Raw genomic sequence first — 72,089 nt, 5'->3', positions numbered from 1 at the left:
TTGGGGGTGTTACAATTATCCAGTTGGATATTTCTGCAACACTACCCAGAGCACTTCGATAGAAAGGCTATGGTTGGGCGATTATTGAGTGTTGGCAGGGTCGAGTTTTCAAAATGATGTTTCCATCAAATAAAGTATCTCGTAACTTCATTTCTTTTGAATGATATTTCAAAGATTGATTCTATACAAGTTATGCCTTGTAGCTCCATATATGTGATGAACTATTTATACCTTGGACGGTGGTAGTTCAAGTAGTATTCGGAAAGGATATAAGTATATTGGAGTATCTTGTAACTTCATCCTTTCAACTTATATCTAGTAAATGATTATCTTATGCATGACAAAGATTTTCAGAAAAATGTTGAGACAAGGTTAGATATATGAGATCACCTTGCAACGATATTTTTATACAGTTGTAAACTGGAACTTTGTGTATATTATACATGGCAGAAGATTTCAAAGATTTTGAAAAGTATATAAGTATATATACTGAATATTTTGCGACTTCGTCACATTAAGAGGTCAAACTTGGTTCATTTCTTCTTGACCAAGACTTTTATGAGTACTATGAGAATGCTCATATATTGTTAATTATTATGCATATTATTTCGGTGGCCTTGTTGCTCACCCTTGCTTTCTTCTCTCATCACACAACATCAGATAGAAAAGATGAACATGGCCAAGCTTCCAATTCGCAAGCGGTTAGGAAACGTTCCGCAGTTTTCTGGAAGCATTGATGCCGCCGTAGCTGAGGTAGGAACTACCAATAGGCTAGGCTTCAACTATTGATGAACCAGACTTATGTATATTATGAATTGTAATAATGGCAAAGAATATGTAAATTATTCAGAAACCCTTTTGAGGTGAAATGGTTTATAATTGTGGAATAAGTAACTTGTGTTATTTGTGGCTTTCATCTATGAGACTATAACTTGTGGTGTGTGTGTGTATATTGTGGGGTCACAGTACGCAGTAGTTGGTTGATTGTTAAGGTTAAGTATTATTAAGGGAAATGGAACTCGTGACGACCCGGATCTCCGACCCCGGATCTGGGGGTGTTACATCAACCATCTGAAGTCAACTCTCCAATCTTAAATGTTGAGATACCATCTACACCAACAACACCAATTCTGGAGATAAATTCTGATGCTCAGAAGTTAGATGAGATTGTTCCAGAATCTCCAGTTGCTTCACACACTCTAGTACTGTCAGAAAATAATGAGTCTTCCTCAACTTCAGAAGACAGTGTTTCAGTTGATACTCCTGCTCCCATTCTAGGAAAGGAGGCACTAATTAAGAAGTTTGTTGAGCAAGCTACTCCTATTCCTTGGGAAGATACTCACAGAGGTGTGGAGTGGACCAAGAAGTGGAATGATACTGATTTCATTCCAAGCTCCAAAGTACTGACAGACCATATTGGTAAAGATGATGAGTTGCTCACTAATGCTGATTTAAAGATACAACTCAAAGTCACAGCTCTGTCTACCAAAAATCTTCAAGGTCTACATTAAGCTACTCAAGAAAAGGTTGACAAACTTATAGAAAAGGCCGAAAAGCTGGATATGGAGACCAAGCTTGATAAAAAGAGGTTTATCAGACCTATTTCTGAGAAAGTTGAAGCCATTGAGAAGATTCAAGAGAAGCAACAGGCCCAAATCACTAAGGTTCTGCAAAATCAAGCTTCTCAAAAAGCTCAATTGGATGAGATCCAACCTTCAGTTGAACTTCTTCTCTCACTCCTACTATCAGATGATGCCAAAAAGGGGGAGAAGACAGTTAAGTCCAAATGCTCTAATGATCAATTACTGAAGAAGAAAGATGATGAAGCTAATGACCAAGGAAACCCTAGCAAGGGTAGAGGTCAAGTTCAAAGTAAAGAGCAAAAAAACAAGGTTTCTTCAAGGAAACTAATTACTGAAGCAAGCAAATCTTCTACTCAAAAGAAGACAAGTTCTGAAGCTTCTCAAACTCAAAATCTGATAGCAAGTACTGAAACTCAAAATCTGATATCAAGTTCTGATGAGCAAAGTCTGATGACAAAGCCTGATGATCTGATACAAGGTGGAAGTCAAGATTCACAAAAGTTCATGCAAACTCTGAAGCTCAAGGGAAAGCAGACTACTGTCTACTATAAATATCCCAAGATTCAGACACTTGATGAGGAAATTGCTAGAAGATTATTTCTGAAGCATAATCCAGGAATGGATTTAGAAAATCTCAAGGAGGAAGAAGCTAGATTTAAAGCTGAAAAGAAAAATCTAAAGCCAAAAGCTTCTATTGCAAAGAAACCTCCAAGGCCTAAGGAAAAAGGCATTGTAATTAAGGAGAAGTCAAATACTGAGGCATCAAAGCCCAAGACTATATCACAATCTGAGATTGATCCCAAAGACAAAGGGAGAGGAAAAGTTGATGAACCAACCAAGCCACTAGAGATGAAAATTCCTCAAATCCTGATAAAGCCAGTGTGTAAAATGGTTCAAGTTACTGATGACACTCTTGCTGAAGATGAAGATGTTCAAACTCTGAAGAAAAGGAAGATTTCTAAAGAATCAAAGACAATCTCTGACAAGGCTTAAGTTGTTCAGAGTCAAGAACAGCAAGCTACAGCAGAAATAGCAAGTTCTGATAAAGTCATCAAGACATCAACCTCTGACAGTGCTCAAGTTGATTTAGACAAAATGGAAGTAGCTGATAAAAAGAAACTTCTGTGGAAAAATGTCAAACCATCAGAAGAAAAGCCAATTATTGTCTACCTTCATGACTATTGGGTTAAATGTTAGAGAACCAAGAGTCAGGGCTGGACTAGGTTCTGATGAAGCAAAGATTAAGACAGGAGTTGAAATTGCTACTAGAGATCCATTTATATTAATTGACAGACCTCTTGAAGATGTTACACAGAAACACCTTGATAAGGTTATCTCTGTTCAAGTGGTACTGGATGCTCATGACAAGCACAATGTCAAGGAAAATCTGATTCTATTTCTTGAAGATAGAAGGACATATCAAATGTCAGAATCAGATGTACTGAACAAAACTCTGAAAGAACTTCAATTCTTTAATTACCTTTTAGAAGTAAAGTCTGATATTACCAGGAGATGGTCAAACTTCATATTGAAGACCATCAGAGATAAAGCAAGAATTTCTGGTTCAAGAGTTACAGAATTCATTCCTAATATTGTTGAAGATGATGGAAGTGAAATTCCAATGAAGAAGGATTCTCCTAAGCTTCAAGTGTTACTGAATGAGAAATGTCTATGCTACAATGAAGATTCTTCTCATCCTAGGGTAATAAGACTGAATGATGGTTTAGAAAGAAACCATATCTCTGCTTTAAGGACTGCAATCTATCAGATTGGGAGTCAAGATGAAGAGATGAAGCAAGTCAAGACTACAATGTCTCAAGTCCTGAGGATTAAAGAAGAAAAGCTGATATCAAGCTTTGTCAAGAATCATTATGGATTCAGATTGACTCAATGAGATTGGTAAAAGCTACAAGGACTGTAAGTTGTAGTTAGTTATCTAGTTAAACTCTTATTGTATTTGTACTTAAATGTTTTTGACATCATCAAATCTATTAACTTGTATATTTTGCATAATTTACAAGTTGGGGGAGATTGTTATATATATTTGAGATGTCATGTCTAATATGATTCATGTTTAGTTTTCAGATCTTAACAAATATGACATATCAGGACTTACTGAAATCAGGACTTACTGGAAGTCAGAACTTAATATCAGAATCTAAGGTCATATCAGAATTTAAATGCGCGAAGACTTTCATATAAGAAAGGAAGCTGATTTACAGTAGAAGATCGAGATTAAAATAAAAGAAGATATGCATGGAAAGAGTTAGAAGACTGGAAGACTTGTAGAAGATATCTGATTGATATATTTTAGGAAACAGAATTGTATTCCATATCAATTAGAAGTTACCTTGTAAATGTGTACTATATAAACACAGACTTAGGGTTTACACTATATGTGTTATCATTATCGAGAAGATTATACATTATAACCTAGCAGCTCTTAGTGATATTTGTTCATCACTGAGAGAGAACAATAGTTCTTATTGTAACAGATTTTATTCAATATACTTGATCTTTGTTACATACTTGGGTTAAATCGATTTGATTGTGAAAATACTGTATTCAACCCCCTTCTATAGTGTTGTGTGACCTAACAAAACTGTTAAGTATTAGTGATTTTATAGTAGTAAATTAGTGATTAAAGTTCAAGAAGTAGTGATTAAAATTATAAATTTTAGTGATTATACCTTTTCCTCGTGTGTTTTTCCTGAATCACTCTCCGTAATTTCCATTTCTTTTTCAGCATCTTTGTCACCCTGTGTTTTTTTTAGTTGTTAGTAGTGGTTTTTTATGTAATACAATATTAAGATCAATGTTTTTGTAAATTACCTGATTTTGATCTTTCACAATATCATCTTTCTTTCGTCCATCCTGACTCTGTTCCCAGCCATCATTACCAGCTCCAAATCCAGTATATTCATTGTTATCCAAGTTCTTTTCCTTGGAATTTAAACCATAAAGAATTAATCAGTTTAACCAATTATTGAAAAAAGAATGCACAGATGTTTAATGATTTTAAATTTTACCTTTTGGATATATTTTCCTTCTGTGATTGTTGTTCCAAATATTCCCTCAATTGTGGCAAAACAGCACCAACGCCAAAAACTCCGTTGAACACTTCAAGTGCCTGTCTTTGTTTCAACAGTTCCTCATGACAACCTATGTATGACGGAAAGTGCCTCTCAACAAAGTTGATTCCTTTATGGCGTACTCGGTTTACATAGAATAGCTACATAACAACATATTTATAAATACATTTATTTCTATAAAAAATAACAATTTACATAATATAAATAAATATGATTTTTACCATAAAAAAGATCATTGTTCCCCTGAAGAAAACAGAATTGTTTTTGTTCCAACTATCAGTTTCTTTGACGAGGTAGGAAATTAGGTACTCTGCCCAATTAAACTTGCACAAATCATCAAGATTGCTATCCAACTTAAGAAGTTGTTTGTCAATGTATGCATGTGTTGGTGTTCCAAACATGACATTTGACAAAACTATAACAAAATTCAGTTTGAAATTCTCAGTCATCCCTTGACCATTCATTAGATCGACCACCATTCCAGTTGTAATTTATTCCCTTTTATCAGCAGGAAATTGTTCTAACCACTCTTCAGTCCTCTTCTGGTACTTGTCTCCTGATTCCAGCATGATAGAGTTTCCTCCATAGGGGATTCCCAACACATTAAAAACATCTTCCTCAGTGATTTCTATGTTTGAATATTTCAGCCTCAAAGAACATGGTTATGGTCAAAAATTTGAAAGATGTTATATACAAGCTTTGATGGCAACAACTCCAAACAGAAATCGACTAGATGCTCGAATCCAGAATCTCTAACCCATTCCTTTTGTTCTTTCTGAGAGGTAGTATACCATTTGGCTGAAAAGTCTTGGATAATTCCTGATTTTTAAATCTCCTTTTTGTTTATTGATATGCACAACATCTTCAACCTGGTTGATATATTTTAAAATAAAAAAAATGTTGAGACTATAAAAGGAAGCATAAGAATTTACTTTTATTATCCATATGATTTACCTCAGTATCCAGTTTTGCAGCTTTCTTCTTCAGGATTCTCAAATTTGCCCTTTTTCTCTTTATCTCTTTATCTTCACCTTCAATGTTGTCCTGTTTATAAAATTGCAACTTTAATAGTGATACAATATAGTGATTAAAATGTGTAATTTATTGATTACTATGGACAGTTTAGTGAATAACATGTTTATTGATTACAGAGAAAAAGGTAAGAAAATCATTATATTAAACATGTTCACTAAACTGTCCATAGTAATCAATAAATTACACATTCTAATCACTATATTGTATCACAATTAAAGTTGCAATTTTATGACCAGGACAACATTGAAGGTGAAAATAAAGAGATAAAGAGAAAAAAAGGCAAATTTGAGAATTCCGAAGAAGAAAGCTGCAAAACTGGACACTGAGGTAAATCATATGGATAATGAAAGTAAATTCTTATGCTTCTTTTTATAGTCTCTAGCATTTTTTTATTTAAAAAAATATCAACCAGGTTGAAGGTGCTGTGCATATCAATAAACAAAAAGGAGATTTAAAAATCAGGAATTCTCCAAGACTTTTTATCCAAATGGTATACTACTACTCAGAAGAACAAAAGGAATGGGATAGAGATTCTAGATTCGAGCATCTAGTCGATTTCTGTTTGGAGTTGTTGTCATCAAAGCTTGCATATAACATCTTTCAGATTTTTGACCATAATAATGTTTCTTTGAGGCTGAAAGATTCAAACATACAAATCACAAAGGAAGATGTTTTTTGTTACAACCGGCATTTTCATGTAATATTATTTGTAAATTTGGTGCAATTTTAAAATCGAATGCCAATATATTCAACTATTGTATGCTTGTTTGAATGAGAATTTCTGCGTCTTAAATTTGCGTTATGTGGTATATGATTTTTCAAAGCAAAAGTTTATTTATTTCTTTTATTTTTGATTTATAAGGAATATTTTAAACCTTGAATAAATTTCTTTTTAAAAGTTATTTTGTTCACAAATTTCAAAAGTGGTTTTATAAAATTTCTAAAAATCCAAGTTATTTTATGGTATAAATTTTATAATTTTTGAACTTGTATTTTATTTTATAAAAATAAATCTTTATAAATTTTAGTTGTCATAATTAGCAAATTACATGGTTGCCCTTGCATGCAAATCCTTTTCTATTCAATTTAAAGGGCTAAAGTGACAATTCCAACCCCACTAACTCTTATTTTACTAGCCAAATTCCTTCTTTGCCCTTGCATGCAAAATAATCCAAGTATAATTGGAAGGTTAGTCTTGTCAATTCTCATTCCCACTCACATTTTGTCAAATCAAAAACTATAAAACAAGCAAATGGCATGATCATTCACTCCACTCACACCACACTTTCTCCTCCCTCCCTCCTCCCTCTCTCACTCTCGGCCCTCCTCCCCATCACTCTCGGGTTTTAGCCGAGACCAACCCCCTCCCCATTTTCTTCATTCCTCAACCCAGCTCCCACCTTCTATACAAGTAAATACTACTTCCCATATCATGATCACATATATTTCAAGGAGTTTTGAGTAAAAAGTTTAAGTTTTAAGGTTGCATGTTAAGGTTCAAGTTGGAACTCAAAGTACAATATTGATTCTTATGGATTTAAGGTAGTTTTTGAGAGGACTACAAGGAATGGTGAAGTGCCAAGTCTTGAGAAGGAAACTCTTGATGTTGAATGGCCATTTCCCTTCCATTTCATTCGGCTATGACCTTAAGGGAGCCGAATGAATGGTCCTTGAGATCATTCTTGTTGCTTTGTTCAATCTTTGTATGTTTATGTGATAATGGCATGAATCTTGTAGTGAAAATTTGATGAAACTCTTCGCATGCTAAGTGATCATCTAGATATAGCTTATGCTAGGCTTGCATGTCAATTTCATGGTGAAATATATTTAGAAAACATGTTGCTTTGGTTGGTAAAACTCGAAGACGTGCATGCATGTGGATTTCTCTTAGAATGTTATAAGATTTTGATCATTTGGAAAGATTTTGTTAGTAAGACTAAATTTCAGTAGGAATAAGGTGTTAATATTTATTAGTGCTCCTTGATGTATGGTAATAATTCGTGTATATGTTATAAAGAATATACAACTTGATATTTTCAAAAACTTGATGATTTGTGAGTTGTGAAATGTGATTTCCTTTACTTTGCCATGATGTACCTTAGGTAAGGATGATCTCCACCAACATTATTTTGATTATAATGGAGTTAGTTCAGTAGATCACCATGTTTAAGTCTTGGTTTGGGTATTGGGTTGTTGGTGGTTGAGTTTGTCAAGTCAAAACCTTGGAGAAAGGAGAGTTATAGTCTCTGCAGAAAATCAGTTTAGTACCCTGAGGTTCAGAGTGATTTTTGACCATGTCATTGATGTGCACTTTGAGGCCCAAGCCACAAGAACTTAGTATTGGGAGTATATAAAAGTGTTAGGTGTTGTTTGGAGGTTTGCATGTCGATTGGTTAGGTGCACAAGTAGAATAACAAAATCTGTCCAGCAGGGGTCAGTATTGTTGCAACTTAGAAATAGGGATATTTGACCATGTCATTGGTAGGCCCTCATTAGGCCCTGTTGGGCCTTAGTTAGAGGGAGTGTCAGAGAAGTTTTTCCAACCATATTTCATAGGATATGAGTTAGAACCATGTGTCACAAGTTAATTCTAGTCAGGGCGTTTTCTGCCCAGAAAAACAGGGGAATCTTGGACTTTAAACTTAGGCCCAAGAAGGCCCAAGCCAGGCTCTTGAGCAAAATCAAGTTTGGGAGATGCCCTAAGGTCAGGAGATTCTTGTGTAAAAGTTTTGAAGGAAAACCTATAGTTTAAGGGTGTCTAATGCACTCAAGAAACCATAGATTTCATTCTGAAATTTGCACCAGTGAGCACTTTCACTTATCACATAGTTTTAGAACACTTAGGAGTGAGATTTAGGTTGACCACCATAGTTGTAAGATAGTATAAGGTCAGTAGAGAAAAAGGCCCAAGTGAGGGTCAATAGGTCTTGGATAGTTTAGTAAAGGCACATCGAGTTAGGAAGCCAAAATTTGAAGACTTTGTCTAGTTTAGCGACCAAGTGACTTAAGTTGTGAGTCGAGATCATCCAAGCCTAGTGTTGCATTATTGTATATATGGTGTTATTTGGTATTAATATATGATATGTGATTACGTGGTTATGTGTGTGCAATTATAATTTAAAGGTGAATATAAATTAAGTGCATATAGGCCTAAGTGTCATCCGTGTTTAAATTCGGGTTGTGATTAGGTTAAGTTGGTGAGAATATATTATAACGAGGATTATTATTATTTATGTAGGATCTCGAGACGAGAGAAAACTTGCCATAAAAGTCAAGTGAAGCTTCCAGTTGCTCCTACCAGTCAGACCAGACCAGCCTTTCTCAAGGCAAGTGATTCAACTTGTCTTTCGTATTCACTGTAAATAGTTCATATATATCGATGCTACTATCCTGAGTCATTTTGATATATTTAAATCAAGCATATCTTATGTTCATCTTTGAATCATATAGAAATGCCATGAACCCTCGAGTACATATTGCAAAGTAGTCTTATCATGATAGTATATTAAAGTAAGATGAATGCCATGATAAAATAAAGGGTTGTTATAATACTTGATTGATTTTATTGATTAACATGCTGATGATTCCTAAGTATTGATATCTCATCATGATACTTGAATCCCTATAGAAACTTACCTTGAATCCTGAAAGCCAGATATTTATCAAAGTGATTCCTCATTGATTGATACCCCTCTTTCTTATCCTAAAGCTTGACAATTCTGATAATTCGGCATCAGTTTTTGAAATAAATAAAATGTGGGTTTTCAGTCCCAAAGGGGGATAAATTTTTTCTTTGAATAGTGGATCTGGACTGAGACGCGAGTCCTTTCCACACTTATATTAGGCTTTAAAGTTGCCTAGGGATTCCCATTAATGTTTTAGAACCCAGCGAGGTTCGGGATTACTTCACGGCTGATCACCGGCTGTAATCCGTAGCGTCATAAAATGATTTTGATTAAGATATGATTTTGAAATTGTTTTGATACAAGCAAAATGATGCCATTACCCAAATTTTTATCTCTCGTTATAATTGGTTATATCTCCCCATTGTCATTCTCTAATGTATATCTCGATTTATGTTTTGTATCGTACTGTTTAGCACTTGTTGAGCATTTGGCTCACTCCTTGCTTTACCCTGATATTACAGCTAACAGCTATGGTTAGATTCAAGCAGACCGCCCATAAGACCTGTGATGCTGATGCTTATGTTCGAGCTCAGGTAGAATAAGAGATAGTAGTTTTGTGTGAGGACTCGATATTTAAAATCAGTTGTAATAGATGGTAGTGTTGGGCTGTTCCAAACCCTAAACTGTAAGATCTTGGATTTGGTTATGTTTAATTCTTTTAAAAATGTTGTAATAGTTATATTTAAATTTGCTGGTTAAGTTGGGGGTGTGACAGGTTTTGGTATCAGAGCTACGGTTTAGAGTCCCTGGACAGCCCAAATAGGTTATAGGATATATGTATAGGCTATAGATAATATGCGAGAGAGTAGGTTAAGTAAGTTTATTATTAATAATCCTCTTATTGGTTTGTCATCAAAGGGCGCATTCCTCGATACCCTCTGGGTCGGACGACACTATTGCTTTCTCCGTGTATGCTGAGTTGAGGCGCGAGTTTGACATGCTTCAGGGAAAGTACGACCGACTGATAGACCGACTGATAGACCGATTGAAGAATGTGTACCCGGACAGCCGAAACTACGAAGGGAAGCCCAATGAGCAGATGACTGCGAGACTTGAGACCTTGGTTCAGTACGTCAACACTAAGCTTGAGGAGATGCCAGCGCACCGGGACCGCACCAGCCAGTATGTCATTCAGATGGTGGCGGATGAGCTCCAGAGCATTGTGAAGACGCTTCAAGAGGAAAAGACTACCAAGCCTCGTTCAGATGGAGTGGAGCCTTAATTCTTTCCATTTACCTTTTCATGTTGTTGTACTATCAGACTCCGTAGAATTCCCAATTATTTCCGTTATTTCCTTTAAATAAGCCTGTTATTCCTAGAATCAGACTTTGTCCTAATCCTATATATTGTGACCTTTAAATTTCAATAATCATGCTCTATTGTTCCATTTGCTCCCAACTGTTATTTTACGTTTTTATATGCATCCCCATATCTGCTTAACTTGAAACTTGACCTCATAAGTAAATAAGAATGCCATGGGATACCCTCAAATTATTTTATCATTCATATCTATTTTGACATAACTCTTATTTCAGGATCATGCCTCCTAAAAAGAAGAACCCAACAACCACATCTACCACAGACCCAAATATTCTTCGAATACTGGAAGCTTTGCAACAACAAACCAATGCTATAGCTCAACAACAACTAACTCTTCAATAACGAATTGAAAACCAAGATAACCATGAACCACACCAACCACCTGAACCACCAGTACCACCTAGACAAGTTGTCACTTTCAAGGCTTTTCAGAATGTGAATCCACCTGCATTCCATGATACCACTGATCCAGTAATAGCTAACACATGGATTAAGGAAATGGAAAGGGTTTTTGAGTTGGTACAGTTAGGAGACGATCAGAAGACGCCGTATGCTACTTACTTCTTGAAGGGCGAAGTCATCTATTGGTGGGAATCAGTAAAAGCTATGGAAGCAACCCAGCAAGTTTTTTGGGAGAGATTTAAGAAGTTAATTCTGGACAAGTATTACCCTAAGTATATGCAGAATCAGATGGAGCTTAAATTTTTGGAGTTGAAGCAAGGGAACATGACGGTACTGGAGTATAAGAAGAAGATCACTGAGTTGTCAAGGTTTGTGACAAAGTATACCAGCACCGAGGAGGAAAAAGCGAAGAAGTTTCAGCAAGGATTAGAGCCTTGGATCAGAGATAGAGTAGCTATGTTTGAGCTTGAAACTTATGCGGGAGTAGTACAGAAAGCTGCTCTGATTGAGAATAATGGGATGCAGTCAAGGAAGGAAATGGATAACAGGAAGAGGAAGGTTCCATTGTATGGAGAAAAGTCTGAAGCCGGAAGTTCACAAGATCAGAATGTAAAGAGGATCGGATTCCATAAGGGCGGAAATTTTCAAAAGAAGGGAAATTTGGGCAAAAGGGAAGAATCAAAAGGGAACAACCAGGCAAGCCAAGGCCAAGTTGGAGAAAACAGGTTCCAGAGACCCGAATGCAAGCACTGTGAAAGAAGGCACCCTGGAGTGTGCAATAAACTGAGCATGACCTGCTATAGGTGTAACTAGAAGGGACATTTGGCGAATGAGTGCAAGATGCCGAAGCCAGGAGTTACGTGTTACAAGTGTGGGAAGACTGGACGTATAGCTAGGGAGTGCAAGGCAACCGGACCAGTCAAAGCTTTAATGAACGTGGCAAGTACCAGTGCGAGCGTGCCAGCTGAGGTATTGGCATTACCTCCACCACCTACATCAACCCCGCAAGCAACAGCAAGGACATTTGATCTAAAGATGAAGGATGCTGTTCAGAATTCTGAGGTGATAGCAGGTACACTTTTAATCAATAATGTCAAAGCTAAAGTATTGATTGATTCGGGAGCAACAAGATCTTTCATATCAGAAACTTTTGTTGGTAAGCTTCAATTTAATAAAATGATTATGAGCGAGGTAGTAAATGTGGTAATTGCAAACCAAGAGAAGATTCATGTGAATCAATTCTGTCCGAAGTGTGAGATTGATATTTCGGGATATAAGTTTTCAGCCGACTTGATACTCTTCAAGTTGGGGGAGTTTGATATAATTTTAGGAATGGATTGGTTAGGAGAGAATAACGCTCAGATTAATTGTAAGGCCAAGAAAGTGTATTTAAAGACGAAGAGTGGAGAGAAGGTAGTATTTAAGGGGCAGAGGCAAGAACAACTATTTCTTACAATCGTTCAAGCTAAGAAGCTACTTAGAAAAGGTTGTGAGTCATTCCTAGCTTATGTAGTGGATTCAGAAAAAGGTAGTCCCGGCATAGAAGATATACCTGTAGTTAACGAGTTTCCCGATGTGTTTCCAGACGAACTACCAGGCTTACCACCAGATCGACAAATCGAGTTCAAGATCAACCTTGCTCCAGGCACGGAACCAGTTTCAAAAGCCCCATATAGGATGGCACCAGCAGAAATGAAAGAGTTGGCGAGCCAGTTACAAGAATTGTTGGATAAAGGAGTGATACGGCCAAGTACGTCGCCATGGGGAGCACCTGTTATGTTTGTAAAGAAGAAAGATGGGAGTATGCGACTATGCATAGATTATCGGGAGTTGAATAAGGTAACGATCAAGAACCGCTACCCGCTACCAAGAATAGATGACCTTTTTGACCAACTGAAGGGAGCAAAATGTTTTTCAAAGATCGACTTGAGATCGGGATACCATCAATTAAAGATCAAAGAAGAAGATATTCCCAAGACAGCATTTAGGACCAGATATGGGCATTATAAATTCCTAGTAATGTCTTTTGGATTGACCAACGCCCCGGCCGCATTTATGGATCTGATGAATCGAGTATTTAAGAAGTATTTGGACAAGTTTGTAGTGGTATTCATTGATGACATCCTTATTTATTCTAAGTTGGAAGAAGAACATAAGCAGCATCTCTGGATAGCATTGGAAATATTTCATCAAGAGAAGTTGTATGCCAAGTTTACCAAATGTGAGTTTTGGTTAAAGGAAGTTTAATTTTTGGGGCATGTCATTGGAAGTGAAGGAGTTAAAGTGGATCTGGCAAAGATTGAGGCAATTATGAGTTGGGAGAGGCCAAAGACTCCTACGGAAGTGCGAAGTTTTCTAGGATTGGCAGGATACTATAGAAGGTTTGTCAAGGATTTTTCAAAAATCACCACGTCGTTGACCAAGTTAACCAGGAAGAATCAAAAGTTTGAATGGAGTGCAGAATGTGAAGATAGCTTTCAAGAGTTGAAGCAAAGATTGGTAACAGCTCCGGTATTAGTGCTTCCAGATGACCAAGGAAACTTTGTGATATTCAGCGATGCTTCACATAAGGGATTGGGCTGTGTGTTAATGCAACATAGTAAGGTGATTGCGTATGCGTCAAGACAGTTGAAACCGCATGAGTTGAAGTACCCGACGCATGACTTGGAACTAGCCGCCATAGTGTTCGCACTTAAGATTTGGAGACATTACCTCTAAGGAGAAAAGTGTGAAATCTACAGAGATCATAAGAGTTTAAAGTACATTTTCACTCAGAAGGAGCTCAATATGAGGCAGAGGAGATGGCTGGAATTGATCAAGGACTACGACTGCTCGATAAATTACCATCCTGGAAAGGCGAATATTGTGGCCGATTCTCTAAGTAGGAAAGAGAGACTGAATCTGATGACAACACCAAAGGAATTATCTGAAGAAATCAAGAGATTTGAACTAGAACTTTGTGATTGTGGAAAAGTTAAAGAAGTTTATCGTGTAATGACTTTTCAGCCAACACTAGTGGAAAAGATAAAGAAATGTCAGGAAGAAGTAATGGAGAAAGAAAAGAATCAGCTAACTGGAGAAGAGATTGGTACTCAAAGGGATGAGCAAGGGATACTAAGGTTTTCTTCCAGAATTTGGATTCCTCATGTACCTGAATTAAAGAATGAGATCCTACACGAAGCCCACAATTCAAAATTTTCAATCCACCCGGGAAGCACCAAGATGTATCGGGACTTAAAGCAGAACTTTTGGTGGCCAAATATGAAGCGGGACGTGGCAGAATGGGTTGCGAAGTGTTATACTTGTCAGAAGGTGAAGGCAGAACATCAACGACCAAGCGGATTAATTCAGCCCCTAAAGATTCCAGAATGGAAATGGGAAAATATTGCTATGGACTTTATAGTAGGACTACCGCGAACGAAATCCGGGCATGACGCTATATGTGTTATAGTTGATCGTCTTACGAAGTCAGCATATTTCCTTCCAATTAACGAGAAGTCATCATTGGACAAATTGGTTCTTCTGTATGTGCGCGAAATCGTACTAAGGCATGGAGTACCCGTATCAATAGTTTCAGACAGAGATCCCCGATTTAACTCGAGATTCTGGAAGCAATTTCAAGAATGTCTTGGCACGAAGTTGAATATGAGCACGGCGTACCACCCGCAGACTGACGGTCAGAGCGAAAGGACAATTCAAACAATCGAAGACATATTGCGCAGTTGTGCAATCAATTTTGCAGGAAGTTGGGATGACCACTTGCCGTTGATTGAATTCTCTTACAACAATAGCTATCATTCCAGTATTGGCATGCCACCATAGGAAGCTTTGTACGGGCGAAATGTAGATCACCAACAAGTTGGGATGAAGTAGAAGAAGGAAGGATTCTCGGCTCAGAATTGGTACAACAGTTGCATGACACAGTCAAGTTAATTCAGAAAAGGTTGCTTGCTGCTCAAGATAGACAGAGGAAGTATGTGGATCCAGCGCGTAAGGATGTTCGATTCCAAATTGGCGAAGCTGTTTTGTTGAAGGTGTCACCTAGAAAAGGGTTGTCTAGATTTGGCAAGAAACGGAAGTTAGCACCTAGATATATAGGTCCTTTTGAAATTTTGAGTTAAGTGGGGAAGGTGGCCTACGAGTTGGCCTTACCACCTCAGTATCAGCATGTGCATAATGTGTTCCATGTGTTGTTGCTTAAGAAGTATAATCCTGACGCTAGCCATGTGATAGAATATGAACCTGTAGAAATTCAGGCAGACCTGTCAGTTGTGGAGCAACCTGTCAAAATACTCGACTGGCAAGAGAAGAGTCTTAGAAATAAGACAGTAAAGTTAGTAAAAGTACTTTGGAGAAACCCTAAGGTCGAAGAATCGACTTGGGAGTTAGAGTCTGATATGCATTCCCGGTATCCTCATCTGTTCTCTTAGATTCTGGGGACAGAATCCCTTAAGGGGGAGAGGATGTTACAACCGGCATTTTCGTGTAATACTATTTGTAAATTTGGTGCAATTTTAAAACCGAATGCCAATATATTCAACTATCGTATGCTTGTGTGAATTAGAATTTCTGCGTCTTAAATTTGCGTTATGTGGTATATGATTTTTCAAAGCAAAAGTTTATTTATTTCTTTTATTTTTGATTTATAAGGAATATTATAAACCTTGAATAAATTTCTTTTTAAAAGTTATTTTGTTCACAAATTTCAAAAGTGGTTTTATAAAATTTCTAAAAATCCAAGTTATTTTATGGTATAAATTTTATAATTTTTGAACTTGTATTTTATTTTATAAAAATAAATCTTTATAAATTTTAGTTGTCATAATTAGCAAATTACATGGTTGCCCTTACATGCAAATCCTTTTATATTCAATTTAAAGGGCTAAAGAGACAATTTCAACCCCACTAACTCTTATTTTACTAGCCAAATTCCTTATTTGCCCTTGCATGCAAAATAATCCAAGTATAATTGGAAGGTTAGTCTTGTCAATTCTCATTTTCACTCACATTTTGTCAAATCAAAAACCATAAAATAAGCAAATGGCATGATCATTCACTCCACTCACACCGCACTTTCTCCTCCCTCCCTCCTCCCTCTCTCACTCTCGGCCCTCCTCCCCCTCACTCTCGGGTTTTAGCCGAGACCAACCCCCTCCCCATTTTCTTCATTCCTCAACCAAGCTCCCATCTTCTATACAAGTAAATACTACTTCCCATATCATGATCACATATATTTCAAGGAGTTTTGAGTAAAAAGTTTAAGTTTTAAGGTTGCATGTTAAGGTTCTAGTTGGAACTCAAAGTACAATCTTGATTCTTATGGATTTAAGGTTGTTTTTGAGAGGACTACAAGGAATGGTGAAGTGCCAAGTCTTGAGAAGGAAACTCTTGATGTTGAATGGCCATTTCCCTTCCATTTCATTCGACCATGACCTTAAGGGAGCCGAATGAATGGTCCTTGAGATCATTCTTATTGCTTTGTTCAATCTTTGTATATTTATGTGATAATGGCATGAATCTTGTAGTGAAAATTTGATGAAACTCTTTGCATGCTAAGTGATCATCTAGATATAGCTTATTCTAGGCTTGCATGTCAATTTCATGGTGAAATATATTTAGAAAACATGTTGCTTTGGTTGGTAAAACTCGAAGACGTGCATGCATGTGGATTTCTCTTAGAATATTATAAGATTTTGATCATTTGGAAAGATTTTATTAGTAAGATTTAATTTCAGTAGGAATAAGGTGTTAATATTGATTAGTGCTCCTTGATGTATGGTAATAATTCGTGTATATGTTATAAAGAATATACAACTTGATATTTTCAAAAACTTGATGATTTGTGAGTTGTGAAATGTGATTTCCTTTACTTTGCCATGATGTACCGTAGGTAAGGTTGATCTCCACCAATATTATTTTGAGTATAAGGGAGTTAATTCATTAGATCACCATGTTTAAGTCTTGGTTTGGGTATTGGGTTGTTGGTGGTTGAGTTTGTCAAGTCAAAACCTTGGAGAAAGGAGAGTTATAGTCTCTGCAGAAAATCAGTTTAGTACCCTGAGGTTTAGCGTGAGTTTTGACCATGTCATTGATGTGCACTTTGAGGCCCAAGCCACCAGAAGTTATTATTAGGAGTATATAAAAGGTTTTAGGTGTTGGTTGAAGGTTTGCATGTCGTTTGGTTACGTGCATAAGTAGAATAACAAAATCTGTCCAGCAGGGGACAATTTTGTTGCAACTTAGAAATAGGGAGATTTGACCATGTCATGGGTAGGCCCTCATTAGGCCCTGTTGGGCCTTAGTTAGAGGGATTGTTAGAGAAGTTTTTCCAACCATATTTCATAGGATATGAGTTGGAACCATGTGTCACAAGTTAATTCTAGTCGGGGCGTTTTCTGCCCAGAAAAACAGGGGAACCTTGGACTTTAAGCTTAGGCCCAAGAAGGCCCAAGCCAGGCCCTTGAGCCACATCAAGTTTGGGAGATGTCCTAAGGTCAGTAGAGTCTTGTGTAAAAGTTTTGAAGTAAAACCTATAGTTTAAGGGTGTCTAATGCACTCAAGAAACCATAGATGTCATTCTGAAATCTGCACCAGTGAGCACTTTCACTTATCACATAGTTTTTGAACACTTAGGAGTGAGATTTAGGTTAACTACCATAGTTTTAAGATAGTATAAGGTCAGTAGAGCAAAAGGCCCAAGTGAGGGTCAATAGGTATTGGATAGTTTAGTAAAGGCACATCGAGTTAGGAAGCCAAAATTTGAAGACTTTGTCTAGTTTAGCGACCAAGTGACTTAAGTTGTGAGTCAAGATCATCCAAGCCTAGTGTTGCATTATGGTGTATATGGTGTTATTTGGTATTAATATATGATATGTGATTACGTGGCTATGTGTGTGCAATTATAATTTAAAGGTGAATATAAATTAAGTGCATATAGGCCTAAGTGCCATCCGTGTTTAAATTCGGGTTGTGAATAGGTTAAGTTGGTGAGAATATATTATAACGAGGATTATTATTATTTATGTAGGATCTCGAGACGAGGGAAAACTTGGCATAAAAGTTGAGTGAAGCTTCCAGTTGCTCCTACCAGTCAGACCAGACCAGCCTTTCTCAAGGCAAGTGATTCAACTTGTCTTTCGTATTCACTGTAAATAGTTCATATATATCGATGCAACTATCCTGAGTCATTTTGATATATTTAAATCAAGCATATCTTATGTTCATCTTTGAATCATATAGAAATGCCATGAACCCTCGAGTACGTATTGCAAAGTAGTCTTATCATGATAGTATATTAAAGTAAGATGAATGACATGATAAAATAAAGGGTTGTTATAATACTTGATTGATTCTCTTGATTAACATGCTGATGATTCCTAAGTATTGATATCTCATCCTGATACTTGAATCCCTATATAAACTTACCTTGAATCCTGAAAGCCGGATATTTATCAAAGTGATTCCTCATTTATTGATACCCCTCTTTCTTATCCTAAAGCTTGACAATTCTGATATATCCTGAGCTAAAGATCATTTCTTCATACCTTAACACCCTTAGTATTCATGAAGCTTATCTTCTTGATGATCCAACACCTGTACCTTGACGAGAAACCATTGCTTTAAGCCCAGTTTGGCATTACCCCTTCATATTATCCATTAGCCTCACTAAATTTCCTTGTCCAAGTTTTGACATATGAAAACCTTTTAGTTACCCTAATAGAGTAAAGTTTTGTAAATCATGGCCCTGAGATTTAGTACCATATTTCCCGTGTTTCGAGTTGATCTATAATCCCTTGATAAAAATGTTTACTGTTAAAAGAGATTTTGTTATAATTCGGCATCAGTTTTTGAAATAAATAAAATGTGGGTTTTCAGTCCCAAAGGGGGATAAATGTTTTCTTTGAATAGTGGATCTGGACTGAGACGCGAGTCATTTCCATACTTATATTAGGCTTAAAAGTTGCCTAGGGATTCCCATTAATGTTTTAGGACCCAGCGAGGTTCGGGATTACTTCACGGCTGATCACCGGCTGTAATCTGTAGCGTCATAAAATGATTTCGATTAAGATATGATTTTGAAATTGTTTTGATACAAGTAAAATGATGCCATTACCCAAAGTTTTATCTCTCGTTATCATTGGTTATATCTCCCAATTTTCATTCTCTAATGTATATCTCGATTTATGTTTTGTATCATACTGTTTAGCACTTGTTGAGCATTTGGCTCACTCCTTGCTTTACCCTAATATTACAGCTAACAGCTATGGTTAGATTCAAGCAGACCGCCCGTAAGACCTGTGATGCTGATGCTTATGTTCGAGCTCAGGTAGAATAAGAGATAGTAGTTTTGTGTGAGGACTCGATATTTAAAATCAGCTGTAATAGATGGTAGTGTTGGGCTGTTCCAAACCCTAAACTGTAAGATCTTGGATTTGGTTATGTTTACTTCTTTTAAAAATGTTGTAATAGTTATATTTAAATTTGCTGGTTAAGTTGGGGGCGTGACATTTTTGATGTTTTAGGAATCCCATATGGAGGACACTCTATCATGGTGGCATCAAGAGACAAGTTCCAGAAGAGAACTGAACAGTGGTTAGAACAATTTCCTGCTGACAAAATGGAACAAATTACTACTGGAATGGTGGTCGGTCTAATGAATGGTCAAGGGCTGACTGATTTTAAACTGAATTTTGTTATAGTTTTGTCAAATGTCATATTTGGAACACCGACACATGCATACATTGACAAACAACTTCTTAAGTTGGATAACAATCTTAATGATTTGTGCAAGTTTAATTGGGCAGAGTACCTAATTTCCTACCTCGTCAAAGCAACTGATAGTTGGAACAAAAACAATATATTTTCTTCAGGGGATCAATGGTCTTTTTGATGGTAACAATTGTATATTTGTATTATATAAATTGTTATTTTTTTTAGAAATAAATGTATTTATAAATCTGTTGTTATGTAGTTATTCTATGTAGACCGAGTACGCCACAGAGGAATCAACTTTGTTGAGAGGCACTTTCCGTCTTACAAAGGTTGGCATGAGGAACTGTTAAAACAAAGACATGCACTTGAAGTGTTCAATGGAGTTTTTGGTATTGGTGTTATTTTGCCACCATTGAGGGAATATTTGGAACAACAATCACAGAAGGAAAATATAACCAAAAAGGTAAAATTTAAAACCATTAAACATTTATGCATCATTTTTTTCAATACTCGATTAAACTGATTAATTCTTTATGGTTTAAATTCCAAGGAAAAGAACTTCGATAATAATGAATATACTGGATTTGAAGCTGGTAATTATGGCTGGGAACAGAGTCCGGATGGATGTAACAAAGATGATATTGTCAAAGATCAAAATCAGGTAATTTAAAAAATTATTAATCTTAATACTATATTACATAAAAAACCACCACTAACAATTAAAAAAACACAGGGTGACAAAGATGCTGAAAAAGAAATGGAAATTACGCAGAGTGATTCAGGAAAAACACATGAGGAAAAGGTATAATCACTAAAATTTAAAAATTATAATCACTAGTTTTTGAACTTTAATCACTAATTTACTACTATAAAATCACTAATACTTGACAATTTAATCACCGGTTTTTGCTTATTAACCACTAATTACAACTTGTATTATGTCTTATATAATGTCTCCTAAAATATATGAAGTATACAGGATGAAATTGAAAAATTGCGAGAGAGAGCAAATGATTTAATTGAATCAAAGATTATGTTTGATACGGATCTGAAATGTGCATTAGAAAAAGATCCAAAAACTCAGAACTTATTGATGATTAAAGACTTGATCAATGATGTATTTATTTCGAAGAGCCAAGGCGATACTACTGCAAAGAAAAATAAGCAATCAAATCAGAAAAGGCAACAACAAATAGACGAAGCAGATGTTGAATTGGGAGATGAAGAATTTGATGAAGAATTGGTAGATGTTGATCTTGTTGAATATGTGAGAGCTACACAAGGAAATCTTTCCAACTTTGATCCAGAGGAAGACGGTGATGAAATTCCATCTTTTTCCCTTGGAATTGATGAAGATATATATGGAGAAGAGAGTACTGATTGCATTACTACTAAGCCAACAATCAAATAGAAAAGCACCAGTCTCCAAAAGTTGGGTATATTTGGCAAATCACCATATATTGACAGAATGGTAAACATTGAATCAAATTTTACAAGTTAGAGGTTGGATTTTGGAGATTTACACTACAAAAAAGAGATTTAATGTAAGTACCCCATATTTGTTGTATTCAATTATACACTGTAGTATATAATTAAAGCCGTACAATAACCAATTAAATATTAGCAGGGAGATGATGTTTAGCATGGATGATTTCTTTTGCATAAGGGAAGATATGCAAACTCTGAAAATCAACAATAATTTAGCAAGTGCAGTAATCGACACATACACAATTATTCTGAATGATAATGAAAAGTACAAGGCACAGGAATCTCCATTACGTATATTATGTACTATTGATTGTGTGGTAATCAATTTATCCATTAATATTCATAAATTATAAATTTATATATCAAATGTCCAGTTCTAATTTCAAAACATACATATTTAACAGCATCCAAGTTTGGATACAGACAAGAGCGTTACTGCAACATATCCGATATTTGCTGAGAATATGAATAAGATGCTTAAAAAATTCAAGAGGACAAGGATTGATAGTTAGGATATGGTAAAATTCAAATTTATTGTATGAGCATTTCTATTCGATTTGCTACGATATTATTGCCATATTTACAAATCTGAAACCAAATTTATTGCAAGTGTTTTTCCCATTATTGCATATAAGCATTTCTATTTGATTTGCTACAATATTAAGAATCCAACATGGGAAATAATTGACAGTATAAGAAGGAATGATGATCCAAAAATCTGCTATGGACAAAAACCAAAAACTCTGGTATAAAAATATCAACACTTAATTTTTTAAATTTATTCAGTAAATTCATGTAACTAAATTTTTTTTCTATTTATTTCAGCATTCACACTTTGTCAAGTACATGAAAGCAAAGGGACATGTCATGGCGGAAAATAGGATAAAAATCTTAAAGCCAAATTATTTGAAAATGTCATGGCAGACATTAAATAATTCAATTGATTGTGGCATATTCCTAATCAGGCACATGGAGACTTATGAAGGAGACACAAAGAATTGACAAACAGGGTTGAAAGAAGAACAGGTATACAAAAACTTCCAAAATATTCACTAAAAACACAAATAATCACAAAAATTTTAACAATTAATCACTGTAGTTTTTTAATTTCTTTAATTGCAGAGTGGGCTGAAAATTCAGCTCAACAGGCTCTGAATCAAGTATAACAGTGTTATACTATCATCGCAACTCAATTCTCCTAGCCTCAAATAAGCTAATGAACTTGGTGATTGAATCCTCTCAACAGTCTCAGGAGCAAAGAATGACCAATAATTAAGAAGACATAGAAGAGCAGTCTATAAAAACAAAAAATGTGTCTTTTGCAAAAAACTTGACAAGTACATTCGATGAAGCTGCAAAGAACAAATTTGTACAAGACTAGTTCTATTATGTTCTATCTTTGGAAATATAAATTTAAATTGTTGGAATCTCTGTGTGATATTAACGTTTAAGTAGAAGCAGTGTTAATGTTTTAGTACTTTCAGTTTCGGAAACTGAAGAATGACGATATGATTCAAATATCAAATATTATGAATGTTTCTCCAAATACATTGTTACAGTTTAAAATTTATATGTTATGTTTATTTTAGTTGTTGGATAATGTTTTGATTAAATATTAATATAAAGTCATGGTATAACATTTATCTTTATAAGATATAAATTTTGTTAAGCATCTTATATTCCTCTAAATATAATGATAAAAATGATACAAAAGTATATCATATCATAATAAAAAATTCAAATATATTCTATAACAATAAAAAATATAAGTTTGTCCCGTAAAAATTAAACAATCTATATAAGTAAAAAATTTAAATTATCTAAATAGTACTCACAAATCTCTTGCAAGAACATAAAGCATGGTTTCTAACAGAAACTTGCACAAAATATAGTGAAACACACTATAATCACTAATTATTCAACCAACAATCACTAAACAAAATAAACCCAATCACTAAAACATTACAATTAATCACTTATAAAAGTGAAAAGTAACAGTCTAGTAGAATAGATTAATATTAAAAAGTTTGCCCTTTTCCATTCTTCTAATACTAAAAATTTTATAACAATATACAACATATCATATCATAATGAAAGTCACAAACATATACAAGTACTTTTATAACAATCAAAAAATTTAAACTCGTCCCGTAAAAGGTTCAACAATCTATATATCAAAATTTTAAATTGCCTAAACAGTAGTCACAATCAATTTTATTCAGCCCTGACTTTCTTCCTTTTTATACATCTTCTTGCATCATGAGTTGTTGCGCCACATAGTGCACACTTCCGAGTCCTTTTCTTCGATTTGTTAATTGTTTTTACCCTATCACTCATCAGCCTCTGAAAGTAGTTTCCTTTGTTCTTACAAATATTAGGTGGAAGAATGTTCACTTCTCTTTCAGGTTGCTAACCGACCATTGCAGCACTATGAACCTTTTTCGTAAAACTGACAATATATCCATCATAAGCATCCAACTCTGTATTTAACTTCTTTATAGTGTTATGTACATGCTTAAGCCTATCCATTTCTACCCAGCCTTGTCAACTGCTTGGCGAAAATCAAACCAAATTGTGTTCAGTTTTAAAGATACTTGTTCCATCTCAAAATAATTACTGGTTACCACATCTAAATTCGATAAATTTCCACTATCTACAGTTTGCATCCAACGATTGAGAACAAGGATTCTTGGAAATTTGGTAACCCCAATTTGTTTCAAACCACAAAATGCATGTCTGCAAACAATACCACACATCACAAATTTCTTGCAAGAACACGCAACATGGTTCATACTAACATAAACATGCATAAAATATAATGAACACATTATAATCACTAATTATACAACTAAAAATCACTAAAACAAACATATCCAATCATTAAAAAATAAAAAATAATCACTAATAAAAGATGAAAAGAAACATAATAGTAAAAGAGATTAACCTTAAAAAGTTTATCTTTTACCCTCACATCCCTGATTTCAAAATGAGTAACACCATCAACTTCTTCATTCTTACGCTTAATTTGCATTTCCAAACAAGAAGCAAGGACTTCATCCTGAATTTTATAAAAAATAGTACGTGTATACAAAGTGGCTGCATCATCTTCTATAAACCACTTTGACAATGTCATAGGAAGACTTGACTTTGACTCATGATTCAGTCTAACTGTCTCATTCCTTTGCTTGTCCATTGTACTCTCAAAATGCAACCAAAATTCACATAATGTATCTCCTTATTTATGAAACTTCCCAAAAAATAAGTTTTCACTCTCAGATCTTGAAGTAGTTCTTAGCAACCCAAACATTGGCTCATTTCTAAAAAATGCAGGAATCCATGAAGCCTTTAGAGCATACATATCTTGCAACCACTTATTATTTTCTAAATTAAATTCCTTTATAACTCTCTCCCATCCGCTCTCAAACTCTTCAGTTTCAATAATAGATGACCAGATATAGGTTTTCATTTTCTCTATGAAGTCTGTCTCCTTACATAATCAATTACCAAGCTGTTAAAAAAACAAAAAAATATTACATTTATTAATAACAAGGAATAAAAATGATACATGGAAAAATACAAGGGAATATCAAAATTCACTAAAACATTTATTTTAATCACTAATAAATATCAAATTAATAACTAAACATTATTTTCCTAATCACTAATAAATGACACTATAATACCTTAACTAGAAATTTCTCCATAATATGCCACATGCATAAATGATGCTTACTACGAATAAGACCGTTAACATCAGAAAATACATCATGCACATACACCTTCATAGAAGGACATTGATCAGTAATAATCAAAACAGGATTCCTTCCCATTGCCTTTACAAGATGACCAAAAGCCCAACTGTATTCAACAACACTCTCATGTGAAAGAAGACATGATGCAAAAGTTACACATCTATCGTGTTTGTCAACGCTAGTGAATGGTGCAAAAATTAAATTATAACTGGAAAAAAAGAACAGAAAAGAGTTAAAAACTAAATAGAAAAAATAATATAAAAAAAACTCAGTATACAATTAGAGTAAATAGATGTCAAGTACCTGTGTGTATCAAATGTTGCATCAAATCATATTGCATCACCATACAATTCAAAATTTCTACAACCAATAGAAACATCCCAAAATAGCTTTGTGAGACGACCATCATAATCAACATCATAAGCATAATTGAAGGCTTTAGATTTATCCTGGATACGTTTGAATTTGTCAATCATCATATGCGCATCCTTATCACCAATAAATAATTTCAAATCCCTATTGAAGTTCCGAAAATCTTGCAACGAAGCACCAACGTTAGCATATCCACCATACATTTTCTTGGCAAAACTAAATGACTTACTAACACCAATATTCACCTTTGCACCATTATAACAGATATTCCTCAAACTAGTAGTCATCTCACGACTAGATTGTAAAAAATGATGACCTTTTTCACATGTCAAATGTTGATTGTGATACGCAATAAAGCAGTACACAAAATGTAATATCCGGGATATATCGTGTAATTATTTTTGATATTATTATATGTGCCCAGTATCTATTCTGTGAGTTAATTGTTAAGTGTTATCTGTACTTGAATATTCAAAAATAATATTAATTGAGTATTTTAATTTTTATATGTCCAAAATAAAATATAGATAATTGTCATATCTTTCTAATTATTTTTATGTTGGTTTATGGATTTATAAGAATCATATGAAATTTCTAAAATCTTTTTCCGGGTAATTAAAATCTATTTTATAAAAACGGGAACCAACCGACGTCACCCGTTGTTACATTTTTGAAACCCGAAACTCTTTCGAGAACTCCTTCCTAACCTAATTGTAATATTCCGAGCATATTCCATGTTTCGACTTTTTCGATCCGGCGTACGGTTTGTCCTGAGCGGGTCCCGGCGCAACATTTTCGATACAATATTCATTTCGGTAAATCAATAAAACCCGTATTTTCGATAAACGGGAGCTTTTTATTAAACTATCCCAATTATCACTTCGTAATACGCGTAACCAGGCGCTGAGACCAAGACCGCAGTACAAATTGTACTAATTTGGATAATTATCCCGAAAACCGATACCGTTTGGATCAGTTTTTACAAATAAACGTATCGTTTTATATCCGGAATGATCCAACGGGATACTAATTTTCCATAATTATAAATAGCCTTTTACTGTATTTTATTTCGTATCAAAATCATTTGCAGATAGTTAATTATATAATTTTCAGAGAAAAACCCTAATTACATAAACTGTTCTAAGAATCAAACAGCAAAACGAACGCGTTACCAATCTCTGTTTTCAAAGCTTGAGTAACCAAAACGAAGGATTTGAGGTGTTCTATCAGATTCTGAGCTTTGTTTCACTGCAGAAATCAAGGTTATTTTTCTAAAAATTTATTTATTTTCGAATTTATTTTATTAAAAATATGAATTTTTGTTCGAATGATTGTTTGTATGATTTGATGATTGCATGTTGTAGAGCTTGTTTTCTTGATGATTTTCATATGTCATACGTCTGATTTGGAGTTCAATAACATGTTCAAATTTGAGTTTAATTTTCGAATTTCAAAATTAGGGTTTATAACCCGTATGAATGTTTTCAATTGAAATTTGGGGGTTTTGATTCAGGGGTTATTAGCTGTTGATTTATAGTGGGTTGTGTTCCTTATAAAATTTGCAATCGATTGATATATAGCTCGCTAACAGAGGATGCTTGAATCGAAGGGAGTTGTGTTTTAAAGATTTGCGATGTTCGCCGGAAACCGGCGATGTTCTTGGCCAATTTCCGGCCAGAACAGGGATGATTAGAATGTTTTGAATGCATGAACAAGTTCCTGGTGTTGTGTAGTGTTGATCTGGAGGTGTTGGTGGGGTGAGGACGCCGGGATCGTCTTCTCCGGCCACCCCCGATTTTCCGGCGTCTGAAACTGCAAAATTGCAGTTTAGTCCCTGTATTTTTGAAGATGGTGAAGTTTAGTCCCTGTAGTTTGCAAAGTTTTCAAAAATAGGATTCCTGTTTATAAAATGTTTAAAAATCATATTTCCTATTTATTTTTATTATAAAAATTCATTTTTAATTTCTGAAAATTCTGAAAATTATTATTTTAATTCCGAAAATTATTTTTAATTCACAAATAAATCTGAATTAATTAGTTAATTAATTTCAGTTAATTTATATTTGATTAAATAGTCAATTAATTCGAAAATTAATTGATTAATTGATTTAATTAATTATTAATTGATTTTAATTAGTTATTTAATTAGATTTAATTATTTAAAAATGATTTAAAAATTCTTAAAAATAGTTTCGAGCTTTAAAATATTATTCTAAATTATTTCCAAGGCTCGATAATTATTCTAAAATTATTTCGGAGCCAGAATGGGCCAACCGAACCCTGTTTATTAACCCGAAATTGATCCAACGACCCGTTTTAATTCCGAAAAATGTTTTAAAAATCATTTTAAATACCAGAAAGCCTATTTATGACCCTTGACTTCTTTATAAATAATATATCATTGATTACGTGATGTATTATGTGCTATATGTGACTTATTAATTGACTATCGGTGTATATATTCGGTGTTTACTTGATTATTGCATAACTTTCAATCCGTTAATCGAATTTGGGTAAAACGAAGGGTAGATAGAAGTATTTGTTGAATAGAATCCTGTGAGTTGATGATTGATAGATGCTTATGATATGTGAGCAGAAGAGGCAATGCGTAGGAAAGGGAAACAGGTAGTTGAGGAGTAAGACGATTGTGATTGAAAGCAAGTGCAGGATAGTAAGCTAATATCAGGCAAGTGTTCTGAACTTTCTCGAGATATTGTAATTCTTGATAGTCTTGTTGACATTGCAAGTGCTTTGAAGCACGGAAACCTAAATCCTGATTTCAGTTATTGTTCTTGAGCTATGAACCATATTCTTTCTAAGCTATTGATTATTGTATACCCAAACAAGAACCATAAATCTACGATACTACTCCACAAATACATACAAACTAAATACCAGACACTGAAATGAACTATTATATTCTCAACCCATGGTATCCTATGCTTTGAAAGCCTAAATCTTTGAAACCCTGAAATATTGATTCCTTTGTTATTCAGTTCTTTCATTACCCAGCATCCAAGCTTTTAAATTGCCTTATTGATCCTTACAGGGATTGAAACCCTTTCATTGTTAAACATTTATTATTGTTAATGATTTTGATTATTGCTTATTATTGCATATTCTGTTATTATGTTAGAATTGGATTGTTTTTATAAAATTGTGGACCAGATTCGTGGTCAGACCATATAATGGTCAAGTTAGGCCAATGTGTGCCTTGGATCCAGTAGTTAGAGCAATGCTGTGTGCCTTGCTCGGGGTTAGTGCGTGACTGATCAGCAGCCTAATTTTGGTTTTTTTTAAATTAAAAGTATAATATCCAATTCTAAATTATAATCCATTGTTCACTTGATATCATAAACATATTCACCTGATGATCATTATTCTCAGTTTTGTCATTGTGACTTGCTGAGCTAGTAAGCTCATTTGTGCGATGTTGTTTATATTCTTTCCAGTTAAAAAGGAACCAGTTGGTAAAGAGGATCCCCAGTCCAGCGCGAGAGCTAGGGGTTCAGGTTGAGAAAGCTGAGCTAGTAGACTTCTTTTGGAATAATTTAAGTTTGTAAAAGTTTGTAATAATGTTTAATACTCAGTTTGAGTTTGAAATAGTTGGGATTTGAACGGTTTGTAATATATTAGTGTGTGTGGCTTGTGTGCATACTTTAACCTGTTGCGGTCTGTGGTGGTTGGTAAGTAGGGTCACTGCATATATTATTATTATCTTTATTATTGTTATAAGCAGGTTATAATTAAGGTGTATGTGTGGACCCCAAACTTCTGACCCGGGTTTGGAGGGCGCCACAGGTTTGGTATCAGAGCTACAGGTTATAAGTCACTGACACAAGCCTAGGTTAACGGGAATGGGTAGAGGGTTAGGATTAGAAGTAAGGCATAGGATGATAGAACGTTGAGAGGTTGAGTGTTTTGGTATAACCGGTATTAGTATAGTTTGCGTCGTGGTACGAGATTCTTATATTACGATATGATTTCAGATAGCAGAGATGGCCGACTCTTTTATTCCCGTATCAGCTGATCACTCAGAGCCTTCAGTTGGAGTGCCGTTTTCGCATCCACGTCCTGTTGTTCCACCAGCATTGGCTATTCTACCTCCACCTGTGTTGCAGCCCGTACCACTGCAGGCTATTCCACCTCCAGGCATGAGGCCACCTATCAGAGGACCCCCACCAGCTGATTCAGATTCCACTGGGCATTCAGTAGCGAGTGCCCCATTCCAGTCTACATTGCCCCCAGTTCCTTATAACCGGTATGAGGCTCTTCTATTGGAGCGTGATTCCTTGTTGGCTCAGATTAGAGAGTTACAGCATATCATCAGGACTACAGATGTTAATCGTGGTGTGAGGGAGCTTCGAGAGGAGATTCATGTGACACGGAGGGTTCTTGAGGCTAGGTTACATGGAGCTACACTACCTGGCAGAGGCCCTGATGCACTGATGGGCTGGGCTACTGAGGTGATGGAGGACTTTGAGAGGCTGGCAGGACCAGAGTTTCCTTGGAGCTGAGTTAGAGATTTTGAGATGAAGATGCTGAGTAGTGTTGTATGGTTATATAGTATGTACAGTAGTGTGTAGTGTGTATCAGTAGACTTTTGAGTTGTATTTATAGACTAGCGATGCTGACTAGTGAGTAGGTTGTTGTACCCTTTTTGCTTTTACTTTCGAAGCGTCTTTACGCTTGTACTACCCTAAAACTTTTGATCTATATATATCAGTACCTTTTTCCTTTCCAGCACTGTCATTTATTTTATTGCACCTGTTTTACCTTACCTTATTTATTGCACCAGTTATACCCTGTGATACCATGTACCCTATTTTCCATAACTGTTTATATTCTGTAAAGAAGCATGCAATTTACTTAGTTACAACTGTTTTCAAAAAGAGATATTCCTGTTTTACAAAACTTTTCTTTTATGCAAATATTTGATTCAAAAGCTAAATAAATTGATTGATTCTTTACAGAAAATGCCTCCCAAAAGAAATACCCGCACCAACACCCAGAATGAAGAAACCAACAACAATAACAATCAAAATGATATAAACCAGAATGTGAACCCAGGACCTATAGACCCAGCAATAGCCCAGATTCTTCAAATCTTGGCCCAACAAATAGTTCACCTGGCACAACAACAGCAGAGACAGACCAATCCCCAGGTAACTTTCAAAACTTTTCAGGCAATAAACCCACCAGAATTCAAGGGTTCCTTAGAGCCAATTGAAGCAAATGTTTGGTTAAAAGAAATAGAAAAGGCATTTGCCTTAGTGAAAGTGAAAGAGGAACATAAGGTTGAGTTTGCAAGTTACTATCTGAAGAATGAGGCCACCTATTGGTGGGAAATGGTGAAAACATTGGAAAGTACAGATGTTATTACTTGGGAAAGGTTTAAGGAATTGTTTTTAGAAAAGTATTTTCCTCAGTTTGTTCAGGATCAAATGGAGCTGAAGTTTTTAGAGTTAAAGCAAGGGAATATGTCGGTAACAAATTATGAGGGGAAGTTTGAGGAATTGTCAAGGTATGTGCCGTCGTATGTTGATACTGATAGAAAGAAAGCTAAGAGATTCCAGCAAGGCTTGAAGCCATGGATCAGAGGGAAGATAGCTATTTTTGAATTGGATACCTATGCCGGGGTTGTACAGAAGGCTATGATCGCAGAGACAGAGAGTGAGATGTTCCAGAAAGATAAGGAAAGCAAGAAAAGGAAAGTTGAGGGAAGTGAGGGTCAGTCACAAACAGGGAAGTTTCCAAATTTTAAGAAGGGCAAGTTTCAGTCAGGGAGAAATTTTAATTTCAGGAAACAAAATATAGGAGACGGAGGCCAGGGCAACCGTCCAGCTAATGTGAATCAGCCGAATCAGTTGAGATTAACTTTTCCAGATTGTCAAGTATGTGGAAAGAAGCATGGAGGAGTTTGTAACAAGTTGAATGTGGTATGTTTTAAATGCAACCAGAAAGGGCACTACTCGAGGGAGTGCCGAAATCAGCCAGCAAGAGAGCCGGCAAATAAAGATCAACCTATCCAGAATCCAGCAGTGAAAGTTCCAGTCATTGGATTTACATGCTTTAAGTGTGGGAAGCCAGGACATATGGCCAGGGATTGCAAGACACCAACCCCAGTCAGTAATGCATTAAGGATTATGGGATCTACCCCAACAGTGAATGAGACTCCAAGGGCTAGAGTTTTTGACATGTCGGTGAAGGATGCGATCCAGGATACGGATGTCGTGGCAGGTACGCTTAATGTGAATTCTTTATGTGCCAAAGTGTTAATAGATTCGGGAGCAACTCGATCGTTTATTTCACAAGATTTTGTTAGTAAGTTAAATTGTCCAGTTGGGTATTTAAATGAAATAATGACTGTGGAATTAGCAAATCAAGAACGTGTAATTGTTAACCAAGTTTGTGGGATTTGTGAGATTGAGATTTCTGGTAGTAAGTTTTGTGTAGATTTGATACCGTTTAAGTTAGGAGAATTTGACGTTATATTAGGAATGGATTGGTTATCTAAGCATGATGCTCAGATAGATTGTCGAAATAAGAAAGTAATGGTGAAAACGCCAGACGAAAGAATAGTAACGTTCAAGGGACAGAAGCAGGTAAAGAAGTTCTTAACGATGATTCAAGCCAAAAAGTTACTACGGCAAGGATGCGAGCATTTCGTAGCATACGTGATTGACAAAAGTCAGGAGCCAGCAAAACTTGAAGATATCCCAGTAGTGAATGAATTTCCAGACGTATTTCCCGACGAATTGCCAGGACTTCCTCCAGATAGAGAAATTGAATTTGCAGTCGATTTAGCACCTGGAACCGAACCGGTATCCATGGCCCCGTATAGAATGGCGCCCGTTGAGATGAAAGAATTAGCAAAGCAATTGCAAGAGCTGTTAGAGAAAGGAGTAATTAGACCCAGCGTATCCCCGTGGGGTGCACCGGTATTATTTGTCAAGAAGAAAGATGGAAGCATGAGACTGTGCATCGACTATAGGGAGCTCAACAAATTGACGATTAAGAATAAGTATCCGTTACCCGGAATTGATGATTTGTTTGACCAATTGAAGGGAGCCAAGTATTTCTCCAAAATCGATTTAAGATCGGGATATCATCAACTAAAGATTAAACCAGAAGATATACCAAAGACAGCTTTCAGAACAAGGTATGGGCATTACGAGTTTTTAGTGATATCTTTTGGATTGACCAACGCCCCAGCAGCGTTTATGGACCTGATGAACAAAATTTTCAAGGAATATTTGGACAAGTTCGTTATAGTATTTATAGACGATATTTTGATCTATTCAAAGATGGAGGAGGATCATGCGGAACATTTAAGGACAGCTTTGGAGATTTTAAGGAAAAAGAAGTTATATGCTAAATTGTCGAAGTGTGAGTTTTGGCTACAGGAAGTTCAGTTCTTAGGACACATAGTCAGTAACGAAGGGATCAAAGTGGACCCGGCAAAGATCGAAGCAATTACGAATTGGGAGAGACCGAGAACACCCACTGAGGTAAGAAGTTTCTTGGGATTGGCAGGATATTATCAACGATTCGTTCAGAATTTCTCAAGGATTGCCACACCATTAACAAAGCTTACACGAAAGAATGAAAAGTTTATATGGAATGACAAGTGCGAAGAAAGTTTTCAGGAATTGAAGCGGAGATTAATCACAACACCTGTTTTGTCACTTCCAGACGATCAAGGGAATTTCGTAATTTATAGTGATGCTTCCTACAAAGGATTAGGATGTGTTCTTATGCAGCACGACAAGGTGATTGCGTATGCGTCAAGGCAATTGAAATCACACGAACAGAAGTACCCTACTCATGATTTGGAGTTAGCAGCTATAGTTTTCGCTTTGAAGATTTGGAGACATTATTTGTATGGAGAAAAGTGTGAGATTTTCACAGATCACAAAAGTTTGAAATATATATTTACCCAAAAGGAACTTAATATGAGGCAAAGGAGATGGTTAGAATTAATCAAGGATTATGATTGCTCGATTAATTATCATCCCGGTAAGGCGAATGTGGTGGCAGACGCATTAAGTCGGAAGGAAAAGTTAAATGAGTTATCAGTACCTGAAGATATATATAAGGAATTTCAGAAATTGGAATTGGAAATTAGAGTTTGCGAACCTGAGGAAGCGAAAGTGTACAGTATGACTTTCCAGCCGGAGTTGTTGGAGAAAATAAAGAAATGTCAGAAAGATGTAATGTATCAAGATATAAATCATTTGGTAGTTGAAGAATTATGCACGCAGAAGGATGATCAAGGCATTTTGAGATTTTCATCTAGAATCTGGATTCCACCAGTGACGGAGTTAAAGAATGAAATTTTACAAGAAGCACATAGTTCAAGATATTCCATCCATTCAGGGAGTACCAAAATGTACAGAGATTTAAAGAAGAATTATTGGTGGCCAGATATGAAGAGGGAAATTGCGGAATGGGTTAGCAAATGTTATACCTGTCAGAGAGTTAAAGCAGAGCATCAAAGACCAAGCGGATTGCTACAGCCATTGGAGATTCCAGAGTGGAAGTGGGAACATATAACCATGGATTTCATAGTTGGATTACCAAGGACAAGGGCTAATCATGATGCCATTTGGGTTTTAGTGGATAGACTTACCAAGTCAGCTCATTTTCTGCCTATAAATGAAAGATTTTCGCTCGACAAGTTGGTCCATATGTACCTAAAAGAAATTGTAGTTCGTCATGGAGTTCCAGTGTCTATCGTATCTGATCGAGATCCAAGGTTTAATTCAAGATTCTGGAAGAGTTTTCAAGAATGTTTGGGAACAAGACTGAATATGAGTACAACTTATCACCCCCAACCGGATGGCCAAAGTGAAAGAACGATCCAGACAATCGAGGATATGTTACGTGTTTGTGCTATTGATTTCAAAGGAAGTTGGGACGAACATTTACCCCTGGTAGAGTTTGCTTACAACAACAGTTATCATGCCAGCATTGGAATGCCACCCTATGAAGCCCTTTATGGACGCAAATGTAGATATCCAATATATTGGGACGAAGTAGGAGAATGCAAAATACTCGGACCTGAATTGGTGCAACAGACAAAGGAAGTTGTTGAAATTATCCAGAAAAGATTAATAGCCGCACAAGATCGTCAAAGGAAATATGCAGACCAGTCAAGAAAAGATATGGAATTTGAAGAAGGAAGCTTAGTATTATTAAAAGTATCACCGTGGAAAGGACTAACGAGGTTTGGGAGGAAAGGGAAGCTAAGCCCAAGATATGTCGGACCTTTTGAGATCCTAAAGCGCGTTGGCAAATGTTAGGGCGAAAACACGCGCTAATATTCACGCAAGTATACGCGTTCGCAAGTAATATAGAATATTTTCTATTTCGTTCCCTCTGAGACTCAGACTAAATTATTGTCTAATTAAACTCACTCACCAATGTATGATTACTTCTCAATGTTAAGATAATAACACTTAAAATTGTTGATTAAATATTAACTATAATTAACTACTTAATTAACCACTTAACTAACACTTCAATTTATCAATAATAAAACACTCATGAGATCACAACTTCATTATTACTTCCTTCTATAGCCATTGTTATTACCTTTAGCATGTGACAGTGATGATATTAATCGAATAACACGAAACTGATAAAAGCCAACTTTCATTGTACTAATACCATTCTACCAAGCATCCACAATTAAGATAGAAGTCGAATAGTCATCAATTATGTTGAGTTCCTATCTGTCTACAGAAATTGACAACACAATGATTTAAGCACAAGTTATTCCTTTTTGATTACATAGGGCAAATAAAACTGTTAGAGTTACCCACTAATCATGCACAACGTACATGAACCTATGCTAGCATGGCAAGTTCTAAATCTCAAGATCCACCGTCGCTTCACAAGAGATTAACACCCTATCTTATATGTTCGCGACGCACATAAGACGAATACACACAACCAATACTAGATATCAAGCAATCATCACACACTAAAGTATTAAACAATTAACTAAAGAATTCCATAATAAATCCGTTGCAACCCCATGATCACGATTAGCCCATAATAGAACTTATCGCCATCATGGGTTCATATGAAATCATGATAAACAAACACAAGAAAATAATAACTAAACTAATTATATTAAAACAGAGTACGTCACAAGAGTAAATAAGTCAAAGCAAGAAAACTAGCATCCAACGTTATAACAAAACAAGAATCACAAGAAAATATGCTTCCTCTTCGTTGCGGTGTGCTAAATCGGTCTTCTTCCTTATCTCCTTCGCTTCTTGTGTAAAACACAATCTTCTTCTTCTTAATTCTCTATGAAAACGTCTCAAATCTACTTATATAATAGTCCCATAAAACTCAGATTACATAGAAGTTGGAAGCCAAACAGAAGTAGAAGTCTAAAATAATTCAGCAAAATTCCCGACCCTGCGCGGCCGCTCAGCATAGCTGCGCGGGCGCGCAGGTTGCTACGCGGCCGCTCAGCATAGCTGCGCGGGCGCGCAGGCCTCCACTGGAAAAAATCCAAGTTTGCTCCGTTTCTTCGCCGTAATCTGCCCGTTCCTTTCCTCTCGCAATGGTGAACACATGCCAAGGCTTATACTTGATGATTCCTCCCCCGAAATGCAACTAATACCCTGAAATGCATAAACACTAGAAAAATGCATCAAATACACAAAATACTTGATTTCAAGACACCAATTTAAGCCATTTTAAGACGTTCTAAGTGGTATAAAATGCCACTTATCACACCCCCAAACTTAAATCGATGCTTGCCCTCAAGCGTCACAGACTCAAAAACAAATAAAAATATGCATGAATACAATCTATATGAAAATGCAGCGATCCCCCTTACTACAATTAATCAACTAAATTGCCACATCTCAACGAATGCAATTAGACAACTAAAGATCAATAAACTCATGTAAACGGACATACAGCCAGAAACGTGGTGTGTGCAAATGCTTAACAGATATGCTTCGGAACTAAACCAATTACTATGACTAGACTATCCTCAAGGCAATCCTACGATTATACAAAGAATAAAATTTTCAGGCACAAAGTGATATACAACACTACAAGAACTCTGGAGCTTACTACGGAATCATGCTTTTTATTTACAACTCAAATGCTTATTTGACCGTGCAATGAGTGAGGTCCACAAAAGACTTATACAATGATATCCATGTAACGAGCGTTAGGTTAGCGGATCCCAGACTCTAAAAGCCTTAGGTCGCTAGGCACAAAGTCCCCTAAGAACTTAATAACTTGAATACCAAAGAGCCCACTCTTGATCAATTATGCCAATTTTTTTTTAATTTCTGAGCAAGTGCGTTTCGCTCCATCTTGCTCAACCCTAAACTACTCGCAACATACGCGAGACGGCTACTAGCCATTTGACGCCTAGCCACAACTAGCAACAACTTCCATATTTTTTTCTCCAAAATTTTTCTTTTTCATGTCTTTATCACTAAGAACCTATAATCGAATTCTAAGCATAATAAGTAGATTGACCTTGAAAATAACCAAATCATAACACAATCTAGCCCTTTCGCATTCTCTAAGACTTAGTGGACTTACAATTGTTTCTAGCATGCATAACAACCTACACAACTTAATATCACTTTAATGCTATCACTACACTCACATCAATATCACAATTCAGTCGATAAATCATTGCAAAAGGGATCATGGTAAATGCATGAGCTACATGACATTCATAAAAAAAACTATATGGCATAAATTATGCAACTATATGAACTAAACTATTATGAATATGCAACTAAATGACACACACACAAAATTCCTTAACTACCACCCCCAAACTAAAAATCTTCACTATCCTCAGTGAAAGTAGTAGAAAGGAACGCAGGGTATACCTACTCGGAGTCATCATCAACATCACCCTCAGTGGGTGGAGTATCAGGCGGCGGGTATGCAGAGTCCTCACCAAAAACTGGCCACTGGATATCAGCTTCAAGGCCTCGAAAAGCAGTCCCTAACGCAAGGGTGAGTTCCTGAGCAAACCTGCTCTGTGTCTCATACATGGCATCCATCCGCCGTGAAAGCCTCCTATACTGGACATCAACCATCCCAGCACCCTCCTGAGCTCTCGAAGAACCAGCCTCATCATGCCCTGGCCTAGCCATAGTAGCACCTCGTGCTGGACGCCCTCCTGGAAGACAATAACCCAGCCCATGCTCCTCAGGCTCACCACCGGTCCACTCCTGCATCCCATTCAGAGTGCCAGAATCAATCGGAGCGGCTGGCAACTACAACTGCTCATGAGCCGGCCAGTTCACTCCCACTGCTCGGCATAGCTTCGTAACCATAGATGCATAAGGGATGTTCATATGCTTTGCTCCCCTCAAAAACTTCAGAATTCCTTGGTAGATAACCTCACCAAGGTCCACATAGTACTCCTCATTCAGAATTCCCCACAACAGCTGTGCTCTCTCAACTGTGACCTCGTGTGCATGCGAAGAAGGCAAAATATTAGCACAAATAAATGCATTCCATGCACGGGCATACCTGTTCATGGCGATCGCCAGAAAGTGACGATACTCATTATTGCCTGGACTGCGGGTCCAAACTGTGCCCGGTCGATAGAGAGTCGCACAAATCAAATCCAAGTCAAAATCCTCAGTAGTCTTTTCATTCCAGTTCTCCTCCTCGGGCTTCCTCTCTCGCTGTCCAATCACACGGCGAATCGCCGCAGGATGATAATCAACCGTCAGCCCACGGACCACAGAAAACCCATTCTTTTCAGCCTTCGCGTTCGCGTAGAACTCGCGAACAACGCTCATCGGTACTGCTTTGGGTGACTCACAAAAAGCTATCCACCCCTTCTCTGCAATCATGGGCAACAACTCACCATCCCTCCCCGATGGTAAAAACCCCCTCTCCTTCAGAATCGGCTTACCCAACAGCGTAGTACTCCTCCTCCGCGGCTCTGTCAGTTAACCGAGGCCTTGCAGCAGTACCCCTCGATGAATCAGCAGTAGGAACTGTGCTGCTGCTGTCAATAGTGCGTGCTCTCTTGGGTGCCATTGATTCGTGAATAAAAGCGTGTAAGAACTGATATTTGATGTTTGTGAGAGGGTTTAAGTGTAGGAAGTTTTGTGGGAGATATGTAGGATAGGTGTATGTATATATAGGGTGTGGATTAGATTAGGGTTTGGGAATTAAGGGATAAAATGATGGGGTAGTGGGAACAAATCGTGGGTTTATGGGCTAAAACTGTTTTTCTGATTTTTTTGTGTTTTTGGATAGGTTATTAACTTATAAGGGTTCCTGTAACAATAATTCATGGGTTGCCTCCCACGCAGCGCTTCTTTTTCGTCATTAGCTTGACGTTTCGTACCCTGCTCAAGTAGTCAACAAAATGGCACTAACCACTTCTCGGTTTGCCATGTCCCCATAGTAGTGCTTCAACCGCTGACCGTTAACCTTGAATGCTTGGTCCGGATCATTCTCAAAAATTTCCACCGCTCCATGTGGAAACACAGTTTTGACAATAAAAGGTCCAGACCACCTTGATTTCAACTTCCCAGGAAAAAGTTGGAGCCGAGAGTTGAATAAGAGAACTTGTTGCCCTGGCACAAATAACTTTGGATGTAGCTTCCTATCGTGCCACCTCTTCACCTTTTCCTTATACATTTTGTTATTTTCGTACGCTTGAAGTCGAAATTCATCCAATTCATTAAGCTGAAGCATTCTTTTCTTACCAGCTGCATCTAAATCCAGGTTCAACTTCTTCAATGCCCAGTAGGCCTTATGCTCAAACTCCGCAGGTAGATGACATCCCTTACCGTACACCAACTGGAACGGTGACATCCCAAGTGGAGTTTTGTATGATGTTCTGTAAGCCCAAACAGCTTCATCGAGCTTTAAAGACCAATCCTTCCTTGACGGACAAACAACCTTCTCTAGAATGCGCTTTATCTCTCTGTTAGACACTTCCGCTTGACCATTTGTTTGCGGATGATAGGCAGTAGCTACTCGATGATTCACATTATAACGCTGCATCATAGAAGTGAACTTACGGTTGCAAAAATGCGATCCTTCATCACTTATGATTACCCGAGGTGTTCCAAACCTTGTGAAAATTTGCTTATGAAGAAAATTTAGTACTGCCTTTGCATCATTTGTCGGTAAAACTTTAACTTCGACCCATTTTGAGACATAATCGACTGCCAGCAAGATGTACTGATTATTGCAAGATGAGATAAAAGGCCCCATGAAATCGATTCCCCATACATCAAAGACCTCGACTTCAAGCATCATATTTAATGGCATTTCATCCTTCCTAGACAAATTTCCCACTCTTTGGCAACGATCATACCTTAAAACAAACTGATGAGCATCCTTGAACAAAGTAGGCCAGAAAAAACCTGCTTGCAGAATACGAGCTACCGTCTTCTCACCTCCATAGTGTCCCCCATAAACCGTGGAATGGCAGTCTCGTAATATCCCCTCCGTCTCACAGAACGGGATACATCTCCTGATGATCTGGTCAGCTCCCTGTCTAAAAAAATATGGTTCATCCCACATATACCACTTCACCTCATACAGAAACTTCTTCTTTTGAGCGGATGTCAAATTAAGAGGCATTATATTGCTGACGAGATAGTTTACAATATCTGCAAAGCATGGTTCTTCCTCCTGAATTGCAAACAACTGCTCATCCGGAAAAGATTCATTGATTAACGTCCTATCTTGTGAAGTAGAATCGGGATTCTCCAACCTAGAGAGATGGTCAGCTACTTGATTCTCAGTACCTTTTCTATCTTTGATCTCTAACTCAAATTCCTGAAGTAAAAGCACCCAACGAATGAGTCTCGGATTCGAATCCTTCTTAGAAACCATATAGCGAATAGCTGCATGATCAGTGAATACTGTTACTTTCGTACCAAGCAGATAAGATCAAAATTTCTCAAAGCCAAAGACTATAGCCAAAAGCTCCTTCTCAGTAGTGGTGTAGTTCAATTGGGCACCATTTAAAGTCTTACTCGCATAGTAGACCACATGGAAGAGATTTTTCTTGCGCTATCCCAGAACTGCACCTACCGCATAATCACTCACATCACACATCATCTCAAATGGTCCTGTCCAATCTGGTGCTGTAATGACTGGTGCCGTGATCAAACTCTCCTTGAGAGTCTCGAATGCTGCCAAACATTCATCATCAAATTTGAAAGGCACATCTTTCTCAAGCAAATTGCACAATGGCTTAGATATCTTTGAAAAGTCCTTGATGAATCGCCGATAAAAACCCGCATGACCAAGAAAACTACGGATTCCTTTCACAGAATTAGGTGGGGGAAGATTTTCAATGACTCCCACCTTGGCCTTGTCCACCTCCAGACCCTTGCTAGAGACCTTATGCCCAAGGATAATGCCTTCACGCACCATAAAATGACATTTCTCCCAATTAAGCACCAAATTAGTTTCCACACATCTTTTGAGTACGACGCGCAGATTATTCAAACATTCATCATATGAGTGTCCAAAGACGGAGAAGTCATCCATGAACACTTCGACGTTATTTCCAATCATGTCAGAGAATATAGCCATCATACATCTCTGAAAGGTGGCCGGTGCGCCACATAACCCAAACGAAACTCTACGAAAAGCAAATGTGCCAAATGGACAAGTGAAGGTAGTCTTTTCCTGATCCTCTGGTGCAATACAAATCTGATTATACCCGGAATAACCATCCAGAAGATAAAAATACTCATGTCCCGCCAATCTGTCAAGCATCTGATCAATAAATGGAAGAGGGAAGTGATCCTTCCTTGTGGATTTGTTCAATTTTTTATAATCCATGCATACTCTCCATCCTGTAACTATTCGAGTAGGGATGAGCTCATTCTTTTCATTTGCGACCACAGTGATACCTCCCTTCTTAGGTACACATTGTACGGGGCTCACCCACGAGCTGTCAGAAATAGGATAAATGATACCTGCATCTAGCCATTTCAGAATTTCTTTCTTCACCACCTCCTTCATGATGGGATTCAATCTTCGCTGCTGTTCCACAGTTGGCTTACTACCTTCCTCTAGCAGAATTTTATGCATACAATATGAAGGACTTATCCCCTTGATGTCTGCTATGGTCCATCCTATAGCCGATTTGAATTCTCTCAAAATCCTTAAGAGCTTGTCTTCCTCACTACCTGAAAGGTCAGATGAAATAATAACAGGTAACGTAGATGAATCACCTAAAAAAGCATACCTCAAGTGTTCAGGTAATGGCTTGAGCTCCAAGGTAGGTGCTTCCTCTATTGATGGTTTGAGCTTCCCTTCAGCGTTCTTGAGGTCAGAAGTACCAAGAGATTCAAATGGTATGTCCAGCTTTCGCTTCCAGGGAGAAGCATTCAGATATTGTAATTGCTCGTTGCTATCTTCATCATCGCTGTCAAAATCCCCCACTAAGGCCTTTTCCAATGCATCAGACATTAGCATGTGATCGAGTTCCGAAGTAACCGCAGAATCAATCACATCCCCTTTTAAGCACTCCTCATCTTCTGTAGGGAATTTCATTGCCTTGAATACGTTGAAGGTCACATCCTGATCTTGGACCCGCATAGTAAGTTCACCTTTTTGCACATCTATCAAGGTACAGCCAGTAGCCAAGAAAGGCCTCCCCAAGATTATGGGAATCTTCTTATCTTCCTTAAAATCCAGAATAACAAAATCTGCTGGAAAGAAGAGCTTATCCACTTTGATGAGCACATCCTCAACTATGCCCCTTGGGTAAGTAATGGAACGGTCAACCAATTGTAGTGACATATACGTGGGTTTTGGATCAGGCAGATCCAGTTTTTTAAAGATCGACAACGGCATCAGATTAATGCTTGCTCCCAAATCACAAAGGCACTTGTCAAACGTCAGATTGCCAATTGTGCAAGGAATGGTGAAGCTTCCTGGATCTTTCAGTTTTGGTGGTAACTTTTGTTGCAGAACAGCGCTGCATTCTTCCGTGAGAGCAACGGTTTCAAGGTCATCCAGTTTCACCTTCCTTGAAAGAATAGTCTTCATAAACTTCGCATAACTAGGCATTTGTTCCAGAGCCTCAGCGAAAGGTATATTGATGTGAAGTTTCTTGAACACCTCCAGAAACTTCCCGAACTGTCTATCCAGCTTTTATTGCTGCAATCTCTTAGGAAAAGGTGGTGGAGGATAGAGCTGTTTCTCCCCTGTATTAGCCTCAGGCAGAGTGTGTTCAACAGTAGTCTTCCTTGGTTCCGCCGCTTTCTCCTTTTGCTTAGATTCTTCACCTCTAATTTCAGCTTCTACTTCTTTTGCCTTTTCAGCATCAGCTACTTTTCCAGACCTTAAGGTAATAGCCTTGACTTGCTCTTTAGCTTCCTTCCTGCCTGGTACTTCCGTGTCACTGGGAAGAGTGCCGGGTTGAAGATTGAGCACTGCATTGGCTAATTGACCAATTTGATTTTCCAAGGTCTTGATAGAAACCGCCTGACTCTTGCACAACAGCTTAAGTTCCTCAAAATCAGCACTAGTAGGTGCAGCTGCACTTCCCTGTTGAGGATATGATTGCCTTGTAGCATACTGCTGTGGTTGCTGGAATCCAGGTGGGTTAAACTGTTTACTCACTCTTTGCTGATATGGTGGCTGAATAGCATTCTGATTATTCCCCCAGCTGAAATTTGGATGATTTCTGTTGTTAGGATGATAGGTCGCTGGCACAGGCTGCTGTTGTCGCTGATAATTATTCACATACTGAACAGATTCGTTTATAAGAGAACACTGATCCGTAGCATGAGAACCTGCACAAAGCTCACAAACCATAGCTATTTGATTAACTCCATACGTAGCCAGAGAATTAACCTTCATTGATAGCGCTTGGAGCTGGGCTGCAATAGCGGTGGCTGCATCAACTTCCAGAATACCTGCTACCTTGCCTGACGTCATCCTCTGAGTTGGGTTTTGATGCTCATTTGCAGCCATCATCTCGATAAGATTATACGCCTCAGTATAGCTTTTAGCCCATAAGGCGCCTCCAGCTGCTGCATTGAGAATGGGCCGAGATTGGGCCCCCAAACCATTATAGAAACCAGTGATCACCATCCAATCCGGCATTTCATGATGTGGACATTTTCTCAACATTTCCTTGTAGCGTTCCCAAACCTCGCACATAGATTCTGTAGGTTGCTGCGCAAACTGAGTAAGAGCACTCCTCATAGCAGCAGTATTTGCCATCGGATAAAACTTTACCAGAAACTTTTGCGCAAGATCTTGCCACGTAGTGATGGACCCAGCTGGTTCAGAATGTAACCAGTCTTTAGCCTTGTCCCTTAGTGAGAATGGGAAAAGCCTCAACTTGATAGCCTCATCAGTCACGCCATTATACTTAAAAGTGCTGTAGATCTCGACAAAATTCCTTATGTGCATGTTGGGGTCTTCAGTTGCCGCTCCTCCAAAAGAAACAGAATTCTGCACCATCTGAATAGTGCCCGGCTTGATTTCAAAGGTGTTAGCTTGAATAGCCGGATGAAGGATGCTTGACTGAATGTCATCAATTTTAGGCTGAGAAAAATCCATAAGAGCTGGATCAGCTTGAACAATACGATCTCCCATGTTTACTGGTTCTTTCTGCTCAGTTCCTGAATCTGAATCCTCAAAATCTAACTTCTCCGGAATATCAAGAACTTCGTCTGTCTCCTCAGCTGTATCTAAAGTCCTCTTGTAAGCACGAGAACGAGTTTGCATAAACGCTTGCTAAAGTACCTGAAACACAACCAGAAAAAATAAGTAACTACTACGTCCTAATCATTGAGTCCTAATGACCAATGATGGTAAGTACATAAACTAAACAAATACGCCGAGTCCCCGGCAGCGGCGCCAAAAACTTGTTAGGGTGAAAACACGCGCTAATATTCACGCAAGTATACGCGTTCGCAAGTAATATAGAATATTTTCTAGTTCATTCCCTCAGAGACTCAGACTAAATTATTGTCTAATTAAACTCACTCACCAATGTATGATTACTTCTCAATGTTAAGATAATAACACTTAAAATTGTTGATTAAATATTAACTATAATTAACTACTTAATTAACCACTTAACTAACCCTTCAATTTATCAATAATAAAACACTCATGAGATCACAACTTCATTATTACTTCCTTCTATAGCCATTGTTATTACCTTTAGCATGTGACAGTGATGATATTAATCGAATAACACGAAACTGATAAAAGCCAACTTTCATTGTACTAATATCATTCTACCAAGCATCCACAATTAAGATAGAAGTCGAATAGTCATCAATTATGTTGAGTTCCTATATATCTACAGAAATTGACAACACAACGATTTAAGCACAAGTTATTCCTTTTTGATTACATAGGGCAAATAAAACTGTTAGAGTTACCCACTAATCATGCACAACATACATGAACCTATGCTAGCATGGCAAGTTCTAAATCTCAAGATCCACCGTCACTTCACAAGAGATTAACACCCTATCTTATATGTTCGCGACGCACATAAGACGAATACGCACAACCAATACTAGATATCAAGCAATCATCACACACTAAAGTATTAAACAATTAACTAAAGAATTCCATAATAAATCCGTTACAACCCCATGATCACGATTAGCCCATAATAGAACTTATCGCCATCATGGGTTCATATGAAATCATGATAAACAAACACAAGAAAATAATAACTAAACTAATTATATTAAAACAGAGTACGTCACAAGAGTAAATAAGTCAAAGCAAGAAAACTAGCATCCAACGTTACAACGAAACAAGAATCACAAGAAAATATGCTTCCTCTTCGTTGCGGTGTGCTAAATCGGTCTTCTTCCTTATCTCCTTCGCTTCTTGCGTAAAACACAATCTTCTTCTTAATTCTCTGTGAAAACGTCTCAAATCTACTTATATAATAGTCCCATAAAACTCAGATTACATAGAAGTTGGAAGCCAAACAGAAGTAGATGTCTAAATTAATTCAGCAAAATTCCCGACCCTGCGCGGCCGCTCAGCATAGCTGCGCGGGCGCCCAGGTTGCTGCGCGGCCGCTCAGCATAGCTGCGCGGGCGCGCAGGCCTCCACTGGAAAAAATCCAAGTTTGCTCCGTTTCTTCGCCGTAATCTGCCCGTTCCTTTCCTCTCGCAATGGTGAACACATGCCAAGGCTTATTCTTGATGATTCCTCCCCCGAAATGCAACTAATACCCTGAAATGCATAAACACTAGAAAAACGCATCAAATACACAAAATACTTGATTTCAAGACACCAATTTAAGCCATTTTAAGACGTTCTAAGTGGTATAAAATGCCACTTATCAGCAAAGTAGCTTACGAATTGGCGTTACCTCCGCACATGGAGCACATTCACAATGTTTTTCATGTATCGATGCTTAAGAAATATAATCCAGACTCCAGGCATGTAATAGAATATGAGCCAATAGAGCTTCAGGCAGATTTATCATATGTAGAGAGTCCGATAGAGATTCTAGAAGAAAGAGACAAAGTATTGAGAAATAAAGTGGTAAAGTTAGTAAGAGTATTGTGGAGAAACCCAAAGGTTGAAGAGTCAACCTGGGAGTTAGAAAGTCATATGAGAGAAAAGTACCCTCATTTGTTTTCTTAGGAGATTCTGAGGACGGAATCCTTTTAAGGGGGGAAGGATGTAATATCCGGGATATATCGTGTAATTATTTTTGATATTATTATGTGTGCCCAGTATCTATTCTGTGAGTTAATTGTTAAGTGTTATCTGTACTTGAATATTCAAAAATAATATTAATTGAGTATTTTAATTTTTATATGTCCAAAATAAAATATAGATAATTGTCATATCTTTCTAATTATTTTTATGTTGGTTTATGGATTTATAAGAATCATATGAAATTTCTAAAATCTTTTTGCGGGTAATTAAAATCTATTTTATAAAAACGGGAACCAACCGACGTCATCCGTTGTTACGTTTTTGGAACCCGAAACTCTTTCGAGAACTCCTTCCTAACCTAATTGTAATATTCCGAGCATATTCCATGTTTCGACTTTTTCGATCCGGCGTACGGTTTGTCCTGCGCGGGTCCCGGCGCAACATTTTCGATACAATATTCGTTTCGGTAAATCAATAAAACCCGTATTTTCGATAAACGGGAGCTTTTTATTAAACTATCCCAATTATCACTTCGTAATACGCGTAACCAGGCGCTGAGACCAAGACCGCAGTACAAATTGTACTAATTTGGATAATTATCCCGAAAACCGATACCGTTTGGATCAGTTTTTATAAATAAACGTACCGTTTTATATCCGGAATGATCCAACGGGATACTAATTTTCCATAATTATAAATAGCCTTTTACTGTATTTTATTTCGTATCAAAATCATTTGTAGATAGTTAATTATATAATTTTCAGAGAAAAACCCTAATTACATAAACTGTTCTAAGAATCAAACAGCAAAACGAAGGCGTTACCAATCTCTGTTTTCAAAGCTTGAGTAACCAAAACGAAGGATTTGAGGTGTTCTATCAGATTCTGAGCTTTGTTTCACTGCAGAAATCAAGGTTATTTTTCTAAAAATTTATTTATTTTCGAATTTATTTTATTAAAAATATGAATTTTTGTTCGGATGATTGTTTGTATGATTTGATTATTGCATGTTGTAGAGCTTGTTTTCCTGATGATTTTCATATGTCATACGTCTGATTTGGAGTTCAATAACATGTTCAAATTTGAGTTTAATTTTCGAATTTCAAAATTAGGGTTTATAACCCGTATGAATGTTTTCAATTGAAATTTGGGGGGTTTTGATTCAGGGGTTATTAGCTGTTGATTTATAGTGGGTTGTGTTCCTTATAAAATTTGCAATCGATTGATATATAGCTCGTTAACAGAGGATGCTTGAATCGAAGGGAGTTGTGTTTTAAAGATTTGCGATGTTCGCCGGAAACCGGCGATGTTCTTGGCCAATTTCCGGCCAGAACAGGGATGATTAGAATGTTTTGAATGCATGAACAAGTTCCTGGTGTTGTGTAGTGTTGATCTGGAGGTGTTGGTGGGGTGAGGACGCCGGGATCGTCTTCTCCGGCCACCCCCGATTTTCCGGCGACTGAAACTGCAAAATTGCAGTTTAGTCCCTGTATTTTTGAAGATGGTGAAGTTTAGTCCCTGTAGTTTGCAAAGTTTTCAAAAATAGGATTCCTGTTTATAAAATGTTTAAAAATCATATTTCCTATTTATTTTTATTATAAAAATTCATTTTTAATTTCTGAAAATTCTGAAAATTATTATTTTAATTCCGAAAATTATTTTTAATTCACAAATAAATCTGAATTAATTAGTTAATTAGTTTCAGTTAATTTATAATTGATTAATTAGTTAATTAATTCGAAAATTAATTGATTAATTGATTTAATTAATTATTAATTGATTTTAATTAGTTATTTAATTAGATTTAATTATTTAAAAATGATTTAAAAATGATTTAAAAATTCTGAAAAATAGTTTCGAGCTTTAAAATATTATTCTAAATTATTTCCAAGGCTCGATAATTATTCTAAAATTATTTCGGAGCCAGAATGAGCCAACCAAACCCTGTTTATTAACCCGAAATTGATCCAACGACCCGTTTTAATTCCGAAAAATATTTTAAAAATCATTTTAAATACCAGAAAGCCTATTTATGACCCTAGACTTCTTTATAAATAATATATCATTGATTACGTGATGTATTATGTGCTATATGTGACTTATTAATTGACTATCGGTGTATATATTCGGTGTTTACTTGATTATTGCATAACTTTCAATCCGTTAATCGGATTTGGGTAAAACGAAGGGTAGATAGAAGTATGTGTTGAATAGAATCCTGTGAGTTGATGATTGATAGATGCTTATGATATGTGAGCAGAAGAGGCAAGGCGTAGGAAAGGGAAACAGGTAGTTGAGGAGTAAGACGATTGTGATTGAAAGCAAGTGCAGGATAGTAAGCTAATATCAGGCAAGTATTCTGAACTTTCTCGAGATATTGTAATTCTTGATAGTCTTGTTGACATTGCAAGTGCTTTGAAGCACGAAAACCTAAATCCTAATTTCAGCTATTGTTCTTGAGCTATGAACCATATTCTTTCTAAGCCATTGATTATTGTATACCCAAACAAGAACCACAAATCTACGATACTACTCCACAAATACATACAAACTAAATACCAGACACTGAAATGAACTATTATATTCTCAACCCATGGTATCCTATGCTTTGAAAGCCTAAATCTTTGAAACCCTGAAATATTGATTCCTTTGTTATTCAATTCTTTCATTACCCAGCATCCAAGCTTTTAAATTGCCTTATTGATCCTTACAGGGATTGAAACCCTTTCATTGTTAAACATTTATTGTTGTTAATGATTTCGGTTATTGCTTATTATTGCATATTCTGTTATTATGTTAGAATTGGATTGTTTTTATAAAATTGTGGACCAGATTCGTGGTCAGACCATATAATGGTCAAGTTAGGCCAATGTGTGCCTTGGATCCAGTAGTTAGAGCAATGTTGTGTGCCTTGCTCGGGGTTAGTGCGTGACTGATCGGCAGCCTAACCTTGGTTTTTTTTAAATTAAAAGTATAATATCCAATTCTAAATTATAATCCATTGTTCACTTGACAACATAAACATATTCACCTGATGATTATTATTCTTAGTTTTGTCATTGTGACTTGCTGAGCTAGTTAGCTCATTTGTGCGATGTTGTTTATATTCTTTCCAGTTAAAAAGGAACCAGTTGGTAAAGAGGATCCCCAGTCCAGCGCGAGAGCTAGGGGTTCAGGTTGAGAAAAAGCTGAGCTAGTAGGCTTCTTTTGGAATAATTTAAGTTTGTAAAAGTTTGTAATAATGTTTAATACTCAGTTTGAGTTTGAAATAGTTGGGATTTGAACGGTTTGTAATATATTAGTGTGTGTGGCTTGTGTGCATACTTTAACCTATTGCGGTGCGTGGTGGTTGGTAACTAGGGTCACTGCATATATTATTATTATCTTTATTATTGTTATAAGCAGGTTATAATTAAGGTGTGTGTGTGGACCCCAAACTTCTGACCCGGGTTTGGAGGGCGCCACACAAAATATTTATTCGGAACCATATACTTCAAAACCATCTTTGCTTTACATCCACACCTACGAGTAACAGAATGCCTCTTCTTCAAAACATTTGGATCATCCTTAGGATTATTGAACCCTTCACAACTACAAACAAAATGTTTCAACAAAACAGTACCGGCATCATCTAGCTTTTCAGTTGTTTTGCGAATGCTAAAACCACCCAAACGAGCATAAGTGTTATAAAATTGATAACCTTGATCTACACTCTCAAAAACCTGATTAGTGTAAGGCATGCAATTCTCAACAACACAACTAGGTATATAATACTTTTTACCACCAGGAGATATAGTATAATTTCTCGAACTACGTTCACATTCTGTTAAAGAAAGATCAGTAACAACACCGATACCAACATCAAGGCCACTCCTAGAAGAATCTCCGCGAAACGAATCTAAAAAATATAAAACAATAATTGAATACATATAACAAAATAACTGACAAAGTATATAATCAATGCAATTATTATACTGTAATTATAAAAAAACACCGATACATTATTATAATGCAATTTCATAATAAATAAAACATTACGAATACGATTACAACAAACTAACAAATTTATTTTTATCTCTAAAATTCTGTTATTCTTTTTATCTCGTTACTGATTATATCTACAGTTCTTTTTTTCTATTCAAGAATTATATCATTCTCTATTTATCTATTTCTCTGTATATCAGACACAAACAATCACTAATACATAATTAACTAATATAGAAATATGTAACACATAAACAATCACTAATAGATAATATATAATCATATAATCACTAATAGATGAGCATATAATCACATAAACAAATCACAACTAACATTAATCGCATATATAAGTAAAAAAATAAGCTCAAACTATTCGTTATACAATTTAAAATCACAGAAAGATACAAAAAAAGCCTAAGCAAATCAAAAAATAAACTTTTTAACATATCAAAACATATAAAATAAGATAATTTACCTTGATTAACTTTAATTTTATCCGAATCAGCTATAATCATCTTCAAATAACCAATTGACAAGCCGATGATCTCTTTACAAATCAACAATCACTAAATCTATATTTTCAACAAAGTTTCCAAAGCTAATTCTTTTTTGAAGCAAAAAAACTAAATCAACAATCAACTAATTCTTTTCTGAAGCTAGATGAACAATATTTAATGGATTAAAACTAAAAAACTAGAGAGAGATGGAGAAAGACACGGAAGAGAGAGAGAGAGAGAGAGAGAGACTAAAAACCGGTTTTGAATTTTAGTGAACAGAATCTCTGTCTTTTTTATTTTTTAATTAAATTAAATGAGTGGCTAAGATTTCAAGTTATAAGAAAGTAATGGATGGCTATGATGAGTTTCTAGTTTTTATTTTAAGGTTGGTTTCTATTTGACCATTCCCCTATATATATTTATCAGTTATTGAATTTATTAAAAAAAGATCAGTAGATTTACCTTGTAGATCTTATGCAATGGAGGTGAATTACCTAGGAAGGGTTCTCAATAGAATCCAATGTAGTTCCACAGTCATTTTATTTTATTTGGTTAAATATTTAATGTAAACGAGCAGTTCATTTGTTCAGTTCATTAATTTTGTTAGCAAACCTGATCATGACCGAATATACAAACAGTTTGCTTGTTTACATTTTTTGTTAGCTATGATCATCGTACTGATGATTTCGGATTATGGACAATTTTTACATTCATTCACGTGCGCATATGATAAAGAAATAAAATAATATAAATATATAAATTTATTAAGTGAATCATTTGAAATTCCAAACTTTTTTTGAAAGAATGTTAAAAATAATTATTTTTTGATGAAAATTACCAAATATAACTATCTTTGGAAAAAATGACTAATTTTAATAATTGGGATGCCCAATTGATAAATGTGTATTTCATTTGTATAAGATATTGTAATAATATTATACTGGATACTCATTCACAAATGGTTATCTCAAAATAAAATTTTGAAAAACTCAATTGACAAATATATATTTGTATAAAATTTGATATCCAACTATCAAATAGGTATTCGCTGGAGTATAAACAACCATCTACTTTAAAATAAGTATTTTTTGTTAGGAATGTTTTTTAGAAAAGGCTAAAAATTGTCAAGCCCGCTTTTAAAAAAAATGAAAATGACTCAATAATGAAGTGGCACACGGCATCGACGCACATATTCGAAATTGGCTGTTGAATCCCTCATTGTATAGGCAATCAAATGATTGAAGCGATATGTACATGTCATAATCCTCTTTATTTTTTAGCAATCGATCATAAGTGAAAATCATGCATATATATTATTCTGTAGAATAACAAAAGAATAAAAACTAAACTCTCGCTGGATTAAACAAAACTTACATAAAAACTTATTGAAAAAAGAGATAATTTTGTAATAATAGAAAAAGAAATAAATTAAGAAATAATTAATAATAATTGAAAGAAAACTATACCTTAAAATTCTAGAAGAGTGATTTTATACCACATATTTATATCAGTTTAATACAATATAATACATCAAAAATCATGAATAAATTAAAATGTTTGTAATTTGACAAATATATAAATGTTGAATATTTTCAATATTTAAATTTAGTTATGTTGTATAGTCATACATCAGATATTAAAACAAATAAATTTGGTTGTGAGTGTAACGACCGAGAAATTACGCTTGTATTATTTCATAATAAAGATAAATTATGTGTATTATTATGTGATTAACTATGTTGAGTCGTTCAACTCTAATTGCTATGTGCTACGTGTCGTCTGTTTTGATCAGAATGTGATTCAGATATTCATTGAGTGTTCTATCGTAAGTTATAGATTTTATTTTAAAACCCGTACAGCTCAAGCAGTGTTTTAAAAGCCCGTATTTCAAACAAAATCATTGGCCCTATTTTGTTAAAAACGACCTATACCATATCCCTATTCTGAACCCCTAAACGTTTTACAAATTTACCTTTTTCGCGAAAAACGACTTTTCCGGACCCCTTCGGGTACAAAAAGCCCCACAAAAATCACATTTTTACTTTTATATGATCATGAAGTTATCATACATTATTTTTCTTTGCATTTTTGTAATATTCATAATTTTTGGGAATTTTTACCATTTATTTTATATTTATTGGATATTTAAAAATACATTATTAATACCCAAAAATTATAAAAATTAGGGCCAAATATTTTTATTAGATGTGTAATTAGCCCCTTAATTTTATTTAGGAGTCTTATTTTCAATACTATAAATAGCTGTTTTATTATTAATTAATTAGTTAATTATTATTAAAAATTCAGAAAATCAAGAAATTAGTTTGTTGGTGAAGAACATTCAAGGAATTAAACCTCATATTTGGAAGTGATTCTATTACCCGATTTGATCATGTGAGTAACCAAAACAAAGCTCTTGATCTCTACTTTTTATTCATATCATCAGTTTGATGTGTTGTTGAGTGGATTTTCAATTCATTTTTCCCCTATTCTAAATTCAGAATAGTGAAATATATCTCACTTTTCATATCAGTACACTTTGATAATTCTTGTTCATACATAACTATTGATTCTTGTTTCTAGTTCATTTCGATTCTTGATTTCTCCCAATTTATTGAATCCTCTATTCATATTCCAATACTTTTACCCTTGTTGAATATACTGTGATATATCCTGATGTTGGGATACATCGAAAGCATTCCGATTGTTCCGGATGATAAGCTTTGGACTTGATGGTTATGATATGGGCTGGGTTTTACCCAGACCTTTATTTAATAGGCCATAGTTGCCTGAGTACTCCTTATCTTGGTTGGGTCTATACAGTTGGGTATAGATCCGCACTGTATCCTGACTGATCAGCAGGTTATAGTGCATATGTTGGTTCTTGTTTCCAGTCTTGTTCATTTGGCACTCGCCGGTGATGGAAAATTTTTATTCTTTACAGAAATAGAGTAGCAGTTCATTTATTCTTTCCTTTGTACTATATATATATATATATTGTTGCAGGCTTGTTAAGCAATTTTGGCTCACCCTCTTTTTTTGTCATTCCCATTTGTTATTTTCAGTCAAGGTAGATAATGAAACCCATCAGAACCCACATAGTCAAGAAGCGAGTCAAGCAGCGGGACCCTCTTATACCAAGAGTGTTCATCCCTATCCCAGAAGAGAGCTTTGAGCTATCAGATCAGGTGTAACAGGATAAGTAGTAGTGTTGGTTTGAATAAAAGTTGTGTGGTGAGAAATGTAGATAGAATAAAGTGTTGTAATAAAGAGAGTTCTTGAGACAGATTGTTTTTAAATTAGTTTGTAATAAAGTTAGTGTGTCGTTCTTGTTTTCAACTCTTAACCTTAAAAGATCCTGAGTAGCAGTAGTTCGGGGTGATTATTATATTTATATTCCGCTTGTGCAAGATTAGTGAGTAGTTAATATTAATAATGCCCCAAATCTATACCCCGGATTTGGAGGGTGTTATAGTTGGTATCAGAGCTTAGGTTTTGACCCTTTAAAACAAGAACATTAGAGTTAGGATAAGATAGAAAGATCATATGAAATAGAAGTAAGAATGTTAGGGTTGTTTGTTTATGTGATTAGGAGTTATGAATTTTAGGATTGTGATTGGATTGTTCTTGTATTATTATTGTTATATATATTAGATGGCTTCTTCGTCGTCATCTACGGAGCAGACCGAGTCAGATCCAGTAGCAGCACCAGCACTAGAATCAGTATCGATGCAGGCATTTCCTTCATTACCACCACCTCCACCCCTACCACAGGGTCCAGCACCAGATCAGTTTCCTGTTCCAGAGGTACCAGATTTTATTGATTACTTTCCGTATTTTGAGCCGGAGGTACCTGATTTTCCACCATTGGAGTTTTCGATGTTTGATGTTCCTGATATGGTTGATATTCCACAGTAGGAGGACTTAGAGCCACAGGTTCCTGTGCCGCAGGTTGAGATTCTAGAGATTCCTCAGATGGAGCCAGAGTTAGAGCCACCTGTATATGCACCCTAGGAGCAGCCTGTTTTGTTTCCTGCACCGCTAGCTATCTATGCTCCTGTGCCCGGAGTATACTAGTTCCCACAGCCAGAGTTTGTAGATGAGGTTGTAGATCAGCCACTACCATTGCCTTCTCGAGGTTCTCGTACAGATCTTCACGAGCCTCACACGGTGTCATATCAGCGGTACCAGGCAGAGAGAGAGGAGAGGGTCAGATGGCAGGATCAGTGTAGGGAGATCCTTGGGTTGTTTAAGATACAGGAGGACGGTCCAGTTCGAGCACTACGACCAGATTACATCTTGAGAGAGAGACTACGCCAGATCCATAGGGCTGGTTCTCAGGAGATTACTGACTTAAGGCAGCAGGACATACGAATAGAGGCAGCATATCGCAGGGCGATGAGACTCACAGAGCCAGTATTAGAGGCTTTGCAGCAGGAGCTGAGCCGTGTACCACCTGGATTCTGATCTCAGCAGATAGAGGGATGTTGTATCTTATGTATTATATGTTGATAGATGCAGCGTAGTATTGTATGACTAGTTTGTATGCGGGTAGCTACTAGTTTTGACTGATAGTAGTGGCAAATGACTGACATATTATAGACTTTTGTATCAAGCATTGACACCTGCAGCTGGTGTCCTACCTATATATATAAGATGAACCTTTTCATGTTTTCTTTATCTTATTTTTCCAGTCATTTAAGTATCTACATTTATTTTATCGTTTTACCGTTGCATATTTTAAAAATATTGTTTTTTTATTTACAATCATGTTATACCCTTTATGTTTTTCAATATTTATAATTATTTCAAAATGATTTATTTAAATATCGCACTGTTTTACTTACTTATTTTAGATATTTGATAAATTGTTTTCTTTCAAATATCAATTGTTTTAACGTTGTGTTAATATTATAAAGATTGTTTCTATTTTATATTACCTCTTTAATAAATTTTTATTAAAAGAACCAATTATTTTATTATCAGAAATATGGCACCTAAAAGAAAAGCAAGACCCGACTCGTCTAACAGAAATACCGAGGGCTAGAACAATAACAATCATATGGATCAGATGTTTCATCTTATGCAACAGCAGATGCTGATGATGCAGCAACAGCAGTAGTTTCAACAACAGATGCTACAGCAAGCCGCTCATCCAGAACAACAAGTACCACCAACAGCACATTAGTTACGTTCAAGCAATTTCAGTCGGTAAAGCCTCCAGAATTTTTCGGTTCCACCGATCCTACAAAGGCGAGAACTTGGCTGAAGGAGATGGAAAAGGCTTTTACGTTGGTTAAAGTTGAGGAAGAACAGAAGACGGATTTTGCCAGCTACTTTCTGAAAGGCGAAGCCAATTATTGGTGGGAATCAAAGAAAGCTTTGGAAGGAGAAAGTGTGGTGACTTGGGATAGATTCACTGATCTTTTCCTGGAGAAATATTTTCCTCACTACATGAAGAATCAGATGGAAATTAAGTTCCTGGAATTGAAGCAAGATAATTTATCGGCCGCAGATTATGAAGTTAAGTTCACTGAGTTGGAAAGGTTTGTTCCTGAGAAAGTAGATACGGGTGAAAAGCGGGCCAAGAGATTTCAGCAGGTACTGAAGCCATGGATTCGTAGCAGGGTAGCAATGTTTGAGTTGACGACTTATACGGCTATTGTCCAGAAGGCCATGATCATTGAAAGTGAGAGTGAAGTAGCTCAGAAAGAGAAGGGACCAGGAAATTCCCAGAACCGTTTCAACAGAAGACCAGGATTTCAAGCCCGGGGAAAAGTAAACTTTAGGAGACCAGAGCAGGGCAACCAGAGGATGGGTAATCGACTTCCATCCCCAAATCAACAAAGACTTATCCGACCGCCTATACTTGATTACAGAACATGTGGTAAAAAGCATATTGGGATTTGCAACAAGCCAAATGTCACGTATTTCAAGTGCAAGCAGAGGGGACACTACTCTGGAGAATGTCCGATGGGAAAAGCAGAGGTCACTTGTTTCCAGTGCGGAAGAAAATGACATATTGACAAGGACTGTAGAGGAGTTGCAATGGCCGCTAGCATTTAAAGGGTTTTAGCATTACCTTCGCCACCACTACCACTACAAAATCAGGCCAGGGCAAGGACTTTTAACATGTCAATGAAGGAAGCTATGCAGAGTCCAAATGTGGTTGCAGGTACGCTTCCAGTAAATTCTGTAAATGTTCAAGTATTGATTGATTCGGGAGCTGTGAGATCTTTTATTTCTGAAAGTTTTATTTCTAAGATAGATTGTGAAGTTCAGTGGTTAGATGAAGTGCTAGTCATAAAATTAGCAAATGATGATCAGGTTACGATAGATCGAGTATGTCTAGGTTGCGATATTGAGATAGGGAGATACCATTTCTCAGTTGACTTGATACCTTTTAGGTTAGGAGAATTTGATATTATTTTAGGAATGGATTGGCTAGCTAGTAATAATGCTCAGATTGATTGCGCAAGTAAGAAGGTAAAATTACAGACCAAAGAAAATACAATGGTGACATTCAAAGGTGAAAAACAGAAGCAGAGATTCTTAACCATAATACAGACGAAACTATTGCTATATCAAGGATGTCAAGCTTACTTAGCCTACATGTTGGACACTGAAAAAGAGAGCCCGAAGATTGAAGATATTCCTGTAGTTTGTGAGTTTTCCGATGTCTTTCCAAATGAACTTCCTGGACAACCTCCGGATCGAGAAATTGAATTCACTATTGATTTGGCACCAGTGTTAGGGCGAAAACACGCGCTAATATTCACGCAAGTATACGCGTTCGCAAGTAATATAGAATATTTTCTAGTTCGTTCCCTCAGAGACTCAGACTAAATTATTGTCTAATTAAACTCACTCACCAATGTATGATTACTTCTCAATGTTAAGACACTAACACTTAAAATTGTTGATTAAATATTAACTATAATTAACTACTTAATTAATCACTTAACTAACACTTCAATTTATCAATAATAAAACACTCATGAGATCACAACTTCAGTATTACTTCCTTCTATAGCCATTGTTATTACCTTTAGCATGTGACATTGATGATATTAATCGAATAACACGAAACTGATAAAAGCCAACTTTCATTGTACTAATACCATTCTACCAAGCATCCACAATTAAGATAGAAGTTGAATAGTCATCAATTATGTTGAGTTCCTATATGTCTACAGAAATTGACAACACAATGATTTAAGCACAAGTTATTCCTTTTGATTACATAGGGCAAATAAAACTGTTAGAGTTACCCACTAATCATGCACAACGTACATGAACCTATGCTAGCATGGCAAGTTCTAAATCTCAAGATCCACCGTCGCTTCACAAGAGATTAACACCCTATCTTATATATTCGGGACGCACATAAGACGAATACGCACAACCAATACTAGATATCATGCAATCATCACACACTAAAGTATTAAACGATTAACTAAAGAATTCCATAATAAATCCGTTGCAACCCCATGATCACGATTAGCCCATAATAAAACTTATCGTCATCATGGGTTCATATGAAATCATGATAAACAAACACAAGAAAATAATAACTAAACTAATTATATTAAAATAGAGTACGTCACAAGAGTAATTAAGTTCAAAGCAAGAAAACTAGCATCCAACGTTACAACGAAACAAGAATCACAAGAAGATATGCTTCCTCTTCGTTGCGGTGTGCTAAATCGGTCTTCTTCTTTATCTCTTTCGCTTCTTGCGTAAAAACATAATCTTCTTTTTATCCCCCTTTGTGAAAACATCTCAAATCTACTTATATAATAGTCCCATAAAACTCAGATTACATAGAAGTGGAAACCAAACAGAAGTAGAAGTCCTAAAATAATTTGTCTTTTTTCCCGACCCTGCGCGGCCGCTCAGCAATGCTGAGCGGGCGCTCAGACCTCTACTGGAAAAAATCTGATTTTGCTCCATTTCTTCGTCGTAATCTGCCCGTTTCTTTCCTCTCGCAATGGTGAACACATGCCAAGGCTTATTCTTGATGATTCCTCCCCCGAAATACAACTAAAACCCTGAAATGCATAAACACTAGAAAAACGCATCAAATACACAAAATACTTGATTTCAAGACACCAATTTAAGCCATTTTAAGACGTTCTAAGTGGTATAAAATGCCACTTATCACACCCCCAAACTTAAATCGATGCTTGCCCTCAAGCGTCACAGACTCAAAAACAAATAAAAACATGCATGAATGCAATCTATATGAAAATGCAGCGATCCCCCTTACTACAATTAACCAACCAAATTGCCACATCTCAACGAATGTAGTTAGACAACTAAAGATCAATAAACTCATGCAAACGGACATACAGCCAGAAACGTGGTGTGTGCAAATGCTTAACAGATATGCTTCGGAACTAGACCAATTACTATGACTAGACTATCCTCAAGTCAATCCTATGATTATACAAAGAATAAAAAATTCTAGGCACAAAGTGATATACAACACTACAAGAACTCTAGAGCTTATTACGGAATCGTGCTTTTTATTTACAACTCAAATGCTTATTTGACCGTGCAATGAGTGAGGTCCACAAAAGACTTATACAATGGTATCCATGTAACGAGCGTTAGGTTAGCGGATCCCAGACTCTAGAAGCCTTAGGTCACTAGGCACAAAGTCCCCTAAGAACTTAATAACTCGAATACCAAAGAGCACACTCTTGATCAATTATGCATAAACTAATTTTTTTTTTTAATAACTTCTGAGCAAGTGCGTTTCGCTCCATCTTGCTCAACCCTGGACTACTCGCACCATATGCGAGCCGGCTACTAGCCATTTGACGCCTAGCCACAACTAGCAACAACTTCCATATTTTTTTCTCCAAAATTTTTTTTCTTTTTCATGCCTTTATCACTAAGAACCTATAATCGAATTCTAAGCATAATAAGTAGATTGACATTGAAAACAACCAAATCATAACAACAATCTAGCCCTTACGCATTCTCTAAGACTTAGTGGACTTACAATTGTTTCTAGCATGCATATCAACCTACACGACTTAATATCACTTTAATGCTATCACTACACTCGCATCAATATCACAATTCAGTCGATAAATCATTACAAAAGGGATCATGGTAAATGCATGAGCTATATGACATTCATAAAAAAAACTATATGGCATAAATTATGCAACTATATGAACTAAACTATCATGAATATGCAACTATATGACACACACACAATATTCCTTAACTACCACCCCCAAACTAAAAATCTTCACTGTCCTCAGTGAAAGTAGTAGAAAGGAACACAGGGTATACCTATTCGGAGTCATCATCATCATCACCCTCAGTGGGTGGAGTATCAGGCGGCGGGTATGCAGAGTCCTCACCAAAAACTGGCCACTGGATATCAGTTCCAAGGCCTTGAAAAGTAGTCCCTAACGCAAGGGTGAGCTCCAGAGCAAACCTGCTCTGCGTCTCATACATCGCATCCATCCGCCGTGAAAGCCTCCTATACTGGGCATCAACCATCCCAGCACCCTCCTGAGCTCTCAAAGAACCAGCCTCATCACGCCCTGGCCTAGCCATAGTAGCACCTCGTGCTGGATGCCCTCCTGGAAGACGATAACCCAGCCCATGCTCCTCAGGCTTACCACCGGTCCACTCCTGCATCCCATTCAGAGTGCCAGAATCAATCGGAGCTGCTGGCAACTGCAACTGCTCATGAGCCGGCCAGTTCACTCCCACTGCTCGGCATAGCTTCGTAACTGTGGATGCATAAGGGATGTTCATATGCTTCGCTCCCCTCAAAAACTTCAGAATTCCTTGGTAGATAAACTCACCAAGGTCCACATAGTATTCCTCATTCAGAATTCCCCACAACAACTGTGCTCTCTCAACTGTGACCTCGTGTGCATGTGAAGAAGGCAAAATATTAGCACAAATAAATGCATTCCATGCACGGGCATACCTGTTCATGGCGATCGCCGGAAAGTGACGATATTCATTAGTGCCGATCCTGAAGGTCCAAACTGTGCCCGGTCGACAGAGAGTCGCACAAATCAAATCCAAGTCAAAATCCTCAGCAGTCTTTTCATTCCAGTTCTCCTCCTCGGGCTTCCTCTCTCGCTGTCCAATCACACGGCGAATCGCCGCAGGATGATAATCAACCGTCAGCCCACGGACCACAGAAAACCCATTCTTTTAGGCCTTCGCGTTCGCGTAGAACTCACGAACAACGCTCATCGGTACCGCTTCGGGTGACTCACAAAAAGCTATCCACCCCTTCTCTGCAATCATGGGCAGCAACTCACCATCCCTCACCGATGGTAAAAACCCCCTCTCCTTCAGAATCGGCTTCCCCAACAGCCTAGTGTACTCCTCCTCCGTGGCTCTGTCAGTTAACCGAGGCCTTGCAGCAGTACCCCTCGATGAATCAGCAATAGGAACTGTGCTGCTGCTGTCAATAGTGCGTGCTCTCTTGGGTGCCATTGATTCGTGAATAAAAGTGTGTAAGAACTGATTTTTTGATGTTTGTGAGAGGGTTTAAGTGTAGGAAGTTTTGTGGGAGATATGTAGGATAGGTGTATGTATATATAGGGTGTGGATTATATTAGGGTTTGGGAATTAAGGGATAAAATGATGGGGTAGTGGGAACAAATCGTGGGTTTATGGGCTAAAACAGTTTTTGTGTTTGTTTTTTTTTTCTGAACTGTAAAAAAAAATCTGGTACTCGACCCCTGAGCGGTCGCTCAGCAAAACTGAGCGGGCGCTCAGCTTGCTGCGCGGTCGCTCAGCAAAGCTGAGCGGGCGCTCAGGGGGTCACTGGAAAAAAAAATTTTTAGCCCCTGTTTTCTGATTTTTTTGTATTTTTGGATAGGTTATTAACTTCTAAGGGTTCCTGTAACAACAATTCATGGGTTGCCTCCCACGCAGCGCTTCTTTTTCGTCATTAGCTTGACGTTTCGTACCCTTCTCAAGTAGTCAACAAAATGGCACTAACCACTTCTCGGTTTGCCATGTCCCCATAGTAGTGCTTCAACCGCTGACCATTAACCTTGAATGCTTGGTCCGGATCATTCTCAAAAATTTCCACCGCTCCATGTGGAAACACAGTTTTGACAATAAAAGGTCCAGACCACCTTGATTTCAACTTCCCAGGAAAAAGTCGGAGCCGAGAGTTGAATAAAAGAACTTGTTGCCCTGGCACAAATAACTTAGGATGTAGCTTCCTATCGTGCCACCTCTTCACCTTTTACTTATACATTTTGTTATTCTCGTACGCTTGAAGTCGAAATTTATCAAGTTCATTAAGCTGAAGCATTCTTTTCTTACCAGCTGCATCTAAATCCAGGTTCAACTTCTTCAATGCCCAGTAGGCCTTATGCTCAAGCTCCGCAGGTATATGACATCCCTTACCGTACACCAACTGAAACGGTGACATCCCAAGTGGAGTTTTGTATGCTGTTCTGTAAGCCCAAACAGCTTCATTGAGCTTTAAAGACCAATCCTTCCTTGACGGACAAACAACCTTCTCTAGAATGCGCTTTATCTCTCTGTTAGACACTTTCGCTTGACCATTTGTTTGCGGATGATAGGCAGTAGCTACTCGATGATTCACATTATAACGCTGCATCATAGAAGTGAACTTACGGTTGCAAAAATATGATCCTTCATCACTTATGATTACCCGAGGTGTTCCAAACCTTGTGAAAATTTGCTTATGAAGAAAATTTAGCACTGCCTTTGCATCATTTATCGGTAAAGCTTTAACTTCGACCCATTTTGAGACATAATCGACTGCCAGCAAGATGTACTGATTATTGTAAGACGAGATAAAAGGCCCCATGAAATCGATTCCCCACACATCAAAGACCTCGACTTCAAGCATCACATTTAATGGCATCTCATCCTTCCTTGACAAATTTCCCACTCTTTGGCAACGATCACACCTTAAAACAAACTGATGAGCATCCTTGAACAAAGTAGGCCATAAAAAACCTGCTTGCAGAATACGAGCGGTCGTCTTCTCACCACCATAGTGTCCACCATAAACCGTGGAATGGCAGTCTTGTAATATCCCCTCCGTCTCACAGAACGGGATACATCTCCAGATGATCTGGTCAGCTCCCTGTCTAAACAAATATGGTTCATCCCACATATACCACTTCACCTCATGCAGAAACTTCTTCTTTTGAGCGGATGTCAAATTAGGAGGCATTATATTGCTGACGAGATAGTTTACAATATCTGCAAACCATGGTTCTTCCTCCTAAATTGCAAACAACTGCTCATCCGGAAAAGATTCATTGATTAACGTCCTATCCTGTGAAGTAGAATCGGGATTCTCCAATCTAGAGAGATGGTCAGCTACTTGATTCTCAGTACCTTTTCTATCTTTGATCTCTAACTAAAATTCCTGAAGTAAAAGCACCCAACAAATGAGTTTCGGCTTCGAATCCTTCTTGGAAACTAGATAGCGAATAGCTGCATGATCAGTGAATACTGTTACTTTCGTACCAAGTAGATACGATCGAAATTTCTCAAAACCAAAGACTATAGCCAAAAGCTCCTTCTCAGTAGTGGTGTAGTTCAATTGGGCACCATTTAAAGTCTTACTCGCATTGTAGACCACATGGAAGAGGTTTTTCTTGCGCTGTCCCAGAACTGCACCTACCGCATAATCACTCGCATCACACATCATCTCAAACGGTTCTGTCCAATCTGGTGCTGTAATAACTGGTGCAGTGATCAAACTCTTCTTGAGAGTCTCGAATGCTGCCAAACATTCATCATCAAATTTGAAAGGCACATCTTTCTCAAGCAAATTGCACAACGGCTTAGATATCTTTGAAAAGTCCTTGATGAATCGCAGATAAAAACCCGCATGACCAACAAAACTACGGATTCCTTTCACAGAATTAGGTGGGGGAAGATTTTCAATGACTCCCACCTTGGCCTTGTCCACCTCCAGACCCTTGCTAGAGACCTTATGCCCAAGGATAATGCCTTCACGCACCATAAAATGACATTTCTCCCAATTGAGCACCAAATTAGTTTCCACGCATCTTTTGAGTACGGCGCGCAGATTATTCAAACATTCATCATATGAGTGTCCAAAGACGGAGAAGTCATCCATGAACACTTCGACGTTATTTCCAATCATGTCAGAGAATATAGCCATCATACATCTCTGAAAAGTGGTCGGGGCGCCACATAATCCAAACGAAACTCTGCGAAAAGCAAACGTGCCAAATGGACAAGTGAAGGTAGTCTTTTCCTGATCCTCTGGTGCAATACAAATCTGATTATACCCGGAATAACCATCTAGAAGACAAAAATACTCATGACCCGCCAATCTGTCAAGCATCTGATCAATATTTGGAAGAGGGAAGTGATCCTTCCTTGTGGCTTTGTTCAATTTTCTATAATCCATGCATACTCTCCATCCTGTAACTGTTCGAGTAGGGATGAGCTTATTCTTTTCATTTGCGACCACAGTGATACCTCTTTTCTTAGGTACACATTGTACGGGGCTCACCCACGAGCTGTCAGAAATATGATAAATGATGCCTGCATCCAGCCATTTCAGAATTTCTTTCTTCACCACTTCCTTCATGATGGGATTCAGTCTTCGCTGCTATTCCACAGTTGGCTTACTACCTTCCTCTAGCAGAATTTTATGCATACAATATGAAGGACTTATCCCCTTGATGTCTGCTATGGTCCATCCTATAGCCGATTTGAATTCTCTCAAAATCCTTAAGAGCTTGTCTTCCTCACTACCTGAAAGGTCAGATGAAATAATAACAGGTAACGTAGATGAATCACCTAAAAAAGCATACCTCAAGTGTTCAGGTAATGGCTTGAGCTCCAAGGTAGGTGCTTCCTCTATTGATGGTTTGAGCTTCCCTTCAGCATTCTTAAGGTCAAAAGTACCAAGAGATTCAAATGGTATGTCCAGCTTTCGCTTCCAGGGAGAAGCGTTCAGATATTGTAATTGCTCGTTGCCATCTTCATCATCGCTGTCAAAATCCCCCACTAAGGCCTTTTCCAATGCATCAGACATTAGCATGCGATCGAGTTCCGAAGTAACCGCAGAATCAATCACATCCAATGTTAGGCACTCCTCATCTTCTGTAGGGAATTTCATTGCCTTGAATACGTTGAAGGTCACATCCTGATCTTGGACCCGCATAGTAAGTTCACCTTTTTGCACATCTATCAAGGTACGGCCAGTAGCCAAGAAAGGCCTTCCCAAGATTATGGGAATCTTCTTATCTTCCTCAAAATCCAAATAACAAAATCTGCAGGAAAGAAGAGCTTATCCACCTTGACGAGCACATCCTCAACTATGCCCCTTGGGTAAGTAATGGAACGGTCAGCCAACTATAGCGACATGTATGTGGGTTTTGGATCAGGCAGATCCAGCTTTTTAAAGATCGACAACGGCAACAGATTAATGCTTGCTCCCAAATCACAAAGGCACTTGTCAAAAGTCAGATTGCCAATGGTGCAAGGAATGGTGAAGCTTCCTGGATCTTTCAGTTTTGGTGGTAACTTTTGCTGCAGAACAGCGCTGCATTCTTCCGTGAGAGCAACGGTTTCAAGGTCATCCAGTTTCACCTTCCTTGAAAGAATAGTCTTCATAAACTTCGCATAACTAGGCATTTGTTCCAGAGCCTCAGCGAAAGGTATATTGATGTGAAGTTTCTTGAACACCTCCAGAAACTTCCCGAACTGTCTATCCAGCTTTTGTTGCTGCAATCTCTTAGGAAAAGGTGGTGGAGGATAGAGCTGTTTCTCCCCTGTATTAGCCTCAGGCAGAGTGTGTTCAACAGTAGTCTTCCTTGGTTCCGCCACTTTCTCCTTTTGCTTAGATTCTTCATCTCTAATTTCAGCTTCTACTTCTTTTGCCTTTTCAGCATCAGCCACTTTTCCAGACCTTAAGGTAATACCCTTGACTTGCTCTTTAGCTTCCTTCCTTCCTGGTACTTCCATGTCACTGGGAAGAGTGCTAGGTTGACGATTGAGCACTGCATTGGCTAATTGAACGATTTGATTTTTCAAGGTCTTGATAGAAACCGCTTGACTCTTGCACAACAGCTTAAGTTCCTCAAAATCAGCACTAGTAGGTGCAGCTGTACTTCCCTGTTGAGGATATGATTGCCTTGTAGCATACTGTTGTGGTTGCTGGAATCCAGGTGGGTTAAACTGTTTACTCACTCCTTGCTGATATGGTGGCTGATTAGCATTCTGATTATTTCCCCAGCTGAAATTTGGATGATTTCTGTTATTAGGATGATAGGTCGCTGGCACAGGCTGCTGATGTCGCTGATAATTATTCACATACTGAACAGATTCGTTGACAAGATAACACTGATCCGTAGCATGAGAACCTGCACAAAGCTCACAAACCATAGCTATTTGATTAACTCCATATGTAGCCAGAGAATCAACCTTCATTGATAGCGCTTGGAGCTGAGCTGCAGTAGCGGTGGCTGCATCAACTTCCAGAATACCTGCTACCTTGCTTGACGTCATTCTCTGAGTTGGGTTTTGATGCTCATTTGTAGCCATCGTCTCTATAAGATTATACGCCTCAGTATAGCTTTTAGCCCATAAGGCGCCTCTAGCTGCTGCATCAAGCATGGGCCGAGATTGGGCCCCCAAACCATTATAGAAACCAGTGATCACCATCCAATCCGGCATTTCATGATGTGGACATTTTCTCAACATTTCCTTGTAGCGTTCCCAAGCCTCGCACATAGATTCTGTAGGTTGCTGCGCAAACTGAGTAAGAGCACTCCTCATAGCAGCAGTCTTTGCCATCGGATAAAACTTCACCAGAAACTTTTGCGCAAGATCTTGCCACGTAGTGATGGACCCAGTCGGTTCAGAATGTAACCAGTCTTTAGCCTTGTCCCTCAGTGAGAATGGGAAAAGCCTCAACTTGATAGTCTCATCAGTCATGCCATTATACTTAAAAGTGCTGCAGATCTCGACAAAATTCCTTATGTGCATGTTGGGGTCTTCAGTTGCCGCTCCTCCAAAAGAAACAGAATTCTGCACCATCTGAATAGTGCCCGGCTTGATTTCAAAGGTATTAGCTTGAATAGCCGGATGAAGGATGCTTGACTGAATGTCATCAATTTTAGGCCGAGAAAAATCCATAAGATCTGGATCAGCTTGAACAATACGATCTCCCATGTTTACTGGTTCTTTCTGCTCAGTTCCTGAATCCGAATCCTCAAAATCTAACTTCTCTGGAATATCAGGAACTTCGTCTGTCTCCTCAGCTGTATCTAAAGTCCTCTTGCGAGCACGAGAACGAGTTTGCATAAACGCTTGCTAAAGTACCTGAAACACAACCGGAAAAAATAAGTAACTACTACGTCCTAATCACTGAGTCCTAATGACCAATGATGGTAAGTACATAAACTAAACAAATATGCCGAGTCCCCGGCAGCGGCGCCAAAAACTTTTTAGGGCGAAAACACGCGCTAATATTCACGCAAGTATACGCGTTCGCAAGTAATATAGAATATTTTCTAGTTCGTTCCCTCAGAGACTCAGACTAAATTATTGTCTAATTAAACTCACTCACCAATGTATTATTACTTCTCAATGTTAAGACACTAACACTTAAAATTGTTGATTAAATATTAACTATAATTAACTACATAATTAATCACTTAACTAACACTTCAATTTATCAATAATAAAACACTCATGAGATCACATCTTCATTATTACTTCCTTCTATAGCCATTGTTATTACCTTTAGCATGTGACATTGATGATATTAATCGAATAACACGAAACTGATAAAAGCCAACTTTTATTGTACTAATACCATTCTACCAAGCATCCACAATTAAGATAGAAATTGAATAGTCATCAATTATGTTGAGTTCCTATATGTCTACAGAAATTGACAACATAACGATTTAAGCACAAGTTATTCCTTTTGATTACATAGGGCAAATAAAACTGTTAGAGTTACCCACTAATCATGCACAACGTACATGAACCTATGCTAGCATGGCAAGTTCTAAATCTCAAGATCCACCGTCGCTTCATAAGAGATTAACACCCTATCTTATATGTTCGCGACGCACATAAGACGAATACGCACAACCAATACTAGATATCATGCAATCATCACACACTAAAGTATTAAACGATTAACTAAAGAATTCCATAATAAATCCGTTGCAACCCCATGATCACGATTAGCCCATAATAAAACTTATCGTCATCATGGGTTCATATGAAATCATGATAAACAAACACAAGAAAATAATAACTAAACTAATTATATTAAAACAGAGTACATCACAAGAGTAAATAAGTTCAAAGCAAGAAAACTAGCATCCAACGTTACAACGAAACAAGAATCACAAGAAGATATGCTTTCTCTTCGTTGCGGTGTGCTAAATCGGTCTTCTTCTTTATCTCCTTCGCTTCTTGCGTAAAAACACAATCTTCTTTTTATCCCCCTTTGTGAAAACGTCTCAAATCTACTTATATAATAGTCCCATAAAACTCAGATTACATAGAAGTGGAAACCAAACAGAAGTAGAAGTCCTAAAATAATTTGTCTTTTTTCCCGACCCTGCGCGGCCGCTCAGCAATGCTGAGCGGGCGCTCAGACCTCTACTGGAAAAAATCTGATTTTGCTCCGTTTCTTCGCCGTAATCTGCCCGTATCTTTCCTCTCGCAATAGTGAACACATGCCAAGGATTATTCTTGATGATTCCTCCCCCGAAATGCAACTAAAACCCTGAAATGCATAAACACTAGAAAAACGCATCAAATACACAAAATACTTGATTTCAAGACACCAATTTAAGCCATTTTAAGACGTTCTAAGTGGTATAAAATGCCACTTATCAACCAGGGACTGAACCAATTTCAAAAGCTCCATATCGAATGGCACCTGTTGAAATGAAGGAATTAGCAAAGTAAATGCAAGATCTTCTTGACAAAGGAATCATAAGGCCGAGTGTATCCCCATGAGGCGCACCAGTATTGTTCGTGAAAAAGAAGGACGGTAGCATTCGACTATGTATTGATTATCGTGAGTTGAACAAGTTAACTATCAAGATTAAATATCGTTTGCCTCGCATTGATGACTAATTTGATCAACTGAAAAGAGCGACATGGTTTTCGAAAATCGACTTACGATCAGGTAATCATCAGCTAAAAATCAAGACAGAAGATATCCCGAAGACTGCGTTCAAAACGAGATACGGACACTATGAATTTCTTATGATGGCTTTTTGACTGACTAATGCACCTACAGCATTTATGGATTTGATGAATCAAGTATTCAAGAAGTATCTGGATAAGTTTATCATTGTATTTATTGATGACATCTTGATTTATTCAAAGACGGAAGAAGAACATGCAGCGCACTTAAGAACGACATTGGAGACATTACGAAAGGAACAGCTCTATGCGAAATTTTAAAAATGTGAATTTTGGTTGAAGGAAGTGCAATTTCTAGGACATATCATCAGTATTGAAGGAATTCAAGTGGATCCAACAAAGATTGAAGCTATTCTAAATTGGGAAAGACCGAAGACCCCAACGGAAGTCAGAAGTTTCTTGGGATTAGCAGGGTACTACAGAAAATTTGTTAAGGATTTTGCAAAGATGGCCACCCTATTGACGAAGTTGACACGAAAAAATGAAAAGTTCGAATGGAACGAGAAATGTGAAGCAAGTTTCTAAGAGTTGAAGAATCGATTAGTAACCGCACCTGTACTTGTTTTACCTGACGATTAAGGAAATTTTGTCATATACAGCGACGCTTCTTATCGAGGACTTGGATGTGTTTTTATGCAACATGGCAACGTGATCGCATACGCTTCTAGACAGTTAAAGCCTCATGAGCAGAAATATCCAATGCATGATCTCGAACTAGCAGCAATTATATTTGCACTGAAGCTCTGGAGACACTATCTATACGGCGAAAAATGTGAGATTTATATGGACCATAAAAGCTTGAAGTATATTTTCACGCAGAAGGAAGTTAATATGTGACAGTGACGCTGGCTAGAGTTAATCAAGGATTACGACATTTCAATCAATTATCATCCAGGCAAGGCCAATGCAGTAGCAGATGCGCTGAGTCGAAAGGAACGATTAAATCTGTTAACATCTTCAGAAGACCTAATCAAGGAATTTGATAAATTGGAGATTGAATTTCGTGTTCCAGAAAGCTCTACTGAAATAATTTACGCCATGACTTTTCAGCCAGAATCATTAGAAAAGATAAGAAGATGTCAGGAAGATGTAATGGATCGAGAAATCGACAATTTATCTGGAGAAGAGATTACTAGTCAGAAGGATGCTAAAGGAATTTTTCGAGTTGCTTCGAGGATCTGGATACCTAACGTACCAGAATTGAAAACGGAAATTTTACGAGACGCTCATAGCTCAAGATATTCGATTCATCCCGGAAGCACAAAGATGTACAGATACCTAAAGGAAAACTTTTGGTGGCCAAATATGAAGAAAAAAATAGTGGATTGGGTTAGTAAGTGTTATATGTGCCAAAGAGTCAAAGTTGAACATCAATGCCCGAGCGGATTACTACAACCATTAGATATTCCAGAATGGAAATGAGAACACTTAGATATGGATTTTTTAGTGGGACTTCCAAGGACGAAAGCAAATCATGATGCAATTTGGGTTATCATTGATCGATTAACGAAGTCAGCACATTTCCTTCCGATCAACGAAAGGTTTTCACTGGACAAATTAGTGCATTTGTATCTCAAGGAAATCGTAATGCATCATGGAGTACCTGTATCGATAGTATCGGATCGAGATCCCCGTTTTAATTCAAGATTTTGGAGACAATTACAAGAATGTCTAGGAACCAAGTTGAACATGAGCACCGCTTACCATCCACAAATGGACGGACAAAGTGAAAGGACTATTCAGACAATTGAAGATATGCTACGTGTGTGTGCAATAGATTTTGAAGGCAATTGGGACGAGCACCTACCGCTAGTGGAATTTTCTTACAATAATAGCTATCAAACGAGTATCGAAATGCCACCTTACGAAGCTTTATATGGAAGAAAATGTAGATCACTACATGTTGGGATGAAGTTGGAGAGCGTAAAATACTAGGTCCAGAATTGATTCAGCAGACCAAGGAAAAAGTAGAACTTATCCGAAAGAGACTTGAAGCAGCGTAAAATTGACAGCGTAAATATGCAGATCTATCCAGAAAAGATGTGAACTATCAAGAAGGGAAACACATACTTCTAAAGGTATCTCCATGGAAGGGATTAACTAGGTTTGGCAACAAAGGAAAATTGAAACCTCGCTACGTCGGACCATTTGAAATTTTAAAGAAAGTCAGAAAAGTTGCGTACGAGCTAGCCTTACCATCCCATATGCATCATATTCATAATGTATTTCATGTATCTATGCTTAAGAAGTACACCCCTGATACAAGGCATGCAATATAATATGAGCCAATAGAACTTCAGGCAGATTTATCGTATGTAGAGCAGCCGATAAGAATTCTAGATCGGCAAGAGAGGGTATTAAGGAATAAGTCTGTACCATTAGTGAGAGTTTTGTGGAAAAACCCAATGTTTGAGGAATCAACCTGGGAACTCGAGAGTGATATGTTAGAAAAGTATCCTCAGTTATTTACATAGCGTGATTCTGAGGACAGAATCCTGTTAAGGGGGGGAGAATGTAACGACCGAGAAATTACGCTTGTATTATTTCATAATAAAGATAAATTATGTGTATTATTATGTGATTAACTGTGTTGAGCCGTTAAACCCTAATTTTTATGTGCTACGTGTCGTCTGTTTTGATCAGAATGTGATTAAGATATTTATTGAGTGCTCTATCGTAAGTTATAAGTTTTATATCAAAACTCGTACAGCTCAAACAGTGTTTTAAAAGCCCGTATTTTTCAAACAAAATCATTGGCCCTATTTTGTTAAAAATGACCTATTCCATATCGCTATTCTGAACCCCTAGACATTTTACAAATTTACCTTTTTCGCGAAAAATGAGTTTTCCGGACTCCTTCGGGTACCAAAAGCCCCACAAAAATCACATTTTTATTTTTATATGATCATGAAATTATCATACATCATTTTTCTTTGCATTTTTGTAATATTCATAATTTTTGGGAATTTTTAGCATTTATTTTGTATTTATTGGATATTTAAAAATTCATTATTAATACCCAAAATTTATAAAAATTAGGGCCAAATATTTTTATTAGATATGTAATTAGCCCCTTAATTTTATTTAGGAGTATTATTTTCAGTACTATAAATAGCTATTTTATTGTTAATTAATTAGGTAATTATTATTAAAAAATCAGAAAATCAAGAAATTCGTTTGTGGGTGAAGAACATTCAAGGAATTAAACCTCAGATTTGGAAGTGATTATGTTACCCGATTTGATCATGTGACTAACCAAAACAAAGCTCTTGATCTCTACTTTCTATTCATATCATCAGGTTGAT

General features: G+C 37.0%; 1 protein-coding gene and 2 non-coding genes across 3 annotated transcripts; 2 read left to right on the top strand and 1 right to left on the bottom strand.

Annotated features, from left to right (window-relative positions):
• Positions 1 to 23,849: 23,849 nt before the first annotated feature.
• Positions 23,850 to 50,598, bottom strand: LOC141665494 (protein FAR1-RELATED SEQUENCE 5-like). Its single transcript, XM_074471480.1, has 6 exons — positions 50,559 to 50,598; positions 49,614 to 49,997; positions 25,419 to 25,758; positions 25,002 to 25,278; positions 24,263 to 24,376; positions 23,850 to 24,083 (listed from the first exon to the last, which is right to left on the bottom strand). The coding sequence occupies exons 1-6, from the start codon at positions 50,596 to 50,598 to the stop codon at positions 23,850 to 23,852; spliced, it is 1,389 nt and encodes a 462-aa protein (XP_074327581.1).
• On the top strand, positions 43,552 to 43,658 carry LOC141669727 (small nucleolar RNA R71). The gene has a single exon (XR_012553993.1). It is a non-coding gene; the product is annotated as a small nucleolar RNA R71 (small nucleolar RNA).
• Positions 50,599 to 66,280: 15,682 nt separating the features above from the next.
• LOC141669520 (small nucleolar RNA R71) lies at positions 66,281 to 66,387 on the top strand. The gene has a single exon (XR_012553797.1). It is a non-coding gene; the product is annotated as a small nucleolar RNA R71 (small nucleolar RNA).
• The last annotated feature ends 5,702 nt before the right edge of the window (positions 66,388 to 72,089 follow it).

The sequence above is a fragment of the Apium graveolens genome, chromosome 6, assembly GCF_009905375.1.
Source record: "Apium graveolens cultivar Ventura chromosome 6, ASM990537v1, whole genome shotgun sequence".
Taxonomy (NCBI): Eukaryota; Viridiplantae; Streptophyta; class Magnoliopsida; order Apiales; family Apiaceae; genus Apium; species Apium graveolens.
The sequence above is the reverse complement of the archived record's forward strand: the minus strand, read 5'-3'. Positions and strand labels throughout refer to the sequence as shown.

What these genes read in the sequence shown, in the direction of transcription:
- LOC141665494 (XM_074471480.1), bottom strand. Translation starts at nt 50,598, where the DNA reads ATGATTATAGCTGATTCGGATAAAATTAAAGTTAATCAAG. An exon ending in GGTTGTAGAAATTTTGAATT is followed by an intron (nt 25,279 to 25,418) that starts GTATGGTGATGC and finishes CTTTTTTTCCAG; the next exon opens with TTATAATTTAATTTTTGCAC. An exon ending in TAAAAGATAAACTTTTTAAG is followed by an intron (nt 24,084 to 24,262) that starts GTTAATCTCTTT and finishes TGTTCTTGCAAG; the next exon opens with AAATTTGTGATGTGTGGTAT.